Source organism: Phacochoerus africanus, chromosome 2 (assembly GCF_016906955.1).
Source record: "Phacochoerus africanus isolate WHEZ1 chromosome 2, ROS_Pafr_v1, whole genome shotgun sequence".
Taxonomy (NCBI): Eukaryota; Metazoa; Chordata; class Mammalia; order Artiodactyla; family Suidae; genus Phacochoerus; species Phacochoerus africanus.
The window spans coordinates 56301846-56373934 of record NC_062545.1 but is presented as its reverse complement, the minus strand read 5'-3'; the positions used below and the strand labels follow the sequence as shown (position 1 = coordinate 56373934).

General features: G+C 37.5%; 1 protein-coding gene across 1 annotated transcript; it reads right to left on the bottom strand.

Moving 5' to 3' along the window:
- Positions 1-40749: 40749 nt before the first annotated feature.
- On the bottom strand, positions 40750-57604 carry SPACA1 (sperm acrosome associated 1). Its single transcript, XM_047769351.1, has 6 exons — positions 57320-57604; positions 48852-48953; positions 48027-48133; positions 46628-46763; positions 41560-41680; positions 40750-40994 (listed from the first exon to the last, which is right to left on the bottom strand). The coding sequence occupies exons 1-6, from the start codon at positions 57531-57533 to the stop codon at positions 40838-40840; spliced, it is 837 nt and encodes a 278-aa protein (XP_047625307.1). The 5' UTR covers positions 57534-57604; the 3' UTR covers positions 40750-40837.
- Between the last annotated feature and the right edge of the window lie 14485 nt (positions 57605-72089).

Sequence of the window (72089 nt, the reverse complement as noted above, 5' to 3'; positions counted from 1 at the left end):
GGAAAAATTATGATGTCTTTGTTCTGACATCTTTTTTTTTTTTTGTCTTTTGTCTTTTTAGGGCCGTGGCATATGGAGGTTCCCTAGCTAGGGGTCTAATTGGAGCTACAGCTGCCAGCCTACACCACAGCCATGGCAACGCTGGATCCCTAACCCACTGAGCAAGGCCAGGGATCAAACCCAAAACCTCATGGTTCCTAGTCAGATTCGTTAATCACTGAGCCACGACAGGAACTCCCGTTCTGACAACTTGACTTTAGGGTGACCACGGGACATCTAGGTGGAACTATTGAACAGATACACATGTAGGGCTGGGATCTAGAGAAAGGATAGGGTAGAACTAGACATAGATATTTCAAAGCTATCTGCATAACAACTCTATTACGTTCCCGAGTCTCTTGGAGTAGATGCACATAAAGCCAGAATCTCAGAGAGTGAAAGAGGGGACAGAATGATCTGAAGTGGCGAGGGGGAGTGTTAGAAGGAGAAAAGGGGGATACTCTCAAAACAAGGGAAAGGGTGCTGCTAAGGTGCTGAAAGCTGCAGAAATTCCAGGAGGAAGGAGCAGAAACCATCAGGTGAGTGACTAGGAACTTATAATAATCCTTAAGAGAATAATTTAGATTGATTTAGAAAAGAATGCATAGAGGTGTGGTGAGTTGTATACAGCTTTCTTTTCTTTTCTTTTCTTTTTTGTCTTTTTGCTATTTATTTGGGCCGCTCCCATGGCACATGGAGGTTCCCAGGCTAGGGGTCTAATCGGAGCGGTAGCCACTGGCCTACACCAGAGCCACAGCAATGCGGGATCTGAGCCGCGTCTGCAACCTACACCACAGCTCACAGCAACGCCGGATCGTTAACACACTGAGCAAGGGCAGGGACCGAACCCACAACCTCACGGTTCCTAGTTGGATTCGTTAACCACTGCACCACAACGGGAACTCCCAGCTTTCTTTTTAAGTTTGGCTATGAATATAGCAAGAGAGAATATGATAAGAGAGTGGCAGAGACACATATTTTTTTTTTTTTGCCTTTTGTTAGGGCTGCACCTCCAGCTTGTGGAAGTTACCAGGCTAGGGGATGAATCAGAGCTGGAGCTGCAGGCCTATGCCACAGCTGCAGCAATGCCAGATCCTTAACCCACTGAGAGAGGCCAGGGATCAAACCACATCCTAATGGATATGTTGGGTTCATTACTGCTGAGCCACGATGGAAACTCCTGACAGAGACACATTTAAAAACATTTTCAAGATAGAAAGGACAAGGAAGAGGGAGGAAATAAAAACTCTAGAGAGAGAAAGAGTGGTAGGTGAGGTCAGCCAGAGGATGGAGGAAGGAAGGAGGCCTTGAAGCACGTGTGTAGAGGGATGGGCACTGCGGATATGTTCTCAGTTTTCCCAGGTTTAGTTGGACTTGCACAGATCCCACTTTCTGGGAAAGAGAGCTACCTCTATAGACATATGCACACACCACAGAAGCCAGCTCCCACTGAAACCTAAGGAAGTCATTTTGTAACCAAGAAGGACCCTGGGAGGCCTTCCCAGAGCGGACCCCCACTCATGTCCTCCAACTGCCTTTTTATCTACAGAAAAAACTTTTTAGTCAAGAACCAATTTAATCAGAAAAGTAAGAAAATACAGAGAAAAAAGAAAACAGCAATAATAATAATTCAGCTATTCAACAAACTCAAGGATTCAGTTCTTCAAAGACTATAGACTATCATCGGAGCCATATCCTTGAAGCTGTTTTGCAGGTGCTTAAGCCCCCACTGGGTGGAACAAGTCAACTGTATGCTGGCCACAAGTAGGGAGACCTCAGACCCGCTGTAACCAGAAGGTTGATGATGTTGACTCCCAGTGACTTCACTACCCACCAATCAGGAAAATGTCCAGGAGTTGACCTCTCCCTGCTCCTCAAGCACTATAAGACTCCTCACTACCACCTCTGGCAGGGGGGAGAAATGGGGGGAACAGTCCTTGAGGCACTAGCCTGCTGTGTTCCCCTCTTTGCCTGACAATTAAAGCTACTTTTTCTGTTTCCTCCAACTCTGTCTCCACGTTTTTATTTGGCATCGAGGTACAGAGGCAGCCGATATTTTGGCAACATTTTAAAAGGGGGAGTGCTTTTGGCAGCTGGTTGTAGAAGATGCAAAATTCAATTTCTGGCTCCCTGAGTTTCCTTCATTTAGAGACATTACTGTCAACTTCCCACTGGTATAAATGCCACCCTCCCTCACTCTTTTCCTTTAGCACGGCTAAAGTCCTAAGACCCTGGCTTCGGAAATAAAGGAAGCCCTGTCTTTCTCCTGCACTCCAGGGAGAGCAAAGCCAGTCCTGTCCTAATGTGGAGATGATCCAGTCCTTGAGATCTGGCTGGGCTCAGTACCTTCTCTAGCACACACCCTCCCGGTCAGCCACGTCAGGATACACAGCAACAGTCACTGGTGAGGGGGAGGTTGACTGGTGCTGCATCTGTCAGGCTGTATAAGCATGGCTTTCCTTTATGCCACTCACAGATATGTTGAGATGGGCTAGGGTAGACTCTGGAGGAATCGAGTCTAAAGATCCAGACAAAGCAAATGGAGACAGCCTGTGGACAAATGACAGAGAATATTCTGAGAGTAAGGAACCATCTGGCAGAAAAGGCAAAGCAAGAAAGGGATGGGGCGGAGGAACAGAAGTTCTAGATTCAAATCCTAACCTTTTGCCTTGGTAGTTTTGTGGCCTTGAGCCATGGAGTTGCCTGCTTCATGCCTCAGTTTCCTCACTGGTAACGACAGGTTCATAATGCCTACCTGAAGGCTTGTTCTGAGGATTATGAAGGGAGAGCCCCTGGCCATAGTAATTACTGTCGGTTGGGGGAGGGAATAGCCAAGAAAATGTTGAGGGAGCTGTCATAAGAAAGCTTTCTTTGGTGGAATTCTGTTGGGTGAAACAGAAAAGCCAGAGGAAAGAAAGAAAAGAAAGACCACGTTTTCCACAACCTTAGATGTAAGAGACAATGGGAACATCTCATACATTTGATTAGAAGACCATAGGAACATCTCATACTTTGGGTGTAGGAAACAATAGGAAAATTCAATGAAGTGCCCAGAAGAGTGGAAAAATATGCCCAAAGATTGTCATGGCAGCAGAGACTAAAATATAACTGGAGGTTCTCAGAACTCTGGCTAGATTGCTTTTAAATAATTTGTAGGCTGTTAAATTATTTGTAAATGGCTGAAACAACACAAAAGTGTTTGCATTCATGCACATTTTGACAAACACCCCACAACTTTCTGAAGGAGGGCAGGCTGCACACAGGGCATGCTAAGAGGAAGAGGACTCTTTCCCCATGTGTGGCCCCCAGGCCACAAAGGACAATGCAGTCCCATGAGCAAGGAGAGACAGGGAACAGAAGCACATTGATTCAAGCTGGAGAATCTACCCCAGTTATGAACCTCAGAGAACTTGGGAGACAGTGAGTCACCACATCATATTTAATATGCACAGAAAACTTGGACAAAAATCAATTCAGCAGTGGAAACTGGCCGGTTACCTGGAGAATCATGAAGTGAGGAATGCTTCTTATTCAAAACACAGCTGATGTTATTCTCCAAAAGCCAGGCACAGGCAAAAATAGGCAATTAAATTTTTCTCAGCCCTCTGGAGACCCCTGTGAACTCTTTAGCTAACTTATTCCTGTAATTTGCTGAAACCGCTGCTAATACATTCCACTGATAACTGACCATGGACAGCTCCAACGGCAGGCACTGCTTAATATTTACACAGATGCACGGGTGCACAGACACACACCAGGCTGCTCACACACATGTAGGCCATGCACAGCATAGGTTTGCTAGGACTATGCTTTGGAAATATGGAGCAGGAATTGGGAACACACAGAAAGGAGAGAGAACAAAGGACTCTTCCAATTTCTTACACCACATTCCTTCTTTCCCATTTAAGCCAATATCCCATCCCTACCTAATGTGGTATGGAAGTGTCTATGTGATCCATCTCCTTGAGTTATTGCTGACCACAGAGCTGGTGACTATCTTCTCACGCCAATAGAGAAATGCTTCTAAAGAGTGATAAACTCAGCCAACATCCAACCCCACTGCCTCCAGCATCAGCACTGGGACACATGTTCACATTGGCCAGATCTACTACTGCCTTGATTGGCTCAACAACTCGTGACTTTTATCCTTGGTAATCTTGGCAAGTTTTGTGACCTTGAAAGGAGCCATGGCCAATCTTATAACATATTTCACTGATTGTCACTTGGGTACCAAGGGCCTAGGATAGAAATACTTCAAAAAGCATCTACAGATTAGATGTCCTGTTTTGGAGAGAGGAATGATAATTAACAATATCAACAACAATTTGAGGAGTTCCCTGATGGCTCAGCAGATTAAGGATTCAGTGTAGTCACTGCTATGGTGCAGGTTCAGTCCCTGGCCTGGGAACTTCTGAATGCCATGGATGTGGCCAAAAAAAAAAAAAAAAACCCAAACAATAATTTTACTCAAAGCCAAAGCCTTTATAATGGCCTAGGATGCCCTTTACCCATGATACTACAACCCCTCACACAATCAGCCCCAAACACACTGACCTCCAACTATTCTTTGAATATGCCGAATATTTTTGGCACAGCTCTTTCCTCTTGGTGAAGCTCTCCTCCCCCAGATCCCACTACCTAAACCCTCTTGCCTCCTTCGAGCCGTTTCTCAAATTTTACCTTCTCTACATGACCCACTCTGACCACTTTTTTCATTACAATCTTCCTGGTGCCTAATGGCACCCAGACCTCCCTTGCCCTACTCTGCATGTGCTTTTTCCCATGCTTTCCATCATCTTCTAACATACATGGCTTATTTATCATGTTTTTTGTTTGTCTCCTTGGCTAGAATATAAATAAACTTCACTAGGGCAGGAATCCTTGTTTCATTTACATTTTACCCAAGTGCCTAGATATTTCCTGGCACATAGCAGGTGCCCAATAAATACTAGTTGAATAAATGAAAGTACCTACCTTTATGTCAAGTACAGTTCGAAGAGCACTGCATTTATTTAAATCTCACAAAAATTTGTGCTGTTATTATTCTGAGTTTACAGATGAAGAAACTGAGGCACAGAGAGGTTAACAACTGGCCAAAGCCTTCCCTACTACTAAGTAATGGAGCCAAAATTCAAAACCATACAACGTGATCCAGAGCCCACATTTAACTGTCTCAGGAAACTCACGCAGGAGCCCATGCCTAAAAGGAAAAAGTTCTCTCCAAAAGGAGAGACTATATTTTCCTATTTGCTCTATAGCAGACTTAAACACTCACAGAGATTCTGTTACTGCAATGGCATTTTAATAATGCTTTCAGAGACCTGCAGCCAGGATGAAGATTGAATATGGTAATAACTGTAAATAGCAATTCCATTTACTAAGCATATTAGTGAGTCTCTAGATTCAACAGGTATTAAAATATGCTAATATGGTTACTGAAGAAATTGTTGACCCCAAAGGGTTCAATTTGGATCAGCAAACCAATTACCTCAACCAAAAGTTACCCGCGATTGCCCTGGTTGCTTTTTGATATGTTGATGACTTAAAATGTGAACCATCCACTTATTAATTTTAGCGTGTTAAACTTGAAAAACCTGTGCCATATTATTTTTAATTGCATCAATTAAAATGAGAGTCACATACAAAGCATGGATGTCATTGTGTACATGTAATTAATCAGATGCTAAGAAAAAAGGCCACTAAGATATTAACATTATAAAGCTCATCAGTAAATAAGGGAGTATTCTGGAATTTTTAAGCCTCATAATATGAAATAAGAAATGTCCTCACATATGTGATCACCTAACAAATTCATCATATTTAAGGAGATGAAAACTCAATTACCTTTTACTTATTTTTTTTAATTATAGTATAAAATATTTCATTTTCCACTTATTTATAAAGTTCATACCCTTGGCTGCATTTTTTGCCCCTATAACAATACAATACCAATACTACGATGTAGGAATTCAATGAATTAAACAGTGTATAAATTTTTGTGTCTGGCTTCTTAAACCTACATTATAGCTGCAAGATTTATCTATGTTGTTATGTTTAGTGACAGTTCATCCATTTACTTTGATGTATAGTATTCCATTTTGTGACTATACCACCATCTATTTATCTTATTGTTGGTGAACAGTTGTTTCCAACTTGGAGCATAATGTATATTTATCTTACAGATGTTTCTGTGCATGTTATTTGCCATATAATTGTATGTATATCCATTGAATATACACTCAGGAGAGGAATTGCTGGGTCACAGGTTATACATGTTATTAACTTTAGCTGATGATGTCTATTATTAGATGATGATGTCTATTATTATTATTTAGTTGATGATATCTATTATTAGCTTTAGCTGATGATGTCTATGCTCCAGAAGCAGTCCTGGAGACAAAGATTTAATTGCCAATAGTTTAGGCACTAATCCCAGGAAACACTAATAGCTTCCTGGAAATGAAAACATAAGAAATGAAAGAAAGCCTTAAAGAGTGAGTAATGAAACAAATTTCCACTGGGAGCAACTGAAACTTAATAGACTACACCTGAGTTATCCCAACCGAGTGGTGAGGAAGTGAGGGTATTTATCTATCAAATCCCCATCTGTCATAGATTAAGAGATGTGTTGGGGGCATGAATTCCCTGGAATTTCTAGCTTGCTCTGCCTCCAAGTTGAGTGTGTTCACGGCCCATGTAAAGCTCCCAGGCAGAAAACCAGAAGTGAGGGTATTAGGTAGCCTTTCACATGTAGATTCTGTGCTAAGACATGGGACACAACAGCATCTAATAGAAGAGCTGAGCTCAAAAAGGAAAGTAAAAAAATCTCTATGTGGCAAAATGAAGAATGAAATTAAAGTTAAAGCTTAATTTTTAGTTTGATGTACTCCCACATGTTTATTTTTAGTCGATCATAGATGCTTGAGTATATTTCTGGGTTCTTGATTCTGTTCCATTGGTCTACGTGTCTGTTTTTATGCTAGTACCATACTGTTTTGATGACTGTAACTTTACAGTAGAGCTTGAAATTAGAAGGTGTGATGCCTCCTGCTTTGTTATTCTTGTCAGGATTTCTTTGGCTAAGCAGAAATGAATTTTAGGGGTTTTTTTCTTTTTTTTTATTATTAAAAAAAATAGTGCCATAGGAATCTTGCTAGAGATTGTGAAATCTGTAGCTGGCTTTTGGTGGTACTGACATTTAAAAAATATTAATTCTTCCAGTCCATGAACATGGGATACCTTCTTATTTATTTGTGTCTTTGATTTCTTTCATCAGTATCTTGCAGTTTCCACAGTAGAGATCTTTCACCTCAGTGGTTAAATTTATTCCTATGCATTTTTTTTTGATACTACAGTAAATGGGATTGGTGGATTTCTTTATTTCTTTTTCAGAAAATTTGTTGTTAGCATATAAAAATGCTACTTATTTTTATATGTTAATTTTGTATCCTGCAACTTCACTAAATTCATGGATTAAATTTAACAGTTTTTTTGGTGAATCTTTAGGATTTTCTATATGAAAATCATGTCATCTACAAGTAGGGGCAATTTTACTTCTTTCTTTCCAATTCTGATATTATTTTTTTCTTGCCCAATTGCTCTAGCTAGGACTTCTGTGGTATGTTGAGCAAGAGTGTTGAGAGTGGGCTCCCTTGTATTATTTTTGATTATAGAGGAAATCCTTTCAAACTTTCGCCACTGAGTATGTTAGCTGTGGGCTTGTCATATATGGGCTTTATTGTGTTGAGGTATATTCTTGCCTATATATTAATTTGTAGAGGTTTTTTAAAAACAATGAATGGATGTTGAATTTTGTCAGATGATTTTTATTTGTCTACAGGGTTGATTATATGATTCTTTTCTTTTATTCTATTAAAGCAATGTATCACGTTGATTGATTGATTTGCATATGTTGAACTATCCTTGAATCCAAGGGATAAATCCCACTTAATCACAGTGAACGATTCTTTTAGTGTGCTGCTGAATTTAGTTTGCTGGTATTTTATTGAGAATTTGCACATCTATATTCATCAGGGATATTGGCCTGTACTGGCTGTTTTTAATGTTATCTCTGTCTTTGGTTTTCAGCAATTTTATAGTGATGTGCTAAAATATAGTTTCCCTTATATAAACTTTATATTGACACTTTGTTACAAACTCAGATTATGTTATATACATCTGGGGAAGAATTTTTTTTTTTTTTAATTTGTGGTAGACAGAGTAAGAAACAATTACCTTAATCCAGTTAGGGACACAGCTAATTGAGGGTAGGTTTTATGCTTTATAAGGCCTGATTTTTTTTTCCAGTTTGGCCATAGTCATAGATCATACTTCTTCAGAGTCAGCTGAAAGCCTGGGTGTTTTCTAGGGCTCCTCTCTCCTGGCTAGCCTTGAATATCAATTTTTACCTTCTTAGTCCTGTAAAACTGTAAAAGCTCTACTCATATTCTCTGCCTCTAAGCAGCTACTTCCTACTTTTCTTTTCATTCTCTCCACCAATGCCATTTATGAATCAGCAGATTCCTGGAAAGGAAAACAATGTAGAATATTAATTTAGCCTCACAATTTCCTTCTCTTCATGGTCTTTTTTTTTTGCTTTTTAGGGTCACACCCATGGCATATGGAGGTTCCCAGCCTATGGGTCCAATAGGAGCTACAGCTGCCAGCCACAGCCACAGCCACAGCCACAGCAAAGCCACATCTGAGCCATGTCTGTGACCTATCCCACAGCTAAGGCAATGCCAGATACTATAATATATGTATACATGATAATATATATATGATAATATGTGTGTACATATTATATATGTATGTGTATATATATGTACACACATATATAAATACACATACACATATATATATAACTCTACCACGTGGCTAGAAATAAATGATTGGCATGATGTCCTTAGATAATTCTTCCTGAATATCAGTTGTCTCAGCTCGGTTTTGGACAGGATCTCTAAAGCAAACAATTCAAGACTAGGTGAGTCATACACTTTAGATTCCAAGCATCTTTTTAGCAAAGATGATATTTTTGCATAAAAATTCAATTTCTGCCATGAATTCTTGTTTAACCAGATGGAAAGTATCCCTTTTCTGCATAAAAGTTCCCTGGCTGTGCCACTAACACCTCAAGGACAGTGGTATGAATTGAGCTCAGTGTTAATAGTCCTGCTCTCCTGATGCTTCTTTGATTCAGGGAATGGCATCTCTGCTTACTCAAGACAGAAACCTGGGAATCATCCTCTTATATCCACCTCTATCTCTACCAGCTTCTATCTCCTAAATTCAGGTTTATTGCTTCTCATCTGGATTTTTGCAAAAGACTTATGACTGGATTTTTGTGGCTTCACTCTCTTATTTTCACACTATTTCCAAAATCAGCTATCAAAGCAAAAGCCTGATTATTCATTCCCTTGTGACCTTCCCTTGGCTCTTACAGTGTCATTAGGGTAAAATCTAAACATTTTGGAATACATTAAAATCTCTTTATAATCCACCTACCTCCTCATCCTATCTCACGCCTTGCTTCTGGCCATGTTCTAGAATAAGCCATCTCAAATGCAAGTCTTCTCACCTGGGCTTTTCTCTTTGAAATGTTCTTCCTTCTTTTCCTTGCGTGGAAAATTCAACTAGTCATCATAATTCAACTCAGAATCACCTGGAAAACTTCCCCAAGTCCTCCAGGGTGGCCTATGACCTTCTACTCTATGTACCCTCAAAGCCAGTGCTTGCCTTTCACAGTATATTGATATTGTCTGTTTACATAGCTATCTTTTCCTTAATCTATAAATTCCTTCAAAATGAAAAAGTTGATCTTATATTTATAGTCCCCCCATCCCACAAAATAAGAGCACAGTGCAGGCTCACAGATAACGTGTTTGGATGAATGAAACTTTTAATGTGCTTTCTGGGCTTTAATTTGTCAAATAAGTAAAGAGAGCTCTGCATCAAAGGAAAAAAACCTGATTTCTTTTTTACTTCATTTCCAGGAAGGTTAGAATTAAAGTGTATCTTAATTATAGAACCTAGTTTTGGACCAAGGTTTTCAACCATACATCCCCTTCGCATCCCGCACCATTTTCATCACACCTGATCAGTGTGTTTTAACTCAGCTGGAGTATAACTCACCTGGAGCCTACTGGTATGTATCACCCTGTGGCAGCTAGAAGTAGCATAGACTGGGCTTTGCAATCAAACAGACATTGGGTTCCAGTTCTGGCATTAGATAATTTATTAAACATCTCCAAGTCTGTTTCCTCATTTGCAAAATGAGGATAACAATAATACCTTTCCTACTGATAGACTGGGGTGATGATGTTATGATTAAATAATATAATGTACAGTATTTAATCTCATAATAAAAGTTCATTAAACACCAACAATTATTATTAGCATTGATATCCCTAGCACATTATCAGGAGAGAGGCTACTATAGGCAGCCAGAGTTAATCTTTACTCCTCAGCCTCAAAGGTAGCAACATGCCTGCTGCACTGGCGATTGCTAAGTAGTTGTTATTTATTCCTAAGGGCTCCGGATAACTGAGTTTTTGTTGTATTCTTGCAACAACGAGGGGTTTTTTAGTTTTTGTTTTCTTATCTCATATTGTCAGTTTTCTTGCCTTGTTATTACACATTTCTCAGAGTGTACATATGCTGGTTTTCCAGTCATGATCATCCTTATTAATGATCATCATCATCATCCCATCACCACCCCTGGCACATGAGCAGATTCAGGGCCCTGTGCTTCCCTTTCTCTGTGACTGTTCCTTTTCTCATCTCTAACTTTACAGACTCGGCAGCCCTCTCGGCTTAAGCCCTATAGTGAGGCGCTTGAGGGGTAGGGGACATGAAGCTTAGGTTCCAGCCAGGACAGGACCAAAAAAAAAAAAAAAAACTGCACTGTGATCTCACATGGGAGATGGGTAGATTATGGTGAGAATCTGACCAGAAGTGGCACAAGGAAGGTCAGGAGGGTCAATGACCCTGCACTTGGGAGTATGGGTACCTGGACCTCAGAACCGAACATAGGATAAAAGCAATAAGCAGAATGAATCAAGGAAGAGAGAGTGTGGGAGCTGATTGGTCCATTTCACTTGGCTTCCTCAGTCCCTGTAAAATGCTTCCACTTTCAAAGCCACTTGTAGGATTGATTGGCTCTAAAAGACACTTCAGCTCTTCCTAGTAGGAAGAATTACTTTAACCAGGCTCCCAATTTTTATTCCACAGAAAAATGATTTAATTTGCAGAACTAGGTGATCATTGGTTTGAACAAGATGGTCAAGACCTAAGTAACTTGATACCTGTCCCTGTTTGGATAGAAAGAGGGTCTATCACTGAAGATCTCTGTTCTTAGAGGAGGCAATATGGTTAGAAGAAATACCAACCAGGGAGAAAAGGGAACGAAGGAGGCAGGAAGTGAACGTTAAACTTTTATTTAATGAATGGAACTTGCCTAGAGTCAAACACAGATTCTAAAGTCTGTTACAAGTACTGTCCCTGGCAGATCACAAAAAACTCAAGGGTCAGGATAACACTGTCTTAGAGCAGCCAGGACGAGGTTTATGCAGAGTAATTTTTTATTTTTTAATTTTTGTTTTTGTCTTTTTGCCATTTCTTGGGCCACTCCCGTGGCATATGGAGGTTCCCAGGCTAGGGGTCAAATCGGAGCTGTAGCTGCCAGCCTACGCCAGAGCCACAGCAATGCGGGATCTGAACCACATCTGCAACCTATACCACAGCTCACGACAACACCAGATCCTTAACCCACTGAGCAAGGCCAGGGATCAAACCCACAACCTCATGGTTCCTAGTCAGATTTGTTAACCACTGAGCCACGACGGGAACTCCATGCAGAGTAATTTTTTAGCTTCCAGCCCTCAGGTGCAGTCTGTTGCTTGAATGAGCTTCCAAACTAATATGTAATAGTTCCTAAGTCAGTGCTTATAAATGGAACTGTTTCCATACAGAAGGGGAAGAATGGTCAGAGCTTAAACATTTTTACTTTTTTTTTTTGTATTTTATTTATTTATTTATTTTTGGCCCCACCTGTGGCATGTAGAAGTTCCTGGGACAGGGGTTGGACCCACACCAGAGCAGCAATCCAAGCTGCAGCAGATCCTTAACCCGCTGAACCACAGAGGAACTGCTAAATATTTTTACTTTTTAATCTCTCTATGAACTTGACTTTCATCATTTTTATCTAATAGGCTTAAACTTGTAGACCAGGTTTTGCTTTACCTGACTTCAAACAGAGTAACTATATAGTCTTCCACAATAACTTCTAGTACATCACAATTATTGATGTGATTTTTTTAAATGATGAATGATAACCAGGAAAATGAGGTAAGTCTGTTTTTGCCAAAACATTAACATGACTACAGTACATTTTAACATATTAATCATGAGGCAGGATCTAATTATTTAATATTTGCCGGAAGCCACCCAAAGCATTTATGGTCTTATTTTTCAAGTCTCTCTCTCTCTATTTTTTTATTCTATTGAAGTTTTCTTAAGATTTTGAATGAATTCAGAATTACGTATCTAAGCTTTTTGAAAAGTATGCATAATTTTGGTTAGAACATGATTTGCACATATTCTTAACCATATATTTTATTTTGCTGGAGGAAAATATATGGAGCTTCTGTTACTTGTCTGTATTATATAGAGGTTAGATGAGATTTTTGCTGTTGTTTAATGCTTAAAGGTGTATGATTTCCTATGAAATTAAAAAAAAAAATTCTTGGGAGTTCCCGTCGTGGCTCAGTGGTTAACGAATCCAACTAGGAACCATGAGGTTGTGGGTTGGATCCCTGCCCTTGCTCAGTGGGTTAACGATCTGGTGTTGCCCTGAGCTGTGCTGTAGGTCGTAGACGCGGCTCGGATCCTGCATTGTTGTGGCTCTGGCGTAGGCTGGTGGGTACAGCTCTGATTGGACTCCTAGCCTGGGAACCCCCATATGCTGCAGGAGCGGCCCAAGAAATGGCAAAAATACAAAAAAAAATTCTTGGACAAATGTAATTCCTCTCTCAAGGAAATATAATTTTTAATCCCAACATATTATGCCTTCCCCTCTGCGCAGCCATTTACAATATTCACTATTCTGAGGGAAAATGATAATAAGTATCACAGAAAAACATTCAAATGGATAATAAATGTATGATGCCTTTTGGAAAAGAATTCCTGCAAATGAAGAACAAGTCATAAACAAAAAATCACTAAGCAGTATAAGGAGATATATAAAGAAAAACACAGACGCCAACTTAATGGCAATATTTCCAATGACTCGAAATCAGAGGCTTGAACATAATTCAGTTTTATCATGTACTTTGCAGGGTTCTCAATACTGTGAATACTGTGAATACTATGAATACTGCAAAAAGTATTAAGTTATGTTTTCCTTCCTCATAGTACTTGCTACATTAGAGAAACAAAGCTGACAGATAAAAAATAATCAGAGGAAACTGTAATAATGAATTTTGGGGCTGTGTGCTTGACATAGTGGTTTTCAGAGAAAAGTTAAAGGAAAATAAGAATTTAAGTCATAAAAATTACAGTTGTCTCATAAGGAAGTTAGGAAACCCTGAGAACTCTTACAGTAAACTTCAAGAGCTGTGTTCCAGAGGCATACCTGCCAGGCTGTTGTTTGAGTCAGTTCTGCATCCCACCTCCAACCCCTTTTCAACGACAAATATAAAGTAAAAGAACAACAACACTTAAAATTTTAAAATTTCCTTAGAAATTGCTACTCTGGAGCTAATGTTGATTAACAAAGAGTTTCTTTCCATGAGGTAAGATTCAGTTCCGTTAATAGAGACTCAAAATAATAGTGGTCTTGACAAAATAGAAATTTTTCACTCTAAATGTCTAATGGACGTTCAAAGGTTTGAGGGCATATGAATCTGCTATATAAATTTTCAAGGAGTCAGGCTATCTCTAGTTTTGCAGTCTATCACCACCACGTGGACCCTATGATCCAAGCAGTCACAAGTCTAGATCAGTTTCAAGAGGCTTGAGAAAGAAATCCCACCCACATCTTGGTGGGATTGATAAAGCTATGGACATCTGTAATCTACCACAAATATGAAGAAGGCAAATTACTGGAATGAGTTGAGTCTTACAAATATTGTTGGTAAACAACCAAAAAGAACTTTTAAAGTTGTATTTGGAACAAGAAGACAAAGTAAAAAACATTGTTTCATTGATTTGGATGAACAGCATGAAATAGCATGAATGGCAGAAAGTAAAATGTCTTAACGCCTATTTCACTTCAATCCTCACGTCAAGAAGAGAGGCCAGTCAGATGGGAAAGGACATGGAGGGAATTACAGTCCAAAGTAAGCAAACGACTCAGAAGAATTTAACTGCTCTGAATGATATTTTCCCTTGCCTTGAATGACTCAGCTTTCAGGATTTGTAGACAAACATTTATTGAACACATAATATGTGTCTAGTATATTCATAGGCAATGGGGATTTATTTCAAGTGCAATGTGACTCATAATAGGACAAGACAGCCAAAAAAAAAAAAGTAATGAAATCTAACTTATATTTACATGCAACTAGAGTTTGGGATGTGGGAGGAGGTAATTGAATAGCCCTGTTGCTTTGCATTCATTGTTAGGGCTTCACTTATGTTGATTGCTAAAAAGCTGGAGGGATATCTAAAGGAATGTTTGGAGAAAGAGGGCAGTCTGGGGAAAGGGACTCATAAGGTAAGGATAAGAATAGTCTGGAGGCAAGAGAGTTTTTGTTTTTGTTTGCCTGTACCCTTGGCATATAGAAGTTCCTGGGCTAGCGATTGAATCCAAGCCTCAGCAGTGACCCAAGCCATGATAGAGACAACACTGGATACTTAACCTGTTGAGCCACAGTGGGGGGAATTCTAAAAAAGCTTTTATTTATTTATTTATTTATTTATTTATTTTATTTATTTTATTTATTTATTTACTTTTGTCTTTTTAGGGCCGCCCCACAGCATATGGAGGTTCCCAGGCCAGGGGTCGAATCAGAGCTGTAGCCACAAGCCACAGCCACAGCCACCAGCCACAGCCACAGCAACACCAGATCCTTAACCCACTGAACAAGGCCAGGGATTAAAACTGCATCCTCAGGGACACCAGTCAGATTTGTTTCCACTGAGTCACTATAAGAACTCCTAAGAAAAATTTTAATAGCCATGATAAATTGTCTTCATATCTTTTAGAGTGTTTTCATGTGACTCTAACTCATAATAGGAGGAAGGTTCTAATATTTAGACCTATTTGGTGAACAAAGGTATTTATTTATTTAAAGATTTCATAGGTTTTATTAAGTCTCATGATTTAGAGCATTCTGTAGGTTTTTCTCCAAAGGATGGATTTGATGAGCGAAATGAAAAAAATTTTTAAAGTTGTAGAGATGATAAATACAGCATCTGAATCTTTTCAAAAATACACCTGATAGGATAAACACTGTAGATGAGACACTGCCCAAGACAAGAGCCATGGAGGTAGAAACATTACAGTAGAAATTATTCAACATAAAGCACACAGAGAAAAAAAGTTAGAATGGAAAAAAAACCAAAATATTTGTAAATTAAGTAACACACTTCTAAATAACCCCTTAGGTCAAAGAAAAATCACAAGGGAAATTAAGAAATACTTTTTTAACTAAATTAAAATCAAAACACAACATCAAAATGTTTTGGATGTAGCTAAAGCAGTTCTTAGAAAGAAACTTACAGCTTTAAGCACTTATATTAGAAAAGAAGGCCTAAAATGAATAAAACAAAATTTTACCTAAACTAGAATAAAAAGAGCAAATTAAACCCAGAGTAAATGGAAGAAAGAAGATAATAAATATAAGAGAAAAATATCAGGGAAATTGAAAACTGAAAATTAATGTAGAAAATCTGAATTATCTGTTTGAAGAGATAAGTAAAATTGCTAACTTTTAGTCAGAATTATTAGCAGATAGAGAGCGCTGTGAACTGCTTATGTTGGGAATAAAAGAGGGATCATCACTAAAAATTATAGGCTTTAAAAGACTAATAAGGAAATGTTATAAAAATTCTCATGTCCATAAATTCAGAATCTTCAAAGAAATGGACAATTTCCTGAAAGATACAAACTACTAAAGTTCGTTTAAGAAGAAATAAAGAACTTGAATAGCCGTAAACCTATTACATAATTTGAATTTATAGTTTAAAATGTTTCTACAGAGAAAATTTTGCTCCGGTAATCTCACTGTCAACTGTATGAAAAGTAGACCGTTCTAAAGAGTGAGGGAAGATTGTAGGGGTCTTAATGCAAAGGAGTAAGGGAATTTTTGAAATTATAGAAATATCCAGTATCATGATTTTGGTGGTGGATACAGCTGCATTCATTGTCGAAACTCACCAAATAGTACAGTTAACATTGCTAACTTTTATTATACATAAATTACACATCAATAAAGGTAACTAAGAAAACCCATGATACTACAGTAACAACAAAAGAATGAAAGATTGTTTATCACAGATGTTAAAGAAAGAATTCAAGCACAGGGGAGAATTATTGAGCGAGGTCAGTTTTTCTCCATCCAGGTTGCACGTCACAGTCATCCACGCATCCATGCATTTTTATTTTTATTATTTTATTTTATTATTATTTTTTAAATAGTTATTTCCCCAATACAATTTTTTTTCCTACTGTACAGCATGGTGACCAGTTACACATACATGTATTCATTTTTTTTCTCACATTATCATGCTCCATCATAAGTGACTAGACATAGTTCCCAGTGCTACACAACAGGATCTCATTGCTAATCCATTCCAAAGGTAATAGTTTGTATCTATTAACCCCAAGCTTCAATCCACCCCACTCCCTCCCCTCTCCCTTGGCAACCACAAGTCTATTCTTTAAGTCCATGATTTTCTTTTCTGTGGAAGGGTTCATTTGTGCCTTATATTAGATTTCAGATATAAGTGATAACATATGGTATTTGTCTTTCTCTTTCTGACTTACTTCACTCAGAATGAGAGTCTCTATTTCCATCTATGTTGCTGCAAATGGCATTATTTTGTTCTTTTTTATGGCTGAGTAGTCTTCCACTGTATATATACCACATCTTCCTAATCCAATCATCTGTCAATGGACATTTGGGTTGTTTCCATATCTTGGCTTGGCTTTTGTGAATAGTGCTACAATGAACATGTGGGTGCATGTGTCTTTTTTTTTTTGTCTTTTTTACTTTTCTTGGGCTGCTCCCGTGGCATATGGAGGTTCCCAGGGTAGGGGTCTAATTGGAGCTGTAGCTTCTGGCCTACACAAGAGCCACAGCAATGTCAGATCCGAGCTGCATCTGCAACCCACACCACAGCTCACAGCAACACAGGATCCTTAGCCCACTGAGCAAGGGCAGGGATTGAACCCGCAACCTCATAGTTCCCAGTTGGATTTGTTAACCACTGCTCCATGACAAGAACTCCACATGTGTCTTTTTTAAGGAAAGTTTTGTATGGATATATGTTCAAGAGTGGAATTGCTGGCTCACATGGTAGTTCTATGTATAGATTTCTAAGGTACCTCCATACTGTTTTCCATAGTGGTTGTACCAGCTTACATTCCCACCAACAGCACATTAACAAAGGAAAAGTCAAAAGGCACATGATCATCTCAATAGATGCAGAGAAAGCATCTGACAAAGTACAACATCCATTCATGATCAAAACTCTTACCAAGGTGGGTATAGAGGGAACATACCTTAATGTAATTAAAGCCATTTACGACAAACCCACAGCAAATATAACACTCAATGGAGAAAAGCTGAAAGCCTTCCCACTAAAATCTGGAACAAGACAAGAATGCCCACTCTCACCACTGTTATTCAACATAGTATTGGAAGTCCTAGCCACAGCAATGAGACAAACAAAAGAAATAAGAAGCATCCAAATAGGAAGAGAAGAGGTAAAACTATCACTGTATGCAGATGACATGATAATATATACAGAAAACCCTAAGGACTCAACCCAAAAACTACTTGAACTGATCAACAAATTCAGCAAAGTAGCAGGATATAAGATTAACATTCAGAAATCAGTTGCATTTCTGTATACTAACAATGAAATATTAGAAAAGGAATACAAAAACACAATAACTTTTAAAATTGCACAATCCAGGCATTTTTAAATACCAAAGCCCAGAGTCCACCTCCAGAGGTTTGGAGAGTTCATCTGATGCTATTGGTTGGATTAAGCTAGAATTCAGTGTTTAGCTAATACTAAACACTGAAATTTCAGTGCCTTTAGGTTTTTTAAAGCTTAAATGGAGTTAATTTGGCAGCTTTATTGTTCCCAACCTCACCCAGCCACCTGGGTATCTTGCCAAGTGTATTTTCAAAACCATTAGGCAATATGCTGAATAGTTCAGTAATTATAACTTAAAAATGTAGGTTATAGAGAAACAGAAATACTTTAGAATACAAATGAGATACAGTATCCCCAGAACATATGTGAGTTTCCCAGATGGCTTAATCCCAAGGGAACATGTGTAGACGTATACTTATTATGAACCATCCGAAAAACCTGAAAATTTATCAGTTTTCATAAAAAGAGAGGGAGACAAAATAATGAGATTTTATTATTCAATATATTCCCTTTTAATTTTATTTTCAATGCCTTAATTATTGTCTGGAAATCGAAATTATTTTACAGAATGTCTTATTAGACTCACCATGTGACTTTGAGGAACTAAGCCTTTCTCTTAATATAAGTGGGAAATTAAGACGGATGTTTTCTCTAAGGTTATGTCAAAAGGGCTCTAAATTTCAAAATCAAGGAATATTTGAGCAGATAATTAAAGATACTTCACTAGGTTGGGTTTTCTTGATTTACCCTTTCGGATGTAAATATCTTCTCTTCTCTCTTGTTTTTCTAAATGCCCCTCGAGTTCTTTTCATTTTCTTTATTAATCACGGAGTTTCAATGACATAACCTATATAACTCATTTTTTTGGCATAACAGCCAGATGAGCTTTTGCTTTTCTAGTTGATTCATTGTTTATATCTTACCTACTCAAATAGATTTTGTTTCTTATAGTCTTGTATTATTTATGTTTTGAATTCTAAGATTTTTTTTTTTTTTACTTTTTAACATTTCTAAAACAAGGCTATACCTTATAATCCATGTATGTAATGTAATATTCTTAACATCGTCTAAGACAACTAATTAATGAACACCCTAGATTTGAAGAAAGATGGTACTTTGTACTGGGTCCTTGTATTCTCTGCAGAGTATATAAACTCCATCTTTATATCAAGTCCATGAGTTTATATGCATGCTATTTACTAATAAGACACTAGTAGGAATAATACATAGAAATACTAGTAGTGAATATGGACATCCTTATATATAGTAGGCAAGTTTTCTTCTTTCTTCCAACATGTCCAACTCCCTCTTCCCATTTCATAACTAATGTCAAATATGTACGTGACCAGGCTATGCCTGATTTTTTCCATGGGATTGAAAAACCTCAGATGATGGCCAGTCCAAATACCAACCCCAGATGATTATAAAAAAGGGGAACTAAGAAGTTATTTCTTTAACAAATTAAAATCTTTCAAACCTACCCTACACGATAAGCAAAACCAGGTCTTCAATCCATGTTTCCCAGATTCCTGATATCCTTCAATCTGCCACAATATGCCAGTCATGAATCATACCAGTGACATGAGTGTGGGCTAACAGTATTGCCTGATAACTAGAAGGACTTTAATCAAAACTGACTATGCAGTAAATGAATCTCATGTTTATGAAACCAGAGTGTTTACAAAATGACGCTCAACATCAAGTGCAACAACTAGAGGACAGCAGGTTCTAAGTTCCTCTAAATGTCTTTTTGTGTTTACAATTATAGTTTTACATGCTATAACTGTGGGAAACTTTATATGAGAAAGAACAAAATCATCCTGGTCATTGGGGGGAAATGTTTTTCAATATTAGAAAAGAAATGAAACTTATCTAATTAGCCATAATATTGTCAGAGACATATTGCAAATATATACTTCAGGATTGGATGTTTCTTTCTTTCCTTCCTCTCAGGTCTTTTTACACTCCAGTTTTGTTTAATATCCAAAGTGAACTCCATTGATGTCAATATGCTTCTCACCACTGAAATCTATTATAACACTTGCTAGATGGTCTTGGGGAAAAACAAATAGACTAATGGAAGAAGATCCGAGACATCCCAAAGCTTTGTAGCATGATTCAAAGAATAAATTAAAATTTTTGGTTTTTCCCCTCCAGTATCTATATTCTGCTTTTCAGGCCAAGTGACAGTGACATTTTTGAGCATTACTATGTGGATATTTCATTGCAACTATCTGCATTCATATTAGGCAAAAATGTCAAGATACAACTTGGAGGAGTTCCTTGGTGGCCTAACAGTTAAGGATCCCACATTTTCATTTCTGTGGCAAGGGTTCAATCCCTAGCCCAAGAACTTCCACATGCTGCAGACATGGCCAAAAATCCCAAAAAACCAAAACCCTGATACATCCAGGAAAAAAAAAAAAACATCAGAACAAAGAGTGGGCAATAAATATCTGATCTTAAGATCTGAAGGTGATCTCCAATCTGTCTTTTATATAATTAGGATTTATTTCTTCTCTTTTCTAGCCTCTCACCTTAAGTTCATCACTTTGGCTGAGTTTAACAAGGAAGAGGACAAAGGGTTGTCTCCTGGGTATCCAATTAAGTGGATGTCACATTTTCAATATGCTACTGCTTTCTCTTATCTGAAGTAAACATGAAAGCTAGTTTAAGGAAATAAACACGTACATTTTAAATTTGGAAATAGTTCTAATTTCAGATAATTCAGGCAATATAATTTTTAAAACACAAGCCACAGTGAAGTTAATGATCAAAGCTGATCCCTAAACTATGCATCATTGTTGAGATAATTAGTGCTTTATTGGGTTTTTCTACCTGGGTTGATCTTGGAAATAATTCACTTAACTATTAATGAATATTGAGGAGAAGAAAGAATGGGAAAAGAACAAGAGAGATTTTTTAGGTGCCCTCTGTAGAGGATGAAAGTGACTCACTTTTTTTGGGCGGGGGGGCTGCATCTGAGGCATATGGAGGTTCCCAGGCTAGGGATCAAATCAGAACTTCAGCTGCCAGCCTACACCACAGCCACAGCAACGTGAGATCCAAGCCACATCTGCAACCTCACCATAGCTCATGGCAACACCAGATCCTTAACCCACTGAAAAAGGCCAGGGGTCGAACACGCATCCTCATGGATACTAGTCAGATTCATTTCCGCTGAGCCACGATGTGAACTCCCTTGCTTGCCTTTTAATGAGATATCCAGCAGGTATCAGGGAAAGAGTCTCTTCCAGAGACACAGGGAAGGTAGAGATGGTGGCAGAGATAGAATGACTGATGGGCAGTTTAGTCAGAACTGCAAGGGAACCATTGTCACCATCTCCATCAGAAGCTGAGATGGAAACAACCACACTCTCTGGCAGAACCCCCCCACCCCACCCCCAAATTAGAAATGAGCAGATGACCAGTGCTGGAATCCCCTTTGGAGAACTTAAAAGAGAAATCCAGGGATGAGGAAGCAGGCAATTCCCATCATTGGTGGTGAAAGTTTCCCATAGAGAAAGTCTCATTCTTGGCTAGGGCATCCCCACTACAAGGCTATTTCTTTTGTCATTGTCTTGGCCAGGAAAGTTATTAAGGAAAATAAAACAGTTTTGCCTACTTTCTGAGAAGTATTTGGCATTCTCAGAAGATTTTGTAATTTGGAGAGTTTGTGCCTAATCTTAAAGTATTCCTAAGAACGAACATTGCTCTCCTCTCCCTGCCTCCAACTTTCCATTTCCCTTTGACACGGCCGCCCTGAGAGAGAAATGGGGTCCCCTAAATGTTCATTTCTACCCTCCCTTCTCCAGGTTCCCCTGACAGAGGATTTGGAGATGGTTAGAGAGAATGAGGTGGTGGTGGCCAAAATGGGGTGGTATGAGAACTGTGGCCAGTTTACCTGGGGCTCTATAGGGACAGTGGGAAACACTTGGTCCCTGGGGTCTGCCTGCTCTCTGTGATGTAGAGTAGACTGAGTGTGAATAGATGGGACCACTAGTAGATACTGGTCTTTAGGAACCTTGGCAGGGAAAACACAAGCATTCTCTACATCCAACCTTAGTCTGGCTTCCCTTGCCTTGGTTTGTCCCAGGTCTCCAGAGTGGACCCCATTGAGCTCCTCCTCCCCTACTTGTACCCTACCTACCCCAGACACTTCCACTGGACTTGACACCTGCAACTGAATTTAAGGCATGGAGGATTTCACATTGTAAGCCTCTCTCCCCACATAGTAAGGGTTCACCCAGGGATACTTCGGGTTGGAAACACACTCCCAAATCACTTGACTCCAGCAGTTTCTCAAATTAGGTCTCTTCCTTCCACCTTGGCCCAAAGCCATAGATCCACATTTCTTCCAATCAACTTGCTGAAGATCTCAGTACCTTAGCTTAAATTATCTTGTGTTTAGATTTTATCTAAAAACCGAGTAAGAGAATGATTTTAAGGAAAATGATGTGAGAGGGAGTTTCCCTCTTTCCTAGGCATTCAAAGCTCTATCAGTGGATTAAGTTCAGTTCTAGGGAGGCTGTCCACTTGGACCTAATTCCCACACCCTTTCATCTAAATACTTTCTCCAACAATCATTCTAATGTACCACTTTAATCTTATCTTTGTTTATGCCTTATTTCTAAAAATAATAGGAGTTTGCTCTCAAAAATGATGAACACAAAAAATTAACAAAATGGAAATGAAAATAGAGAAGCCATAGATTATGAGCAGCTGAGCAGATTTTAAAATCCCTACCATCACTGAGAAGGGATATAATACCCAGTTTTAAGTTTCCTGGCAGTAAAAGCAAAGGGGGAGATAAGCATACCAATTATTCATAAGAGACAAAGCTATTCTCCTATCTAATATTTAATAGATGTGCATTTAATAGATCTCCTGTGCTGTTTTGAAATTCGAGCGGGTTCTGGATTTGCACAGGAATTGTTAAGCATTTGAAAGTCACATCTAGAAGATGAGATTCGAAACTATGGCAGCAGATACTCAGTAAGCCTTCAGAATAGAGCTTCCTCTCCTCTTGCACCTAATTCCATAAGAAGGAAGAAATGATGAAAGCCTGTGAGCCTAGCCACAAAGAAGGCAAATTCAGCACTCCCACAAGAACATTCTTGGGTTTTCCTGAGCTTTTATTCTGTGTTCCTTCTGAGAGTTTTCATTTTTAACAGAAAAATCTGGGGCTGGGTTTGAAAATTCTATAGCAGCATTCAATCATTGTCCAAAAAGGCTAGGCATTGTGACTTGTGTGTGATGGCTCCAGCTATTTCTCCAGTGTAAAATTCCCCTGAATCACTTATCGATGAATCCATTGACCTGAATGCCAGTTACCATTATAAGACATTACCAAGAGATATGATAATTCATCTCCAGAATATTACTGCTTTATGTCCATTGCTAATCATGGGAGGGAATGCTGTGCTTGTTTCTAAGATAAAAATAATCCAAAAGCTAGACATAATAATCTTTGCCCTGTAAATTCCACGCTAATAGTCACTGTGCTCAGGATAATACAGTTTGAAGATATATTCTAACCTGTCAAAGAGAGTTTCAAACCACATGCCTAAATAGGAACTAGATATTATAAGCTATTTCCTGACTATATGTCAGACATCTTTTGAAGTAGAATTAATGCTTTTGGCTCCCTGGTGTTTGAATGCAACACTGCATCCTTAATTCAATAACTAGCACTTGAATAACCTGAAGAAAGGAATGTAACCTCCAAATTTATCTAAGTGTTGAGAAAAGTTTTGTGATAGGAAAACAGTCTAGCTGAAAACATCTGTCATTATAAAGGGTAACATACTCATTGTCATTTCCATTAGCTAAAATGAATGCAAATGCCTTGGTTAGTCTTTCATATATTTGGACTGAGGAAGTAGCTTTCCATCATGTTACCTGAGGATGGTTTTCTTCAAAATTCTTCTTCACTACCCACCATTGCTAAGAACTAAAACATGGTATCCAAGAAGTTCATTTTACAAAGAAAGATTTACTTGGGCAAGTGAGCACAATGAAGCATTAATGCATGAGCCAATTTAGTTGGCAGTAGATGAGTTATTATTTTTACCCCTGGGTTTTCAACTATTTTATGGCTTCTAGTACCTTCTAAAGAGTTTTTTCTTTTGTGGGAGAGGGTACATAATTCCTATTTTTATTTAATTTTAATTAATTTAAAATTTTAAGGCAGCTCTCTGGTGACCTAGTGTTTAAGATTCAATGCTTTCACCGCTGCAGCTCAGGTTCAATCCCTGGTCTGAGAACTGAGATCCCAAATCAAGCTGCTGTACCTCATGGCCAAGTAAACTTTAAACAACTTTATTTTACATATATATAAATATATATATATAAATAATTTATAATTATAAAATTATAAATATATATATATATATCATTTAAGCTGAAGCCAAGTAAACATTGAACAACTTTATTGTTTGGGTAGGACTACATTTTTCATTTTAATGATGGAAAATTTAGCATCCAAACTAAGATGTGCTGTATGTGTACAAACCTGATTATGAAGATTGAGTATGAAAAAAAGAATGTATATTTCACATACATCACTTTTACAGATTACATGTTTAAAGAACAATATTTGGGAAATACCTAGTTAATTGAAATGTTATTAAAATTAATTTCATCTGCTTCTTAAAACTTTTTTAATATGGCTACTAGAAAATTTTCAATTACGTATGCGGTTGACATTTTATTTATACTGCCAAAGCTACTACAGATGAACGAATGGTTCATGTTCTTAAGACCAAACAACTGAACAAGAACCCATCGCCTCTTGCCTACATAAGGGTACAGCTCCAACAATTCTTCCCTCTCCTATATCATCCATTGTTCTCACTCTGCAGACTCTTTCCCTTTAATATAAAAACATGCAGTTACTTCTGTCACATTACAAAATAACACAAAACACCCACTCTTAACCCACCATTTTTATTAAAAGTGGATCCTCCAGCTATGGATCCACTTTTCTGCTTTTTGCAGCAAAACAGCTTCAAAGACTTTTCTCTGCTTGTAGTCTCTGATTTCGTTCCTCCCCTTCTCTCTTGAAACTTTCTTTCCTACCACACCATCAAGGCTGCTATGATCAAGGTCCCAAAAACTTCCACATTGCCAAGCCCATTAGACAATTTCCAGGCCTTCTTTTAATTGCCTTGGAGCAGAGAGTGGACCCTCACTGCTCCTGGAGGGCTTCCAGGACATCACATTTTCCTGCCTCCCGCTGTTCCTTTCAAGTCTTTGTTGCTCTGCTCTCTTCTCTTCACGTTGGAGTTTCTGGGGCCTCAATCCTCGGACCTCTTCTCTAAAGAGTTGTTTCTTGCTGTGGGTGTCTTCAGAGATGGGGAGCTCCTCAAAGACAGAGAAGCTCCGTAGTCATCCCTCTGTACTTGTATCCCAACTTTCCCTTAAGCCCCTAGTGCCTGGCAATGTGACAAGCAAATAGTATTTGAGATGGCTATTGAACAAAAAGAATTAATTATTAAATATAAAAACATAGCTAGTTGATTCAAAAATTCAGAGATGGAACTACAAGGGAGGTTTTTTTTTGTTTTCATCATGAAAAAAAAATCAACTTTTTTTTTTTTTTGGCTTCTCCTGAGGCATGTGGAAATTCTCAGGCCAAGGATGGAACGCCTGCCACAGCAGCCACCCAAGCCTCCTCAGTGACCATGCCAATGCCAGATCCTTAACCTGCTGTGCCACAGAAGAATTAAACTATTCTCATGTAAGCAAAATTACCCCCGGTATAAGATTAGCTGTCACAGAAAGGAAGGGACTGGGATAAAGACCCTCATTCCAGCCATATGTGGTCCATTCTATCACTCTTCAATTATTCCGCAGTTCCCAAATATCTGTCTCGTACACCATCACTTCCATCAAACATTTTCAGATGAAGAACAAGAACTCTGTTCAGGAGGTTGCTTTGTACTTTAACCCCAAGGCCTTGCCTCTGGAAGTAATAATACTTTTCTTGCTCAAAAAAGCACAGCTATTACTAAAAATCACAGAGAGAGAGCTAACAAGGAGGCTTTGATCGACAATGACTTTGCCTGTAATTGTTACAATGAAAAGAAATACAAATAATGCACTGGGACATTTCAGTGCACATCCCACAGTCCAAGACATCCAAGGTAACCTTAGCATTTGTTGCCCTGTGGTTACCTGTTTTGCCATATTTCTAGGTGAACATCCTATGGAGCTGAAACACCAGTCACACAAGGCATGCTCCCTTGAGGTAGAACAAGAACCATATTGCTGGATTATTTTTTTAAGTTAGGATGTTTTAATATGGAAGTGACAGAAAATTCAACATATCTAAACAATGAGAAAATACGTTGGCATTTGAAGTCCAAAGGAAGGGCAGCTTGAAAGGTAGCATGATTTAGTGAATCCATTTTTTTTGTCCTTAAGTTTCTTTCTATGAATATACTGTATGTTAGTCCCATCCTTAAGATGAAATCAAGGTGTCTGCCTCTCTTCTGGACCTCACATCCATGCAGGATAGTAGCAGAGGAACAAAAATCTGTCTTTCCCTCAGTTCTCTCAAGGTGGAGAAACCATTTTCCTGAAACTTTGCAGACTTCTCACCTCTTGCTTCCACATGCCCCCAACCCCTGCCTTTTTTTTTTTTTTTTTTTTTTTGCTTTTTAGGGCTGTACCTGATGCATATGGAAGTTGCCAGGCTAGGGGTCTAGTCAGAGCTAGCTGCCAACCTATGTCACAACCACAGCAACTTGGGATCCAAGCTGCGTCTGTGACCTATACCACAGGTCACAGCAATGCCGGATCCCCAGCCGGCTGAGTGAGGCCAGAGATCGAACCCACATCCTCATGGATAGTAGTTGGATTCGTTTGCACTGAGCCACAAGGGGAACTCCATTTGTCCAATCTTGAAACAATTTCTTATGCAGGGATTATGCCATGCTCTGAAACTGTTCATCCCCCTCGGTCACGTGACTTCTATACAAGGTAGAAGCAGGAAATAGGCATCAGAGAGAAAACCATCATTCTCAACCACACCATCATTGTGTCAGAACTATGTAACAACTATTAATGTTAATAACTACTTTATAACTATGATATACAACTAAATATATTAATATAAGATATATTAACAACTGAAGCTTTTAGCTAAAGATGACATTTCTTTCTTTTGAAACTTATCCAAAATAACAAAAAGGATACAAGGATGGGGCAACAATCCCAAATCACATGCTATAAAATATGTGCAAAATATTGTAAAATTAGGGTCAAAATAAGTAAGGACATTGAGAGATAACTCATACTTCCTCACATCACTGGCAAAATGCAGATAAGCTAAAAATAAGTGTCACATCCAAAAAGGCTCATCCAAGGATGCTGTCATTAGAAGAACAAGATTTGACTATATGTCAGGAGTGGCTATAGGAAAAGCAAGTCATTTGACAGAGGTTGATAAGAGTCAAACAACCAAACTGAGGAGATCCAACACGCACATGAATGGAATTTCTAAAGAATGAAACAGAACATGTGAAATGGAGAAAAATATTCAGTGGTACAATAGAAGAAAACTCTGGAATAATTGATACAATCGAATCTACAGGTTGAATGAAAAATCTCAACCCAGAAAAACTGATACAGAATAATCAATACCAAGCTATTTCCTGAGATCTTCAAGAACAAACAGCAACAAAAAAAAGAATTTTAAGTTTACCTACAAATAGAAAACTAAATTTCCAAAGAGGCAGAAATAATCCAGTTGACCCCAGAGACATCTCTTCAGTAACAATGTCATAAATAGCAGATCAGTGTCTGCAAACTTCTAAAGGAAGTAAAGTATCTTCAAGAATCGGAGAAGGTTGAGAGGAAGTGGGGTTTTCTTTGGATTGAATGCTGCCAGGAAGCAGGAAGCAGCAGTAGTTTTTGTGATTTTGCACCTACTACCTCTTAAAGGTGAGAAGAATGAAACGAGGCTAATGTGATTGACAAAGAATCAACAATCACTTCTGTTTTACAGAATAGGGGGGTGTTTGGTCATTTTGTGGTTTGGATAATGTTCATGCTTTTGTCTGAAAATGATTTGATATGAAGTTGTTTATGTTCAACCACAGAATGCCATGACTTGGTTGTGAGTGCCTGGCCAGCTCATGGGGGCAGGGGCTACAGTAGACTGCTTCTACTCCACAGTCTGTAGAAGAAAGTTGTGTTGTGAATATGAATGTCTTTATATATTGTGTTTGGGGAATCAGGATATTCCTTAGGAATTTTCAAATAAAATTGATACATATAAGTGGCTAGAATGGGCGATTATGATTCCAGTTCCAAGATTTTATTATACTATGTATCTGCTCTTCTAATTTTTGTGAGTATGGAGTTTGTAGTTAAAAAATTATAGTGGTAGTAATGATAACCGCTGAGATTTATTGTTTCTAATATGTACCAGATCATTAAGTGATCTATACTTGAGTGTCTTACTTCTCTCAAAACCCAGTGAGGTAGGCATAATTATAGATGATGAAAGGTAAGCTTGGAGAGTGTACATAAGTTTTCCAAGGTCACACACAAAATAAATGGCAGGGACACAATACCTTCCCATGTCTCTCTAACCTCAAATCTTCTATCCTTTCTGTTGATGAATGTTAATAAGGTTTCAGAAGCCTGTTATTTTCTATTCTCAAAACAGAACAGGAAATGCTAAAAACAGCAGCAGCAACAGTGGCAACCATAGCATAGAAAGTAAATTTTTGTTAAAAAAAAAATTTGAGATTGCATCCTTCCCCAAGATAAGGTATTTTTTTTAAACCTCAAATTTATTGGATTACTTGATATTTCCATAATGACTTTCCCTTCATCATCTTGTTCTTTCAGTTGATTGCAACTAATTGGTGTAGAATGACTTTTTTTCTTTTCTAGATTTCTAGTCCCAACAATGGGTAAAAATTAGGTAACAAGTTTCACCAAAGCACAGAGAGAAACCCATCTGCGATGACATCCACCGCAGGTGATCGCAAAGAAAGAGCTCTTGACCCCAGTAGCACCAGACAGCCTCCTCTGCCAGTCTCTTTTGGTAATAGGCTGAGGACCTGGGAGACCAGCGCAAAATACAATGACTTTTTTGGCTGATGATTCTTTAAAGATTTTTCCTTTTTTGAGTTCCCTTTGAACTAGAATATTGCCTGGAAGATGCCATCTGGCCAATAACATTTTTCCAGGAATTAGCTCATCAAGGAAACTTTAGCTTTTATAAAAGTTTACCCAGATTTCTAAAAAGGGTCATGACTATTAAGAGATAGGTTAGTCTTTAAAGCTGCAACACGACCCCACGCCATCTCCACTGGGTTACACGCCAGTGATGGCCACTTTCTCACACTGACTCCCCTGGGTTATTGTGTCTGGTTGCCCTCTAGGATGCTGAGAAAATGGTAGAAGAGAGATAAGGGGTTATATTGGTTTAAGGGTAATGGTGAAGGGGGAAACTTGCTTCAGAGATGTCAGCCTTGCAAGTGTCTGTTTTGATCTCAGGGAAACACATTGTTTCCGGGGGGGGATGACACCCCAGGCTGCAGACATGGAGATGACTGTCTGAGTCCAGCCAATGCCTGAATGAGCCCTTTGGTTTGAACAGAGAAGAAGAAAGAGAAAAAGTGGAAAACGAGCTGTTTCAAGACACTGTGTGAGCCAATCGACTGCAACAAATAATTATTCATATTGATTTAATTGATGACTAGAATGGATATTGATGTGCAAAACTTTTAAAGAGGGGAAATGTTTGGGGCCTTTTTCTTTTGGTCAAATGTTTAATCCAGCTGTCTGCTATCCCACTACGTGTCCATGGTGGCACTTCTTTCTAAGGCCTGGACAGCAATAGCTCCAATCCCAATCCACTTAACCACAGAAGCGCACCCTGTATGATTCTTCCCTGATTATTTTTAGAACCTCCAAGGAATGCTTGGAAGTTCTACAAACCTATCCCAGCTGTACCTTATCACCTCCTGACTCCTCACCCACCCCTGTGTCTCCCCACATGGCCACCCTCTTCCTTTTCCTACTTCTCCCAAGTGGGACACAGATCCACCCCTCATTTTCCAAAGCATGGCTTTGAAAACAGACAATCATGTTTAACCAAATATTATTGCTGGTTATTGTTTGGTTAAACCAGCAAGAAGATTTGGTTAAACCAGAAATAAGTACAGAAAATTTAAAAATTGATATAAAATTAGATTATGCCTAAGATCCATAGATTATGCTCCTCTAGGGGCTTTATTAGTGTCTCTCTCCTTAGGTCATGACCTCTCTCAGGTGTCAGTGCCAACCTGACCTTCCTTTCTCATCCAATCCAAGGGCTCAACCCCTCAGAGGCATCCTCTCACTCCCAGGCTCAGAGCAGCATCTCCTGGGATGCAATTCCTCTTGAAAGGGGATAAAATGTCAATGCGATATGGAACTCAGCCCTCTGACTTTTACCACTTAAAAATTTTGTTTTGGAGTTCCCATCGTGGCGCAACGGAAACGAATCCAAATAGGAATCATGAGGTTGCGGGTTTGATTCCTGGCCTCACTCAGTGGGTTAAGGATCTGGGATTGCCGTGAGCTGCGGTGTCAGTCACAGAAGTGGCTTGGATCTAGCATTGCTGTGGCATAAGCCAGTAGCTATAGCTTGGGATTCAACCCCTAGCTTGGGAACTTCCCAATACCGTCGGTGTGGCCCTAAAAAGCAAAGAAAAAAAAATTTTTTTTTGCTCATTTTTGCTTAACCATTAAGCTAAAGCAGATGTTCTCCTAAAACAAAATAAAAAAAGGACAACATTCTCTTAAAGTTGAACTCATACACCCGCTTCTAGTAGAAATTTCAGATTTTATCTGCCATTCTGTGAAAGAATACGGAGGGCCCAGTCTCAAGAATAGCACCCTGCAAAAATAAAGCACAGGCAATATATTGTTATTACCATAAATGTATTTCCATTATGACAAAAAGCAGTTGATCCTATCAAATTTTCTAAAATTAAATGTTGATGACTGTATTTTTCCAATATTCTCCTTTCTGGAAAGAAAAATCTTTGTGGGAGATCCCCGGGACCAGAATAATGTCAGATTTCTGATATTATTATGGAATTACATCAATAAGTTAATAAAAAATTAATAATATAAAAGTACATTTTTCATTGTTAAAAAAATTGAAGCATACTTTGAACCATTCTTTTTTTTTTGCCTTTTTTCTTTTTTTCTATATCCCATAAAATTTACATTTACTTAATTCTTAATCGCACAGTTGGAGGCTCTGTGTGCTCCCACCCTTACAGCAGAACTGGGATCCATTTCTGTCTCTTCAGTGAAATTAGTGCCATGCAAAGCCATGGTTCCCTGTTTAAAATTCTTACCTCAAAAAATTGTTACCTAGCCTCTTCGGACCCCTCTATTTGCCAGAAGCCTTTAAATTATTAAATGACTATTTCTGTACCTCACATTTCTTTTCCTTATAAAAAGTTATGGAATTTGATTTTGCCAATTTGATTCAATGGGCAACACTTATAATCGATGTTGATGGCTTCTTGGCCATCTGTAGTTATTTTCTCATGCCCCTAGATTCCATTTCCCTTGTTGAGAAGGTCACTTCTTTCTATTTGTGTGATTTCTTTAGCCCTGTCCTTTCACTGTAAGATTTTGTTTCCTGATCTAGTCCCTTACCAACAAGATGACAACTTTCAGAGAGGTTGTCTCTAGCAATTTAGCGTCTAGAGTCATGACCTTTTGCAGTGATGGGGAATTTTTACTTCATATGCATTAAAATACCACAGCAGGAGTTCCTGTCATGGCACAGCGGAAACGAATCCAACTAGGAACCATGAGGTTGTGGGTTCAATCCCTGGCCTCACTCAGTGGGTTAAGGATGCGGCATTGCCGTGAGCTGTGGTGTAGGTTGCAGACGCAGCTCAGATCTGGTGTTGCTGTGGCTGTGGTATAGGCCAGCAGCAAGAGCTCCGATTAGACCCCTAGCCTAGGAACCTCCATATGCCATGGGTGTGACCCTAAAAAGACAAAAGACAAAAAAAAAAAAAAAACACGGCATGGCTTCTGTTAGTTCTCACACAATTTCTTACCTAAGAGTATATCTGGCTGCATGATCGCATTGGTTTCCATGAGTGTGCTTATTATATTTTGCCTTCCTTTTTAAAAACACTGCCCCTATTCATATCCAGAATTTCTGCTTATCTTATTGCCATCTTTACTGTAGGAGGCTCATAAACTGGTTGTATGTAGGAAGGGAGGTGGACCTGAGGTGAACAAAACCAGAATTAAGATCTATCCCTTAACACGCACATAATATTGGGTAAGTTCTTTCACATTCTCTAAGCATTAGCTTTCTCATCTTTAAAAGGAGACTAATACCAAACTCCCCCATTTGTTATAAGGATTCAATGAGATCATGAACCTGGACATAAACTCCTCAGGTCTGTTGATCAGAGCCATACTTACAAGGAAGGAGGGAAGTTAGCTGAATGACGCTGAAGCACTTTTAGGCAAAACTTTAACATGTGCACAGAGTATGCACCATGAAATGAGATCTTTCTTGTGTCCTATTATCTTCTCATCCATTGCATTGGGAAGACTCTAATATCTCACTTATCTCAGCATAATAACTCTAGAGTTTCTGCAAAAGCAGGAATTAAGGGCAACATTCTAGTATGGTGAGGGGATAAGGAGAACTACATGTGCATACCTCAGAAATCTTCTACTATTCATAGCACAGAATTAATGAGGCTAAGTTTGTGAGGATCTGAAAATTCAACTGCCACACCCCCAAGTCTTGCCCTTGGTTCTGCCACTGGTTGGGTACAAAGGAGAGGAGGAGCTCCCTCTACTTTGTGAAGCTACCTCATTAAACAGACCACCCAACGCAGATCTTAGGTTGGACATGGCAGCCAAAAGAAGGCATTAGGTTTGTACTTTCTAAGTGCATGAGAAAACCTTCCCTGTGAACACAGGGAAACTGAGGAGCACACAGAGAAGTTTGAGTAACACATTTCTCATTTTAAGCCTCATTATATGAGAGCAATCACCTCTAGAAAGCAGCCACATATCCAGTCTTTAGCTCTCTTGGAGTTTGTAATGTCCTTCCTACCGAAAAATCTCAAGGTACCATTCAGAATAGATACTCCTCTTTCAGCTTGCACCAAAAATTCCAATCACGTTCAAAACCAAAAGACATCATCATCACCATAATTTGCAAAAATAATCATTTTTACACGTCCATTGTATACCAGGTACTTTGTTAGGTACACAGACACAAACATTATACCATGCAGTTGGAGTCTTCATGGAGCTTATATTTCAGGTGGAGTGGGAAGAAAAATATAAAAGGCATAAAGAAAAGAGCATAAATTCAATGTAAACTGATCAGCACAGAAAATAATAAGAGGCAGCAGAGCTCCTTGTGGGGTTGGTGGTCATAGCCAAGGATGCTAATTCCTCCTCCACTCCCCCAAGCCTCTCTGTACCTCCCACCCCCCAGCGTTTCCCCTCCTTTCTTTTATGGACTTTTTTTTCTTTTCTTTTCAGGGCTGTAACCTGTGGCACATGGAAGTTCCAAGGCTAGAGGTCTAATCAGAGTTGTAGCTGCCAGCCTATACCACAGCCACAGCAATGTGGGATCCAAGCAGCATCTGTAACCTACACCACAGCTCATGGCAACACCAGCTCTTTAAGCCACTGAGTGAAGCCAGGGGATTAACATCCTCATGGATACTAGCTGGGTACTTAATCTGCTGAGCCACAACAGGAACTCCCCCCTCCCTCCTTTTATAAATAAGATTCTGAATTTTAGCTGGGATCTGATTCCCAGCCTTCCTTGCAGCTAAGTGTGGTCATGTGACTAAGGGCACCCATTGAGGTACAGGTGGTAAACTGTGTGTGAAACTTTCCAGTCACACCCTCCAAAGGAAGCTGCTGTATTTTCAACTTTCTCTTCTACCTTTACTGTAGCCTGGAATCTGGACCTGTGCCATTTGCCCTTAATGATGCTCTCACCATGTGAATGAGTAGAGCAACCAACCAGAGGACATCTAAATCATTTCATAGACAAAAGTGGCCAAGCCATCCCAGACCACTTGCCAGCCTCTAGATCATTACCTAGAGAGGTAAAGAAATGTCTATTAGGGTTACTAAATGTTTTGGTCTCCTTATTTTTTATGGTGACAAGCTGTACAGTGTAAAAGGGAAGCTTCATGATAGAATGGCTTGAAGGGTGGCTAAGAGATAGATTAAAGGAATGTGAAAATGAGGGATGGATGAAGAAGAAAATATTTCCACCTGAAGAAGAAAAATAAGAGCAAAGATGTGGAGTTAACATATGACATGCTTGAGGGGGAGTTGCCAGATTTATCTTGTTGAAGCTTAAGCTATACATACAGGAGGGGTAAAAGACAGAGTTCAAGTTGAATTTGGGCCAGATTGCAGAAGTAGTTCAATAACTTAAGAAAAATTCTTCACATAGGAAAAGGGACAAATGTTTTAATAGAAAACCTGTCTGAAGGGCACTGAATGGCCAGTGGCAGCTGGGAGAGACACCCTCCTAGGAGGGTTAGGGAGAAGTGGGTCTGAACGTGGATGAAAAGGAAGAACAGGTTTTATGGAGACATTTGCTGACCTTGGAGACTATTTGGATATGTAGAGATGAAGTTTTGAGCCTGAATAATTAGAAGATAGTGATCTCACAGAGGGAGATACTTTAAAAAAATATGCATGTAAAGAAAATTTCAGCTTTCTGGACTCTGAGATAACAGCAGTGCATCCATGAGGAAATATCCAACAACAGAAGTACAAAATTAAAGCTCTGGAGATTTGTTCAGGTTGGAGATACATAATTAGAGGCATCCAAAAGAGAGATGAAGAGGACGAAAAGATTAAGCCATAAGAAAGGGGAGGACAAAGGAGGTAGATGGAACATGGTGTTTCTGAAGGTCAAAGGAGATTTTTGATAAAATAGGAGTTAATTGACATGGAGTAGGTGAGAGAGAAAGTAATGGTAGAACAAATATTAAACTTGGCTTCTGCATTCATGCTCTCTTTAATCTGTATATCGTCATGTCTAGCTTTACATAAAATCTTTTTTCCCTAAAATCTGTTCTTTTTTATTTCTCTCTGCTGCCAAGACACTCATCATATCCTGCCTTGATTTACACAAACTCCTTCTCATTGGCCTCTTTCTCATCAGTTCCCTACTCCAATCTTTGCCAAATATGACTGCCAAGTCCATTTTCCTTTCCTGCTGTTCAGACTATGCTTCTCCCACTCTGCTTTGCTTCTCTTCACCTTCCAGCCTCCCCACGACTCTGCACCTGCTTACAACTCTTTCTCATCCTTCCTGCAGCCCCCAGCCCACACCCCATCCCCACTCCCTCCTCTGGCCCTGTCGGCTCTTCTGGCATCTTTAACCAGTAAATTCAGGCACTCAACTTCAGGTCAACACCCCACGTCATCCTCCCCCACAGACCTCCCAACTCGTGTACATAGACACAGCTCCTATTCCTGCTGCAAAGGAACCCAGCATATCCACTTCCTTTATGAAGCTTGCTGGCTCTAATAACTGCATGCTGAGTGCTGCTTTCCCCCAGAGTATACAAAAGAGTATTGCTTGTACTGTACTTTTTCCTGTCCCTATTACCTCTAGGGCCATATATTGTTTGTTCTGGAAGAACATGATTTCATTACTGTCAGATGATTTCTGTTCCTTGTAAAAGCACTTATTGGTGTTACCTTGGGGTAGTGTATAAGTAATACAAATCTCACAATGGCTTTCTGATGAGAGGGCTTAAACCCAACCAGTTTGTCCAAAAGCACCTTGAGTTTTATCTCGGGAATGCCTAGAAGAAAACTGTATCTGTCAAGAAAAGGGAGAAAATTAATGTGCAGAATGGAAGCTGTGATGTTTCTATTGTCCTCAACAAATAATGCACAGTAAACAAAATGTAACTGAGTGAAAAGAAACTCAGTGGGCATTATAGGTAGCTCAGCACAACCCCCCTCCAGCTATGGAAGCATTTCTCAAGGACATAATCTACTCTCATCATTAAAGCAACCATTTGCATTGCCACATCTGAACCTTTGTGAAGATAATAATGTACTTCATTTTTGGTGAAAACACTCCTTACAGAGCCTAGAGGATTAATTTCAAATAAGGTCCATATTTATAAATGCATGGACAGGTCAAAAAGTAGCAAACTAATATACATGTCTCTAAGAACACTATTTAAATAATTGTTGCTTAATCCTAAATTTCCCTCTTAACAAGAAAAAAACTTGAACACCTATCATTTATTTAAATGCACTAGATAGTTTCATAAAATGTAGAAGGTGAACAGCAAAGAAAGATGTGTTCCCTTTGGCATTTTCTTTCCTTTAAATAGTGCAGGAAAAAAAAAACCCTTGATATTCGACATCCTAGTTTCATTTTCAACAAGGATCAGAAAACTGTCAAAGACAAACTGTTTGCCATCATACAATTGCCTTGATCACAGATAATAAAATTGCTCAAATCTCAAAGCCTAAATAACCATGTAAATGGGTTCTATGTTTTTTGAGACAGATGGTGGATCACAACAGTAATGGGTTATAAATTCCAAAAAGATTGTCCTCTAGAATATAACAAAAATGACTGGAGAAGTAGACTTAAAATACAAACTGGAAAAACAACAAAAAAGCACATCAATTTTCAAGAGATCAAGAAGACAAACAGAGAACATACAGATTATATTAGAACTACTCTGAGAAGAAAATCTTTTTCAATTGAAACATTATGTGTATGTTAAATGAAGAAAATTGAAATGTATTTCAACACGATGAGTAATTCCATGTCATGTTCAAGACTGTGTAGAAAACTGCAGCCTACTATGTCTATCAGCTACCTTATCACTTACTGCTGGCCCTGAGGTATACCCACCAACCCCAGTCACTGTAGTGAACTCAATCTTCCATATGTAGCTCTTAGCTGTATATGAGGGTGAATTAGGAACTACTGTGGATGAGAATTAAGGTCTGATTAATGAGATCATGCATTTCAGTGGGACCTAAAGGAACCCAGATTAAAGTATAGCTACCCTATCTAGGTAAGCATCAATAGTCACTGTTTATCAAAAGGTCAATAATAAGTGAATGCTAGGAAAGCACAGACAAATGTGGTGTATCAAAAAAAAAAAAAAAAAAAGCAGGAGTGACAGGAGCTCCTGTCGTGGCTCAGTGGTTAGTGAACCCAACTAGCATCCATGAGGATGAAGGTTCTATCCCTGGCCTTGCTCAATGGGTTAAGGATCCAGCATTGTTGTGTGTTGTGACCTACTCACAGGTGTGGCTCAGATCCTGTGTTGCTATGGCTACAGCGTAGGCCGGCGGCTCCAGCTCTGATTGGACCCCTAGCCTGGGAACCTCCATGTGCCGTGGGTGCAGCCCTAAAAAGCCAAAAAAGAAAAAAAAAAATCAGGAGTGACAATTTCAACAATGACTCCCTTGATATGTACATCTCAGGTTATTTAGCTGTATTTTTTTGTATGTATTATACAAACAGAGAGACACACAATTATCACCTGTTCCTGCACACACCACCAACCTCATCTCCCACCACTATTTTTCTCTTTCTCTGTACTCCACATCAGCTAACCCTTCCTGACTCAGAGCCTTCACACCTACTGTTCCCTCTTCCTAGGCCATCTTCCCCATTAACCAGGGTAATTCCTATGGAGGCTTTCCATTTCTTTAAATGTCTTTTCCTCTGCTAAAGCTTCACAGAAATTTGCAGATTTCTTTCAACATATTCACCCCAGTTGTAGTTCATTTTAATGGCGTCTTGGGTAACTGACCAACTCCAAGAGAAGAAGTATCTTATCTTTTTTATTTTTTTGCACAAACTGTATTCCTAGTGCCTAGTATAGTATTTGGCCCATAGGATTAGCCCAATGAATGTTAGTTGATTGAAAGGACAAATGAAAGATTCTCTTGGTGAGTAGGGTATTAATTTGAACATTTCACAAAATCCAACTGCTGGACATGCAGAGACCAATGCCTTGAGTCTGAAGGGAAGGTGTCTTTCGGGTATGTGATTTCTTGGGTTTTTTTTTTAACCTCCTAGATCCAGATGCAAACTTCAAGTCTTTCCCTGTAATATTTTGTTAACCATGAAAAGTAACAGATACCTGGAATTTGGAGTAGATGGGAAGTAGAAGACTCCTCTGGCCTAGTCTGCCTAGAGAGGGAAGTGACTGGCCCCATTAATCTTCAGTGGTGTGCAACAGAGACCCCAAAGACCATGGCAGGGAGAGCCTCCCTTACACACAGACTATGACCAAGTGGCAAATGACAGAGGGTCTTCATGAGACCTGGAGTGATTTCATGGAGACCCAGAGCATATTATAATCCACTTCAACATAAGATTTGTCAAATACTTTAACCTAATGCAGTGTGGTTATAGTACTTAAGAGGAGCTATGGTCTTAGGAATAGGGTGTTTCTGGAAAGGCCAGCAAGGTAGGCCTGGATGAATGGAAGGTCTAAGTAACACCCAGAGATCTACCTGGGAAGGTGCTACCATTACCAACATGCGGTGCTGACTTGCTGTGTGTTATACATTAGGAAGGACTACCTCGCTGAGCCTTGATTCATAGATAGACCTCTCAGACACACTGCTCAGAAGCATATTTCTGAGTTGATATAGTATTAACATTCACACATGCTTTCATTTTGTTCCACTTATCATCAGTAAGTTAGGGAAATACTGCAGCCATATCCCCTTCTTAGAGAGTCACAGTGTGCATGGCACACTTATGAGAAGTCCTGCACTAAAGAAGTCTTCAACTTATTTGACCACTAAAATGTATTTTTCAGAAAACATGTATGTGTCACTCAGGGTGGTCTTACTAAGGCTGTTGTCTCAAACAGCCTCTAACTCTCAGTGGCTTAAAATAACAAAGTTTATTTCTCTTTCACACTATGTATCCATTGTTCATTGACTGGAGATCCTGTGCCATGGGGTCTTCATCCTGGGATCCAAGGTGTCAGAGCAGTCAGCATCTATGCATTTCTGGTTATTCTAACAGAGACAAGGTGAGCGCTGGATGTTTTCACAGTGAAATGTTCCAGACCGAAAGTGACATTTACAACCTGGGTTCATAACTCATTGGTCAGAACTAGCCACATGACCCCACCTAATCACAAGGGATTGAGGAGCTACTTCCCTACCTCATGCATGGGAAGTAGCCAGCCAGAAATATTCAATGAACAGCACTGACAGCCAAAACTGTTTATCTGACTGAACACTACTGGTCACTGAAGTATATAGTTAGAAGTATATAGAAACCACTGTTGTTCATAATTTTTAAAATAAGAATTGATAATAATTACTATTCAAGGATGTTTAGTATCTATGCTAGTTACGTGACCATACTTAATTAGGAATAAGAAACAGGAGGCTTTTTTTTTTCCACACTTATCTGGGGGAGGGAGGGGTGTCACAGAAAAAAAATAATTCTTCTGAAAGATGTTATGAAAGCAATTTCTTTCACTTAAAAGTCTCCAGTGGAATTCCCACAACAGACAACAAAATCATTTCCCAGCCAATTCTTCATTGCTTTTCTCAAACACAAATGCCATATAACAAAAAGCATGGATAATTCCACAACACAGGCTATTTCTAGGCTACCGGAGGGAAGTATACCATCAACGCCCATTTACAACATCTTCTTCACAGATGTGCATAGTTTATGCTGTCATCAGACAAATCCCATAATAAGAGCAATAACGCTGGCATAGAATTTATCTGAACAAAAATTTAAGTGAATTTTGCACTATTATCATCACTTCTGAAAATTAATTTCTCATGAAGAGTACCAAATCAAATTATCTAACATCTGGTGTCTTGTTTGATAGCTGACCACAACTGGATCACATCATGACACAGCACATAAAGGAAGTGATAATATCCAGAAACAAGTTCTGAGATGTTATCACCTACACACCAAACATAGTGAATTGAAGGTATTTATCAGTGGCCATGAAAAACTCCTTAATTCACTGTTCCTGTGAGAAATACAGGGCATGCAAATTCATGTAATTTATTCAGTCATCTCCAAGTTTCTCTCTAGATCTTCCTTAAATATTTCCTATACATGATCATAATTAAAATACTTAATACATATAAAATGCTTTGAGTAATGCTTGGCACATAGTAGCTATCAACTAAATGTTGGTTGTTATTATTATTTCATGTCTTAAAAGTGATGCTTTGTATGCCATGCAGAGATTCTCAAGTATGGTTTTCTTTAAGTAAATTCAACCCAGTGCTCCCAGTGAGGAGAAAGTCTAATATGCAAGGCATCTTCTATATTTTATCTTTGTCTTGTTTGGGAGTACAAACAAGTGTGTATCACATTAGAAGTGATCAAAAATGTGTTTAAAATATCTGCGTGTGTACTCCTGGGTAAAAGCTACTGAGGAATTACCTGATATTGTAAAATTAAGGACAAATTAAAAATTTTTGATAACTCCATCACAAAGATGCACTGATTAAAACAGCCCCTTCTTATATTGCATTACCTTCAGACTATAATAAACACTTGCAGTATTGTTAAAGTATTTTGCTATATGGTTTATTTTTATAATAATGAATCTGATATGCTCTAATCTCCTTTGGTCTGTTATACATCACCCATACATCATTCATTCCATTCACTTAAAGCATCGTCTTCATGTCCAGGTATTTCTGTTGGTGACTGGTCAAGAGAAGTTGAATCTTTGTACTTCATTGAACTCAGCTCAGATTGTATCTCAGTTGTTGAGGCTTTTGATGCCCAGAAATCTTTGACTGCCGCCCTGGAAGAAGAAATTTTTTAAAATCTTTTATGAGATGAAAACTAAATAGATTTATATTTAGTTCTTTCCAAATAGAAGTGCCTCCTAAATCACAATTATTTTTAGCATGTGATGCATCCACTTCATTGTGATGACAGATGAGTCCTTAGCTGTACAAGAGATTATACTCACATAGGGATTAGAAATATTCTCATCTAAATTAATTAGTAGGTTATAATGACCAAGTTTTAAAGTTGTGAAAACCACAACTCGACAACACAAATATTCATTTAATAAACTCTTTTATTTAGCAACTACTATGTGAAATTGTAAAAACTGCACTTAAAAGCTTTCTCCTGGCTGGGGGCCAAGTCACGAGACAGGGTAGCTTGAACTAGGACAGTCCCGGGAGGGATGAAGACAGTTTCAGGACGCTGGTGAGAAGCACCATGGACAGAGCTTTGGATTCCTTGGACAAGGGAGGGGCAGATGAGGAAGAGGAGGAGGGGAAGGAGGAGGAGGAGGAGGAGATGGATGGATGGATGGCTAATCAAGGATGACAACTCAGTTTCAGTCCTTCACCTACCAGTTTACAATTATGAAGATCAGTACAAAGATCACGAATATACAGATAATAACTCCTATGGTCAGCACAAAAACTAGGACTGCATCAGTGTCTGGTCGGCTTGATCTTTTCATCTGCAATTCTAGAGAAAAAAACACATACCTGATGATTCTCACTACTGGAAAAAAAGGAAATGGATATCTAAATGGAAACTTTATATCTGGAAAAAAAAAACTCTAGAAAAACACAGAAAGCATTAGTGGAAAGAAAGTCATAATGAACTTGTTCTGCATGTTAGAGATGTCCTTTCAAACATGCAGAAAAGTTGAAAGAATTTGACAACAAACATCCATCTTTTTTTAGGGCTGCACCAGTGGCACATGGAGATTCCCAGGCCAGGGGTCAAATCAGAGCTACAGCAAGGCCAGATCTGAGCCATGTCTGCAACCTACACCACGGATCAAGGCAACGCGGGTCTTAACCTATTGGGCAAGGCCAGGAATTGAATCTATTTTTAGTTTTTCGAGAAACCTCCATACTGTTTTCCATAGTGGTTGTACCAATGTACATGCCCACCAACAATGTAAAAGGGTTTCCTTTTCTCCACACCCTCTCCAGCATGTATTATTTGTAGACTTTTTGATGATGGCCATTCTGGCTGGTATAACATGGTACCTCATAGTACTTTTGATTTGTATTTCTCTAATAATTAGGGATGTTGAGCAAGTTTTACGTGTTTTTTGGCAATCCATATGTCTTCTTTGGAGAAATGTCTATTTAGATCTTCTGCCCATTTTTTGTTGGATTGTTTGTTTTTTGATATTGAGCTGCTGGAGGTGTTTGCATATTTTGGAGATTAATCCCTTGTCAGTTGCTTCAATTACAAATATTTTCTCCCATTCCACAGGTTGTCTTTTCACTTTGATGATGGTCTACTTTGCTGTGCAGAAGCTTTTTAGTTTGACTTAGACCCATTTGTTTATATTTGCTTTTGTTTCCTTCTCTTTGGAGTCAGGTCTACAAAAATATTGCTAAGAGCTATACCAATAAAATTACTGCCTGTGTTTTTCTCTAGGAATTTTATGGGTTTAGGTCTTACATTCAAGGCTTTAATCCATTTTGAGTTAATTTTTGGGTATGATGTACAACAGTAACTTCCTTTCACTCTTTGGCATGTGGCTGTCCAATATTCTCAAGACCATTTTTTTGAAGACGAAGCTTTTAATTTTGATGAAGTCTAATTCCAATACTTCCTTTTATGGTGATTTTTTTTCATGTTTAAGAAGAGACCCTTGCCTATTCCTGAGTCATACAGATACTCTCCTATATTTCCTTTCTAAAGTTTAATGGTTTTAGCTTTCATATTTTGGGCTATAATACATCTCTAATTTTTGTATATGCAGTAAGGCAGGGGCTGAAGCTCAGTCTTCTTCATACAAATATCCAAACACCACTTTTAAATTAGCACTCTCTCCCATATCTTTTTGTTTTTCCTACAAATAAGGCTATTAAGGAGATGAAACCAGTCTATCATATACATCATTACATTGATACACTGTAAACTGATAAAAGTTCAATTTATATCAAGTTATTAGTTACTTGTGGCTCTTCTTGGTCCCTAAACCATAGACTCATAAAAGTTCACGTGAGGAAGAACCATTTAAAAGATCACCTGTATCCATGTATTTTAATATTTTAATTTTGGTAAGTATCACTCTAACAAATAATTCTCCTATAAGGGCAATCTCAACTGCTTATTCATCTGGATTTTCTTCCTATTCTTTACATACCATGGAGTATAATTTTCCATTTCCCTTAGTAATTCTTGAGCTATAAACTCAATTAAGTGAACTCATTAAATAATTCCAAATATGATGGAGAAGTTATACATCATATTTACACTCCAGCATTGTTACATTTTAAAAACCTTTTTTATTTATTTGTTTGTTTGTTTTTTTAATAGTAACAGTTTTCCAATGGCAGACTCTTATTTTTTTATTTTATTTTATTTTATTTTTTGTCTTTTTGTCTTTTTAGGATCACACCTGAGGCATATGGAGGTTCCCAGGCTAGAGGTCTAATCGGAGCAGTAGCTGGCAGCCTACACCACAGCCACAGCAATGTTGGATCCGAGCCGTGTCTTCGACCTACACCACAGCTCATGGCAATGCTGGATCCTTAACCCACTGAGCAAGGCCAGGGATCAAACCTGCAACCTCATGGTTCCTAGCCGGATTTGTTTCCGCTGCGCCACGACAGGAGCTCCAAAGATCTTTTTATTTTTGGTAACTTTAGATTTTTAGAAGCAGTGAGTTTTTTAAGCTCAAATTAAGAAAAAAAAAAAACACCTTTTGGGGTAAAACTTGATAAGAAGTAATGCAAAATTTCTTTCCATTTACCCATTACCCTGCAATAGTAGCCAAAAGAAGGTAGAGAATAAGAGGTATAAAGATTATAGTACATTTCAATGGTAGTCTTCTTGCAAGGGTCTCTTAGATTACTTTACATCTAATAAAAAATAATTTGCATTTCTACTGAAATTTTCTTATGAAAAACAGTCTGAATTTCGATGCTGCAACTTTTTAGAAAATCTAAGTTTGCGGTAATATTAGTTTCCTAAGGCCACCATAACAAAGTACCACTAAGTGGGTGATTTTAAAACATCAGAAATATATTGTCTCACTGTTCTGAAGGATAAACATCTGAATACAAGGTGTTGGTAAGGCCATGCTCTCTCAAATGGCTCTGGAGAGAGAAGCTTCCTCTCCTCTTCCAGCTTCTGGTAGCCCAGATGTTTCTTGGCTTGTGAGAGCATCACTCCAGTCTCTGTCCAATCTGCCTTCACATGGCTGTCTTCTCCCCGTGTGTAAGTGTTCACATACATTCTCCTCTCTCTGCATCACTGTGACAAGTTTCCTTCTTATAAGGACATCAATCATACTGGATTAAAGGTTCACTTTCCTCTAGTATGTATGACCTTGTCTTACCTGAACTAATTACATCTGCAACAACTCTGTTTCCAAACAAGGTGGACACATTTTGAGGTTCTAGGAGCTAGGACTTGAAAGTATCTTTTTTTTAGGGGGACATAATTCAATCAAAACAATGCCTGACTATGAAAGACAACTATTGTGGAAGTGAGAAATCTGTTATATGAGGGAATAGATGGTACATTTTCATTAATTAAGCCACATTCACCCTAAAATATTTCAACTCTTTTTTTTTTTTCACCATATTGTGTGGACATTTATAGCCAAAATATCTGTTTCATGTCTAAACAGCCAAAAGGGTCTGTCACAGTGGTATACTCAATCATCCTTTTTAAAAGAAACTAATAGATACCAAAGTTTTCTGAAAACATTTTGTCATTTAACCAGTGCATATGCTGATATGGCAGAGTCAGTCCACCAGCCCTGGAGAGCTAGCTACAAGAAAGGTCAACTTTGCTTCATTTGCTGATATTGGGATCTGTGCTCCAGCCCTTAACTTACACACTATCAAATGCATGTTGCCTTCTAATCAGAGGAAGAGCTAACCACTGAGCAGTTCTAACATGGACCAAGCTGAGAAGTGGGGACAAAAACTGAGAATGGCCCCTGAAACTTATAATATCATGAACTATGACTCATTGTGATATGTTTTAGTTGATGATCTCTGGTCATTTTTTTGCCTTTTATAGCACTTTATAGAAATTATCCTTTTAATAACTCTTGACATTCCAACATAGGAGTAAGGTTATTAACTTTTCTCATAAAGATTCTTTTTAAAGACACTGAACAAGGAGTTCCCTGCTGGTCTAGTACTTTTACCACTGTGGCCCAGGTTCAATCCCTAATCTGGGAACTGAGATCCCATATCAAGCTGCTTCATGCCATAGCCAAAAAATAAAAAAATAAAAACACTGAACAATAAAGTTACAATTAGTTTACTTTTTAAAAATAAGTCCCCAAACACCCTTGTTTCCAGTTCAGTAAAGGGTGTTATGTTTCATGGTATTTCCAGACTGCAGCTTGGGGTTGAGAAATAGCTTCAAGAAATCCATGAACTATCTTAAAGTTGGAGGTAACTTTTGGCATGTTTGTGTATGTGAGTATTTTTCTGAGAAAAGCTTCCTAAGCCTTGAATGGATTCTCAAAAGAATTTGTTGCCAAACCCCTCACACAACAACACAGATGACAACAATATAAATGGTTAAGAGCAACTCAACAAAAAGAAATTATTATTTGAATATAGAAGACATCATAGTTTAAACTGAAAAGACATGCACAAGGATCCTTTTGCAAGGGAAGCACAGTTTCTAACATGTAAATTTATGTTCAGGTCAAGATTTGCCTTTTGTGACATATACTAAGGACTGTACTACTGTTTCATAAAAAAAATTTCAAGGAGTTTCTGCCGTGCAATAGTGGGTTAAGAATCTGACTACAGCAGCTCAGGTTGCCGCAGACATACAGGTTCAGTCTCAGCCCAGTATAGTGGATTAAAGGATCCCGTGTTGCCACAGCTGTAGCATCGGTCACAGTTATGGCTTGGATTCAGTCCCTGGCCCAGGGAACTTCCATGTGCCATGAGTGGGGCCATAAAAAAAATTCTTCAAATGAATAATTTTTAGAAGATATGCTTTGACATAATGTTTCTTAATTTTACTTTACTGTTATCAAGATCTTTGTTAATCATCCATAAGAATTCTATGTATCCATTTTCTGTGATAGAAGTAAAGGTAAGAATATAATTCAAGTTAAAGGACTGTTCTTTGGAGATACTTCAGGGATATACCAATTTTTCCAAAGTCAGGGACATCTGATTCTACTTTGTGGGGAAAAAAAAAAAGAATGAAGTAGTAGTACCACGTTGTAGAAAGATCTAAATGCCATAAAACTAATGGCTTTCAAAATGTGATCTCTGGACCAACAGCACTTAGGAACTTGTTAGAAATAGAAATTCTTGTGTCAACCCCACTCAAGATCTACAGAGTCAGAAACTATGAGGGGTCAGGCTGGTGACTGGTGGTTTAACAAGCCCTCCAGGTGATTTTGATATTCTTTAAAGTTTGAGATTTAAGCAAACCAAAACATTGCTGGGTACTTACCAGCTGTTGTATAGACTGTGAATTTAATAGTTGCTACTATTTCATTATTGTCCAATGTTTCACACTGGAAAGCCATGGGGTGAGTTTCCCTTTGAACCTCCAGGATTGCTGAATCATTTGCAAGTATAATGGCTTGCTATTTTAAAAGAAAAAAAAAGATATCAACATTCTTCATGTAAGCTTAAGATCAGGAAACATTTATTTCTAAAACAAAACAAGAGTCACTTTCAGTCCAGGACAGTAATTAATTATGCACATGGGTTTTAAAGTCAGAAAATACAGATAACAAGGACCACCTTCCTGCCTATGTAAAGCAGAATCAGTTAGTCTCTGTATCTCAGCTAAAGCTGGTCCTCTTTGGGTTCTTTGTCAGTGGATTTGACTAATCATGGACTTACAATATTCAGAAAAAAAAAATCCAGAAAGTTCATTCCAAAAAGCAAAACTTGAATTGGTTGTATGGTGCTATGTACGTAGCATTTACTCTGTATTTACAACTATTTATATAGTATTTACATTGTACTAGGTATTCAAAGGATATAGGAGGATATAAGTATGTTATATGCAAATACTATATATTTTATATAAGGGACTTGAGCATCCCCAATTTTGATATCTGGAGAGGTCCTGGAATTAATCTCCTGAAGATACTGAGCAATGACTGTACTTATCTGTAAAATGAGTATAATGATAGGAATTACCTCATAGACTGTTATATGGGTAAAAGAAACTAGCACTTGGTGTGTGTCTGGCACTTGGTAAACACTCAATTAATGTTAGCTGCTGTTATCATTATACACCTCCTATATATACAAATGAAAATCTTGCTTCAAAATAGAACACTTTATACAAAACAGATGTTTTTAGGTTCCGGTAATAGCTGGCCCTAAGACATTATGTAAAGCCTTAACTACACTAAATAATGAAAAATTTAAATTCCAATAGTAATAAAGTTGTATGACTTTAAGTTCATTTTTACAAATTACACCCCCCTACTTTTACGGCTGCACTCGTGGCATATGGAAGTTCTGGGGCCGGGGGTTGAATTGGATGTGCAACTGTGGCTTATATGACACCACAGCAATACCAGATCCAAGCCACATCTGCAACCTATGCCACAGCTTATAGCAATGCTGGATCCTTAACCCACTGAGCCAGACCAGGGATCAAACCCGCATCCTCAGAGAGATAGTATTTACATTGTACTAGGTATTCAAAGGATATAGGAGGATATAAGTATGTTATATGCAAGTGCTATATATATTTTACAACCTGCTAAGCCACAACAGGAACTCTGAAAACTGCTTTTTTAAAGAGAAGGTTTTATGAACACCATCAAGGACTAGGAGACAAATCTTATCACTCGGTAGAAAGCAGCAAATTACATATCATTACTCACTTGGTTTGGCCTTAGAAGTCTCCAAACATATTTGAAACGGTTTACAGGAGATGTATGAACACATGACAGTCTAACACTTTCGAGATTTTCTGAAATTGGTTTACCCCCTGGAAAAAAGAAAAATTAAATACACATATACTGAATGGGCACTGTAAATTGCTTTATACACAATACTACTTTTTAAAGTCACCTCCAATTTTAAAACCAGTTACATGCTAGAAGTTATCAAATGTATTACTGAAAGTTTGACTATAGAGGAGCAGAGAGGCGTCATGGACACAAAAATAAAGTCACCAAAAGAAGCAGGTAGCAAACACCAGAGCTGTCTGTTCCTTCAGCAGAATAAAGTATGGGGAAGAGATATTAGTGATCTACTAAACTTTGAGATCGAGTAGCAGCTTTCAATTTACTGGTTAGGGACACCCCCCACCCCACCTTACCCATGCTTAGACCTAACGAAATCTCTGACTAGAGCATGGCTCTCCAAGTTCTCAGTGTAAGGTTTACCAATCTACTGATAAACTATCACAACCAAAATGCCAAAAGCATTTAACTAAAGGACAGCCTCAATCACAAACCTTGAGAGCAACAAAGTTCCAGGTATTAGACAGAATATATGTTAAATCTAGACATCACTGAAAAAGGTTAAGGCAAACACAGAAAGAGCTATAACTGCCTAGAGAAGTGAAATTTTAAGTTTTCTTATGATCTCCTTTTGCTGTATCATTTGGTCATCTTCTTCCACTCATGGCAACCTGAGGTTAAGGATATTTTCCCAGAATGGACTCTTCCCCCAGTCTCCCTCCAGTGCAACATCCAACTCACAGCCACAATCTACTGGTCCACGGCATTCTTCTACTCGTACGATACACTTGGATTCACCACCAGGGCATCCATTGGTTAATATGACTTCTCTGATACCAACACCTTTGGTAAAAGAAATAGGCAAGAGTTAAGAAAAACAAATTCCAGAATTTCTTTACTCTTCCACCTAGGTCTTTTTTGAGACTTTCCTCCTAATTTCAGAAATTAAATTCCTAAATTCAGGGTGATAACATTTAGATTTTTTTTTAGGTCCCTCATTTTGAATTGTTTCATAAGACAGCATTTTACAAAGTGAGTTACATGAAACACTAGTTTCTCTGGTTGTTACCAGAGAAAAAGGATTTTATCATTATATATACTTGGAAATTATACATTAAATAAAATGAAAGGAAGCTCTTTCCTCAGAATTTTAGGGGAACTTTTAATATGCTAGTAAATTAATGTGATATTATGTGTAAATATTCATTGATCTAAGATGTAAAATTTTTCATTTTAACATATCTGAAAATAGAATGCACCTTAGAATTGACAGCATGTCAAGACTGGCAGCATTTTTCCTTTTTAGAGATGCATAAAATGTGTTTATTACAACCAATAAAGTCTTAGATTTGATGAAACACAGTAGTACACAGGATCTTTCAAATTTATTTGACCATGGAACTCTGGGGGTGGGGGTGGGCTGGAGCTTGTACAGGAAATTGCAAAAATTACATTTTAACATAAATGATGTTTTTAAAATACTTAGGTTGGTAAAATATCTGTATTACATGTATCAGAACAGACTATTAACTATCAAATCTCCATTTCCATAAAGATATTCTCAATAGAATTGCCACATATTTCATCACAAGAAATTGTCTTTACTGACCAACCTCAGATCTCTACGGAGTTTGCCCTACCATTATCTGAATTGAAGGAAGCAATAAAAAGCTAGTTCAGTGACATGCTGAACATGTCCTGTGATAAATGACCTGTGATAAGACTGTGTCATCACAAGCTAAGGAAGAGTACATCTTGATTTTCTTGTGGGCAAGTTGTTAATCATAAAACCCATTTTCGAGGGCAAGGGAAAGCTGAAGTTTAGAGATGGCTTATAATAGTACTTCTCAAACTCTAGAGTGTATGCAAAATACTTGGAGATCTTAACTAATATGCAAATTCTGGTTTGGTAAGTAGTCTGCAGTAGGTCCTGAGGTTCTGCATTTCTAAGCTCTCAGGTGATGGTGATATAGCTAGTCTGTGAACCAAACTTTGAGTAGCAAGGGAGAGAACTCCATGTGAGATAAGGAGATGGAAGGTTGGAGGGAGAAGGGCCTCTTGATTAAAAGAAATGTTTAAGAATGGCTGCAGTATGGCTCCACTTGAATTTATGAATGGTACTTTTCTAGAGGCATAATCCCATTCTGAAGTACATAAATATTTTCCAAGCAGGTATTTTATGTATTTATTTACTCAAATACGGCTCATGCAATGATGTGTATAGATGTGAGATTTTCTCTAAGTCCATGCTTTAAAATCTGCCTGTTTATTCTAAGAAAATTTTTTGACTGTTAAAACATTGTTTTGAGAATTTGATAGACCTTTCACTAAAGCATTTTTTCCTTTAAATAGTTATAAATTGAAAATACTTTTAGAAGACTTAAAAATATTATAGATGTGAAATATTGCCTTTTATGATTTATTCTTCTCCTTAGAATTTATCACCATCTGACAAATTATATATTATTTTTCATATTATTTATCTCTCTGCCCCTACTAAAATATACACTCCTTGAAAGTAGAGAGTTTCCACTGCTTTGTTCACTGCTGTTACAGGTGCAAGGAATAGAGAATAGCGTATGCAACAAAATTTAAAAAAATAATAATAATAATTTGTTGAATAAACATGTACAATATATAATTTCTGAACTACATCTTTAAATAATAGAGGACAATATCAATTACTAGACCTGTCATAAAAATTCTCTACCTGTGAAAATTTCTCAAGTAAGCAGCAGCAGATGTGAATTGCAAATGAATAAGGTTTTTTACACAGATACCTCTCATTTTCTGACTCTGACTCACTAAGAAGGTAAGGTAAAAAACAGGTTTAAAACTATCTCAAGACATGGAAAATAGAATTCTGGTTGCCAGGGGTTGAGGGGAGTAGGAAATTAGTGCTTAACTGGTGAGAGATTTCAGTCTAGGATGATGAAAAAGTTCTGGGGAGGATCAGGGTACTGACTGCACATCAATGTGAATGCACTTAATGTCACTAAATTGCACATTTGAAAAATGGTTAAAATAGTAAATTTTATGTTAGGTATATTTTAGCATCATTTAAAAATTCTATCTCAAATAAAAATAATTCAGGTATAATTTTAAATAAAAAACAAAAAAATACATGCTGTTCTGATCCATATTTGCACGAACTCTGTCTTTTTACCCTCTGGATTCTGTCCCTCCCTCCTGTCACTGTCTTTTTTCCGAGGCAAATTCTATTTAGAATAAACTTAATTTCATTGTGAATTATCTAGTGCATTCCCATCATGCTAGTCTACAGTGGTTCTCACAAGGTGGACTTTTTTAAAAGACCACACACACACACACACACACACACACACACACACACAAAGATGGTCTTTTAAAAAGCAGCATCAGCTTCATTTGTGAACTTGTTGAGAAATACAAATTCTTAGAACCCTCCAAAGGTCTGAAGCAGGCCCAGAAATCCGTATTTTAACAAGCCTTTCAGGCACTGAAGGTGGAACACTGTTCTATTATAGCATGTTTAGTCTTAATCCCACCCACATGTAAAAGATTTTATGTCCAATTTCTATCCAAGGAATGGTCAAAATAAGTCAGAGTCTTTGAATATTATTTTCTCCACAAAACCTCTTCTCTCCATGACATATAAATTGGAAAAATGTAGAATTTAGAATAGACTGTTACAAATAAGCAAATTTCTTGATTTGCCAACACAGTATGTGGGAAGACATCTGTGAGATGCATCAGATCTTTCATCTTCTGAACATCTGTGAGATATAAAGTTCTACTTTGGTGAAAACAGTTTATGTGCCAAAAAATTATATATATATATATATATATATATATATGTATATGTATATATATATATACATGGAGCTGGCTTAAAGTAAGACTAAGGGGTAATGAACTAAAAATATCCTACCTTTCAGTTTTGTGTGTGAATCACAGTTATTAGAAATGGAAACCAGTGAAAGATGAATGAGAGTACACATTTCCCACCCCACTCCTGCCCCCACCTCCCAGCCAAATACAGTATTCTTTATCTACTTGCTCTATGCCACTTACCACACGTAACGGTGCACATCCCAAATTCTACTTCTTTGACTACCGTCTTATTTGAAACTAAACATAAATGCAAAAATACATTATTTAATCATAGGAAAACTTTTCTAAGTGAAAAACTCTTACTTGGATATGGAGGATACAAGCATTTACCATATGAGAAGCAAACATTTTTTAAGTTCCATTTCTAATACATCCTCTATTACTGTTTAAATCAAAATAAAAGTAAACCTTTAAAGAATTATATTAGGAAATAACTCACAAAGAATTATATTCAAACCTCGTATATAACTTAAAAATAATTTTTTCATCAGTTTAATGCACTGTGAGTTAAAGTTACATGGAAGGTCAGAAAAATACAAAATATCCTGCCAATTGTAGAGCCCATTTTTTCTCTATTTTCTCAATTTTTCTCTATTTTCCAAAAAAAAAAATTAGTGCATTATTTTTATCTAAAAAGAAGTCTGTATGCAAGGTATTCATTAAAATTATGTTACAGATTGATTCTACTCAGTCTCAGGTTAAGATGGTAAATTATTACTAAGAATGTATTTCAACACCTTATTTGGCAGGATAATCTAGGACTACAGTAGTATTTGAGTAAATATGATTGATTTTAAATCTCCTAAGATGTTTCTCTTTTTCTAACTGTTCTGAAATTTGACATGAATTCCACTAGCTGTAGCATATAATCAATTCTTCATAGCTCAGATTAGGACTAAAATCTCAAGAAAAATTAAATGAGGTGTTAGAAGGTAATTTTTAAAATGCATCATGCCCTAAGGCAACAATATTACATGGAAAAACGCATCAAAGTTGGAGTCCAAATTGCTTCTTCTAGTACTAATTAGCTATTCTGCTATTCTGAATTTGGGCAAATCACTTAAACTCTGTCAGGTCTAATTAAACCCTCTGTAAAATCTGAAAAGGAGAACCTATCTCATTGATTATTATAAGAATTAAATGTGATAATGTGTGTGCAAACATTCTGTGCACTACAAAGACACTTAAGATACCATAACCACATTCATACACTTAATTCATTTTATAGTTATTTCATATCATTCCAAGATTTTTTTTCCTATTTTGATTACTGTAACTTTTCATAAACACTTCTATACTTATAAGCATCAAATGCAGTGCCTTGAATACATAGTAAGCAAATATATACTTGATGTATATATAAGTAAATAAATATCAACTTTGTTAAATAATTTGGACTGTCATGATGCTCAATTCTGAATTGACATTTCTGCTTGAAATGCTTGGATACCTTCTGCTGGTACATTATAAAATATAAAGTAAAAACTAAATCTTGAACATAGAAAACACATGTAGGAGAATGAGTAATAGACTAATTTTAAATATAACCTCCTTTCAAAATCCATTCAAAAAAAAAAAATCAGCTCTACTATGCTACTTTAGGAAACTTAAATTCTCCTAAATCTAGAAAAAAACATGAGGTTTAATCTGATGGTATCTAAAGTTCCTTTTGGCTTTGACTATTGAGTTTTCATTAGGTTAATCGAAGACTTTCCTTTTGGTGGAAATCCTACAAGGGTGGGTCAGGGAAGTTACATTTATCTGGACTTGCGTGGTATTTGTCAAAATTTCCCATTATAAGCCTATGGAGAAAAAGATGTGTAACTTATTAAATCAGATCCACTGATACTAATTAATCGGTTGGTGTCATGTGTTATGAGTGATATGTCCTAGTTGAAATTTTAATTAATGATTTGAAAAATATTGATATCATGCTGATTGAACGTGGGGACCATGCAAAAACTAGGGAGGATAGCAAATATGTTTGAAGATAAATCTGGATCTAAAACTGACAGGGTGGAATAATGGGCAAATCTAACAAAATGAGACCTTAGAGAAATAAAAAGTCCTGCACATAGAGATAAAAAAGTTAACTGCTCCCAAAATATCTTATAGGCTGTCTTAATTTGATAGAACATGTGAAAATGAGTGGAGAATTCAACAGTGAATTCAATAGGAGTCAAGAGTGGGATGAAGCTTTCCTAAAAACCTACTGGGTCTTAGACTGTGCTAATGAAGGCCTGGATCCAGGATGATGCAAATAATGATCCTTATCTTTTTTGTTCTGGACAGATCCTAAAATGTTCTCTTCAATTCTGGATAGCACACCTTAATTGTTGTTGGTATATACCATCAGAAACCCATTTTAATATTTGAGTTTCTTTTTTGAGAACTGACTTGCAAGGTTGATATTTCTTGACTTTTATTCTTTCTTAAGCGGTCTTCCAAAAAGAGAGAAAATTAGTTATATTTATACAAGATAAAACCCATTTTTTTGATAAAACCCATTTTATAGAATAAAACGTTCTACTTTTTGATTATTACATAGGCCTATTGTTGGTCTCTTTTATAAATCTAAGGGAATCCTCTTATAAAAGGTATATGGGTGTATATACAAAAGGCAAAGGGGTATAAAAGGTATATGTATAAACTAACATAATAGCTTAGTGATTTTTCCTGTATTTTGAAACATTTTGTATCATCCATAGGGACAGATTTCATTATTACTCATCTATTATTCCCAACTGTATTTTTAACAAAGACTAAAAAATAATAAAATAGAAGAATGGTGGAAACTGTCTAGAATGATGATGTAGTAGTGAAATAAATCATAGCTATTATGTCATCCCTTGTTTTCTTATTGCTTTGTCCTAAGTATTGCATCATCGTTCAGGAAGATAGTCCAGAAGCACCTTTCTTGTAGTCTATTTTTAGCCTTCATTGAACACAGTTAGGATTTAAAATTTTGTTTGTTTATAATGACAGAGAAGAAAATTGATGTAGCAACACATTTCACAATTATTAAGTGAATCAGAAGAGAGACAAATAACAGCACTTTAGATGCTAATGGTGAAATTGATTCCGTGAGCAAAATGAAGGATATCTTAGATGAATACTTGAGGTGAATTTTCTCTAACTCAAGAATTAGTGAATAAACATTATATTTTGAAGGATAAAAAAAGATATATGGTATTCTCATCCACTTAAGTCTTTCAACAGGAAAGACTTGATCCTAAAATATTTTGTGAAAATAAGCTACACCATACTATTTTGCTAAAAGGATGTGGACATCATTCTTTTCTTTTTTAAGGTGCTTATACATCAGCATGCACTTGATATGCTTGTAAATGAACAAATCATGATGACAGGTTGTAGATATAAAGGTGATCAAAACAAACAAACAAACAAACAGATGATGCAGAAATGAATAAAATTCATTGGACCAATCATTCCAACTGGTGTTTATAAATCTAAAATGAAAACTTCTGCAATTATGGAGTAAGGAAGAGAGCAGTCTTCTTTTCAACAAATATGTGCCTTTGTAGTTTTCAAAAGTATTGTGTTTTGACAATGCAATTGCAAAGAGAACCAGAGTAATAATAAGCTAGATTATGCTAGGGATGTACTTGAAATCTGGAATCAGTATTTATAAAATGGATACTTTCCAGATTCACATGTAACAGCTGACGAGCCCTCAGTTGCATTCAGAGCACTTTGTCCTTGTAGGGTATACATTTCCTCAAAACCAGGAAACATGAATAAAAACTTGGAGTTTTCCATGTTTAAATTATTACTAAAATTTCAAGTGAGTTGTTTTCACTATCCTTTCACTTTTGCAAGTTATTTGTAAAATACTTTAAAAGCAAAAAAAAAAAAATTTAAGCCCATTGTATAGTAACTGGTGATGATGGTTTTTACTGGTTCATGAGGGTTAAGAAGGGCTTTGCTAAGTTTTAATAATGGGTCTGGAAATGTTTAGAGCTCAGACAACCCAGATTGCTTAAAGTTCTGGATTCTCACAGTTTCCAGGAAAAAGCAGCTATGTATGAAGTTGTATATATTAAATGGTATACAGATTCCCTGAAGTTCACAGAAGCAGAAAATGAGACATTGAAAGAATACAAAACTTACCTACATCTGACTTTGAATAAAATGGGTTTAGCTCCCATCTGGTTTAGCTTAAACTCTAGCATTTTACAGCTAAAACTATCCCTTGAACCAGTTTAATACTAAAATTGTTAACTCAATTACTTTTAAAATTAGAGGGAAACAACAGAAACTCTGCTTTAAAACATGTTCTCTTCTACCCTAGTCCTTTCTTTTTCATATTTCCAAAGTCAAGGAGCTCACCAAGCTTTCTGAAATGCAGTGTTACCAAGAAAAACAGCACAAACCTCAATTCCACCATTAACCTCAGATAGTCAATGTCTTTATGCCACTGAGGGTCACTATATGTCATCAGGAAATAAAAGAATGGCTGATAAACACAGCACGTACTTTCATGTATAGGAGACACAAGACTTCCAAGGATATTAAAAGAATCTCAGCTGGTTCACTTATGGGTGGAAGGGAATCATTCTTCTTTAGGTGGCAAACCTGCAACTGAGCTTTTACCTACCATTATTTGAGTTACTAATCAATATAACAAGGACAATGGCTTGTCAAGTTTTATTGCTTAATGAGCCAGGAGAATAAGGTAAATTTATGTACCAAACACAGGCTCATTCTTTCTTGGTTAGCATGTATAGTACCTAACAAAGCCTCTAGTTGAGCCCCTTGAAAGATGTTTTCTACTACCACCGTTCCTTTGTGGTTCAAGGTTGAAATAAAACACCACCACAGCACAGAGGTGCTCAATGGTGGGGGCTGCATGAAGCTGACATGGGGCTTCCAAGCAATTTTGTCTGCAGACTGGTCACAGTGAGGGGAATTCGGAACTCCTTTGAATTCCAACCTAAAGTGTAAATGCGAAATGGGGAAAAACTTCAAGCAATTTGGAACCTTAAAAAAAAACAAAACAAAACAAAAAAAAACCTACAATGGGAAAGATAAAACATAATCACTAGGGGAGTCAAATAGCTCCCCTTGGTAAGACCAGTATTTAGTAATATTTCTGTAGCAATTTCCATATATGCACTCTTCTATCTTGCCGTTGTCTTAGCGAATTAGCACATCTTTTTTTCAAGGCCATTAGCTATGCAATAATGTATAAATTCGGGTCTGTTTTGGGGAGAGCTCTACAAAAGTTAACATGTATAATTCTCATCGTCCTCAAAGAGCAGGGAAGGTCTGACCCTTAACAGGTGCCTCAGGGTTCCCGCCAAGGAGCCTCCAGCCCTCACCATCCTGCTCGGCCTCAGCTTGGGGCTCGTTCTCGACCTCGCTGTCATTCTCGGCCTCCTCCTCGCCCTCGTTCTCGCCCTCACTGACCAAGCTGGGATCTTGGACGGCGGTGACGTTGATCCCGCACGTCGACTGGAGGCCCGCCAGGAGCAGCCAGCCGACCGTCAGCAGCAGCCCAGCGGAGCAGCCCGCGCCCCCGGGGCTCATGGTTCTCGGCCCTGACTGCCGCCCAAGGCGCAGTCACAGCCGCCCGCTCCCAACAAGAGGTGCGACGAAAAGAGGAGCCACCTGACTCCGAACTCACACACCGTGTCCCGGTAACCATTGAGGCGTCACAGCTCGTCACCTGTGCGCGGAGCCCCACAGAACACGCCTTCACCGCCGAGGCTCCACGCGGGCCACTGCCGAAGGCGCTCAGGCCACGCCCCTCCCCTTCCGAGTCTCAGGCCATCCTGGGTGCTGGGCGGAGCTCTGCGTCTTGCACTTCCTCAATTGATGGGCAGCGGGCCAACCGCTGCCTTGCTCACTCAACCTGCTTTCTTCTAAAAGACGGTCAACCTTCCTGCATTTACTCCTCTCCAAACCGGACTCCCTAGACCCTCGAGCACCTTCCATGTGACTTAGCTTCAAATTCCTTATGCACAATATCCAGATTGACATGTATCAAAAACGATTCGTCATAGCTTTGTTAAGTGGAGTGCCGCAAACTTGAACTGTGTTTGTGGATGAGGCTTGAGGCGTGGAGAATATAAAGGGTGCACTTTCTTTTTTTGATCTGAACTTTGTTGTTAATGTAGCTCAGGCACTTACTCATGTTTTACTATCTTGTGCAGTGCCATCAGCTCTGCATGTGGCTTCCTGTTGAGCTGGAATGCCAGGTGGGAGGGAAAGGAAGGGAGAGGGTAAGATGCAACTATTGTCAACTAGTTCTCCATTCTATATTTGGATAGTTGATGTGTGTGTCCCCGTGTCTTCCCCCCCCCCCCCCCCCCCCCCCGCAACCAAATAACCTTTGACCCTTGTGAATGTCTTCATGCTTTTGGCCTATATTTAAAGTCTCATTGAGATTCTTTTGAATCCTGATTCTGTTGCCTAAATATATTAAATATTTCTCCCAAGTTTGATTTCCAAAATATGTTTCCTTTAGATCTCTAACAAAACATTTAAAAGGGCAACAGGCCAAGAAGCGAGCGGGAAGAGTTTAGTCTCTGACAATGATCCACTAACCCACCCCTTGATTTAACCCAAGAATCAATTCTTTTACTAAAAAGGAGTTGTGTCTTTGTAAGGTTGAACCAGACTGGAAACAAGAATACCTTGGCATTCCAACTTGAAAGAGTAGAAAATCTTAGAGGTAAGTGTAACTCTGATTGCCCTCTTGATGGTATTTAGTATCAATGTGCTCAATTTTTTTTATATAAAGAAATGAAATGTGGTTAAGTTCCTTCAGTTGATGGTGTTTCAAGAAGTCAACTTTAATTAAGATTTCTTTAAGAATAAAATCATAAACTTTTTAATCAGAAATAAGTGTAGAAATAATGTAGCATTCCTAGTTTCTCATTTTTATAAGAGATAAAGAATGAGAGATTAAATGACTCACCTAAGATCATCCAAAAAATTATTTGCAGTGCAGGATCTTACAACCACATATCCTGAATGCTCATTGAATGCTTTGTGGTTCATATAATTTAGAGTTAACAATGAAGAATCATTTAGTGGGGTAGGTAAGAGTACAAGCACTGAAAACAAATTAGGGTTGAATTTTTTTTATCTTGTTATTCCACGTTTGACTTGATCTAATAGCTACAATGTGAGATTAAGAAAATATTGACAAATAGATGGTTTGATGGATTTCTGTCTGGGATTTGAAATAAAGTTCATTTGGCTATATTTCTAGATGATATTAACCTCTACCTTGAGATTTAATGTCTAAATTCCTATGACCCATAGGATGAAGAGTAACCTACTGCAGAATGAACTCAAGGTACAACCTGGCTTTTGGAACATACGTACATCCAGCCTCAGCAGACTAACAGCTAAGCAGGTAACAGACAAACATATTAGGAGGGTCTTCAGAGCCAGTTACTTATAACAGAGGAAGATTGCTTGAAACGAAACTGGAAAATTTTCCTTGCATTTTTCTTTTAAAAAGGCTACCAGTTCCAAAGATAGTGAAAGACAAGAATTGCCAGAAATGGTCAGTATTAAAGTTCAAATTGGTATTGGTAAGGAGTCTGCGGTAATATTTTATATTAACTAAGATACCATAAGATATTATAGCACCTCATGAGATTATGAGGGAAATTAAAATGGGAAATTAAGAGATGAAGATACAAAGATGTTTGTTTCACGGCCAAATGAAAGAGTCAAAATTTTTCTTTTTTAAAAAATGCCAAAAATAAGTAATATATTATACTTTCAAACACAAACTGTATAAAAATCTGTAGTATTTTATGGCCACATTGTTGAATTCTTTATAAGTCAATTTAAGGAACATCTTTTCCTGAAGATGTTATCCTTTTGGGGCAGAGGAAGTCCCATGAACTGTATGGTAAGTAATTTAACTCAAAGAAACATTAATGACCAAATAAACAGCTTCAGAGAGCATCAAGATGGAAATTAAGAGTCTCAAAGAGGTGCTGAAAGATTTGACTTAAATAAAAAATATTCAAATAATATCTGTAATAGCAACAATACTAATCACTTATAAAGTACTGTGTTACTCGTACAAGTTATAGTAAAAGTATAATATCTATCGTCAACAAATTTATACTACCTCTAGTGGAAGTCCAAATAAATGAAAGGTAAATATTAAGGTCATGGTATCAAGAGAGGTTCACCCTACTCTGACCTGTGGGTACCAAGGACCAGGAATTACAACCTCAGTCCCTGATTTGCACCTCTGACCTCCTTGTCTCTGTTCACTCAGCTCCTCTCACCTCTAGCTCATTTCCAAAGAGCAGGGATTACAGCCAGTCTTCTATGACTCCTCTGCCTTACTCCACCCGCCAAAGTATCTCACCCGTGCTGGTCTGACCTTCTCTTTCCTGAACTTCCTTTGTGTGAGCGTACTTGGCTTGCCAGATATGTTAAATCATTCCTTTATCCAGTCTCTATTCGATCTACACCAGAAGACTTCTAAAAAGGAAGACCAATTTTCAGATTCGTGGTAAAAGTACAAGATCAAGAAAAGCCCCGAATAGAAGATCACCAGGAAAAAGATAAAAGAAATGAATGAGAGAAATTACTAAGGAAGGATTAACGAGATGGAGTGACTGGCTGGCTAAGCAGATGAGGGAGAGGAGCAAGTAAAGAGAAATAGGAAAATTAGTAGATGTTTTGTTTAAATAGGTTAAGTTGGAGATCAGAAGGTTAAGGTTGATATTAAGTTAGAGGTATTAAAAAAAAAAGTCAAGTGAAAATGACCAGCGGACAGCTTGAGATGAAAACACACACACACACACACACACACACACACACACAAACACACAGCCAGAAGATGAAAACAACTGCCATGAAAAGACATAACATGAGAAATACATATATACATCCAGTTAATATAATATTCTAAGTATTTCTGTAACATTACATTACAGAGATATTGACATTACAGTAGTGTTTATGAAAATAGGTATCTGGGAGAAATTGATGTTGGCTGTAATCTGCTTGAATTGGTGAAAAGCATTCCCCATGACAGTTCCACAGAGAGGGGACTCTGAAACCATTTTTATCCTCTTTCTAATCTTTATTTTCTTCTTTTTCCAGCTGCACCTGTGGCATATGGAAGTTCCCAGGCTAGGGTTCAAATCAGAGCTGCAGCTGCAGGCCAATGCCAAAGCCACAGCCACACCAGATCCAAGCTGCCCCTGCCACTTACCCTGCAGTTTGCCCCAACGTTGGATCCTCAACCCTTTGAGTGAGGCCAGGGATCAAATTCGCAACCTTTCAGACACGATGTTGGGTTCTTAACCCAGTGAGCCACAACAGGAACTCCTATTGTCTTTACAGGCAAAGAATTTTCTCTTCCTGTAGCAAGTATCTAAGAGCAGGATATCTCCCCTTTCTTTTTGTTTAGCACCCTTACCCCTGTTATGCCTTCATTCTCTGTCCACCACTTAAAACTATATTGCTACACAATGGAGGAGTTTTGTGGTTGAAATTATAGGAAGCTCCCCCTGGATTTTCGTACATAATAATAGTGGCTTCAAATAGTCAAGGGACAGTCTATTGCATATACAGTAGTTTCTTGCTCTTATTCCAACCTCAGTCCCGCCCTGTCATTTTCTCATATAATGCAGCTGCCTACAAAGGCTCCTCTTTTGAAAGGCCTTCTTAAGGCAGCAAGAATTTACAAGGTGTTAAGGGAAGAATAGTATCCAAAAAAATATTCTTTCTCTATTTTAAATAACAAGAATAAAAAAGGCCTTTGAAAGTTGAATAATATTCTAGAAAAGTGTGGTCAGCATTTTGTGACAGGAATGAGTGTCATGTTGTATGTAAGTTTCGACTTATTTGTATGGCTAAGCCACATGTTCTAAGATCAGATAAGGTTGTCTGTCAGTGGTTATTCAGGTTATAGGTACATAGACCCTTTCGACTACATGTGCTTAATTTATACATAAAATAGAATTTTTAGAAATGTGCCTATATTTTTTGGTTTCCCCTGCAATTTTTGTGATCCAGTGTTGTGCTTCTGTCTTTACTCTTGAGTCCATGGTAAGAATGAGTACTCTCATTTCCCTTGGTTACTGAGACACCCACAGTCGCATTGCAATCCTGCTCTATCCACACCCACTTCAAACCCAACTTAATTGCTTTCCTGTTCTATTCATCTAATTCCTCCAAAACAGATGTTCCCCTCACCCTGCATTCTGAACACAGACTCCCAGGTGACAGGCTTAAACCATCCTCATTTCTCAACTCTAAAATTTCCCCAAATCTCAAGTTTCTTTATAGTTCTGCCTCTAGCTCTATTCCCTACCACCACCATAGCACAAACCCCACAGGGTTTTACAACTCTCATAGTTTTAGGATATATATTCAGGATAAAAGCCTTTAATCAGATGTGTATTTTTCAAATACTTTCTTCCAGTCTGTAGCTTAGGTTTTCATTCTTCGAACTACCTTTTCAGGAGTAAAAGTTTTAAATTTTATCTAGCCTGATTTGTCCATTTGTTCTTTTATGGGTCAAGTTTGGTAACTTATCTAGGAAATCCTTGCAAGGTTGCAGATTTTCTCATGTGTTTCCTTCCAGGAATTTTAGGCTTTATATTTAGGTTAATGTTACATTTTGAGTTAATTTTGCATTTGGGTAGTGGTATAGCTTAAATTTCTTTTTTTTTTCTTTTGTCTTTTTAGGGTCGCACCCACAACATATGAAGGTTCCCAGGCTAGGGGTCTACTCAGAGCTACAGCTTTCCAGCCTATCCCAGAGCCACAGCAACGCCAGATCCGAGCTGCAACTGCAACCTACACCACAGCTCACCGCAATGCCAGATCCTCAACCCACTGAATGAGGCCAGGGATCAAACCTGCAACCTTCTGGTTCCTAGTCAGTTTCGTTTCTACTGCCCCACGATAGGAACCCCAAATATCATTTTTAAACATGGGTAGTCAATTGTCCTAGAACCATTTGTTGAAAAAAAAATTCCCCACTGAATTGCGTCTGCACTGTTGTCAAAAACCAGCTTTTCATGTATCTATAGAGTCCATTTCAGGATTCTGTATTCTTTTTAATTCCTGTATCACACTGTTTTGATTACTATAACTTTATTATAAGCCTTGAAATCAAGCCACTTTTGTCCTCCAACTTTGTTTTGCTGTTCCAAAATTATTTTGACTATTCTAGGTGTTTCCATCTCCATATAAATTTTAGAGTTGGCATGTCAGTTCCAACAGAAAGTCTGCTAAGATTTTGATTGGGCTTACATTGAATTTATGGGTTAGTTTAGGAATAGAAGATCTCTTAGCATTTTAGTCTTTAGACTCATGAACAAGATTAAGCCCTTTCAGTCAGTCTTTAAAATTTTCAACAATGTTTTGTAGTTTTTAGCATACGGATCTTTTACATCTTCTGTCAGAATTATTGCTGAGTCATTAATATGCTATGGTTTTGTTAATGGTATTAATTTTAAGTTCAATATCTGATTGTTAATTGATAGTATATAAACATAAAAATTTGTATATTGATTTTGTGTCCTGCAATATTCATAAATTCACTTATTGGTTCTAATAGACTTGTATATTTCTTTAGATTTTCTACATAGACAATTATGCTATATGTGAATAAGATACTCTTCCATTCTAACCTAGATGTATTTTATTTATTTTTCTTGCTATATTGCAATAGCTACAATCCCCAGTCTAAGGTTAAGTATAAGTGGTGAAAGCAGACCTCATTGTCTTTTTCATAATCTTGGAGGAACAGAATTTAATCTTTTACCATTAAGTATGATATTAGCTGCAGTTTTTTTTTGCAGTTGCTCTTCATCTAATTGAGTTTTGTTCTAGTCCTAGTTTTTTATTTGTTTGTTTGTTTTGGGGTTGTTTGTTTGTTTGTTTGTTTGTTTTTGGCCATGCCTGCGGCATGTGGAAATTTCAGGGCCAGGGATCAAATCTGTGCCACAGCAACAACCCAAGACATTACAGTGACAATGCTGGATCTTTAGCCCACTGAACCACAAGAAAACTCCTGTTTTTTTAATCAAGGATAGATGTTAGATTTTGTCAAATGTTTTTTCTGTGTCTGTTGAGATGATTTAGCTCATCAATGTGATGAATTATATTGGTTGATAATCTAATGTTAACTCAACACTGCACATTTGGGATGAAGTCTGCTTAGTCATGACAATTTATCCTTTTTATATATTTTTGAACTCAGCTAATTTTTTTTAGAATTTTTACATATGTACTCATGAAGCACATTAGTTTGTAGTTTTCTCATAATAACTGTCTTGTTTTGTTATCAGTGCAATGCTGGCCTTGTAGAATGAGTTGGGGAATATTCTTTTCTCTTTGGTATTCTGGAAAAGTTCATTCGAATTGTCATTATTGTCTCTTAAAATATTTGGTTCAATTCACCTGTAAATTATTGTCTGAATATTTCTTCATAGGAAGATTTTTAACTACAAATTCTATCTCTTTAATAGATAATAGGCCTATTTGGATTACCTGTTTCCTTTGGAGTGAGCTTTGGTAGTTTGTGTCTTCCAAGGAATTCATCCATTTCATCTTAGTTGTCAAATTCACAGGGATAACAGTGTTCATAAAATTTCTTTATTATCCATTTAATATCTGTGGAATCCATAATGATGTCACCACTGTCATTTCTGATATTGGTGATTTATACCTTCTCTCTGAGTCAGGCTGAAAGTTTATCACTTTTATTTATATATTCTCAAAGCACCAGCTCTTGATTCTAGTGACTTTCTCTTTGTTTTTAGTACTTCCTATTTCATTGATATCTGCGATGATTTTTATGTGACTTATTGTGTCTAATTCGGATTTAATTTACTCTTCTTCTTCTAGTTCCTTAAGATGAAAGATGACGTTATTGATTTGACACCTTTCTTATTTTTTAATATAGATATTCAGTGCTACTAATTTCTTTCTAAGTACTGCTTTAGTATCATCTCAGTTTCTGTTTTGCTGTTGTTTCATTTTCATTCAATTAAAGTATTTTCTAATTTTGATTTTTATTTCTTCTTTGACTGCTGGGTTGTTTAGAAATATGGCATTTAGTTTTCAAATATTTGGAAACTTTCCATGTATTTTCTGCTGGTTTCTGATTTAATTATATTATGGTCAGGAAACATATTTTGTATGACTTGAACCCTCTTAAATTTGTTAAGATTAGTTGTATGGTCTAGAATATGGTCTATATTGCTAAATGTTCCATGGGCATGTGAAAAGAATATGTATTCTGCTTTTGTTTGGTGCTTTGTTCTATAAATTTCAGTTAGGTCAGGTTGGTTGATATGTTTATCAAGTCAACTGTATCTTTGCTAATTTTATGTATACTTATTTCAGTTATTGAAAGAGAAATATTGAAATCTCTAACCATAATTGTGGGTTTGTTTATTGTTCTATATAGCTCTATCAAATTCTGTTTCATGTATTTTGAAGTTCCATTATTAGGGGTATACACATTTAAGATTTGTATAGTATAACGATTAATGACCCATTTATCTTTTGCAATAAATGTCTTTATCCCTGGTAATATTCTTTTCTCTGAAATCTACTTTTTTTTACATTAAAATAGCTAATCTAGCTATCTTTGACTAATTTAGCATGTTACATCTTTTTTTTTTTTGGCCTTTTACTTTTAACCTAATTGTGGCTTTATATTTATTTATTTAGGTCTTTTTGTCTTTTAGGGCTGGCTGCACCTGTGGCATATGGAGCTTCCCAGGTTAGGGGTCTGATTGGAACTGTAGCCACCCACCTACGCCACAGCCACAGCAATGTAGGATCCAAGATGTGTCTGTGACCTACACCACAGTTCATGGCAATGCCAGATCCTTAACCCAGTGAGTGAGGCCAGGGATTGAATCGGCATCCTCATGGATGCTAGTCCAGTTTGCTAACCGCTAAGCCACAATGGGAACTCCAAGTGGTTTATATTTAAATTGTGGTTTTGGTACACAACATATAGTTGCTCTTTGTTAAATTAAACTTTTTTTTTTTGAAACAATTTCAGATCCACACGTGGTTGTAATAGGTAATATGGAAAAGTCCCCTGTGCCACTTACTCAGTTTTCCCCTATAACTTGCAAAGCTGTAGTAAAATATCAACTAGGACTTAACATTTATACAGTCAAGATACAGAACATTTGCTTCACCTCAAAGAGCACTTCTCTGCTACTCAAACTCCTCCTTAACCCCTGGCAACCACTCATCTATTGTCCATTTCTATGATTTTATCAATTCAAGAATGCTTTACAAATGGAATCATTCAGTACGCAATCTTTTGGGATTACCTTTTTTTACTCAGTATAATGTATATATCAAAAATTTGCTCCTCGGAGTTCCCTCTGTGGCACAGCAGGATCGATGTTATCTCTGGAGCTCTGGGATGCAGATTTGTTCAATCCCCAGTCCACGGCACAGTGGATTAAGGATCTGGCATTTGCAACTACCATAACTGTGGCTCCTATCTGATCCCTGGTCCAAGAACTCCATATGCCCCAGGAAAGAAAAATAGAACAAAACAAAAAATTCCCTCTTTTTTATGGTTTAGTATTCTATGGTATGAATGTAACACAATTTGTTTAACTCTTCACCCACTGAAGGATGTGGATTGTTTCTAGTTTTTGGCTACTACAAATAAAGCTGATACAAACATTTGTGTATAGATATTTGTGTTACTGTAAGTTTTACTTCTCTGGAATAAATGCCAGGAGCCCAATTGCTGGATTGTATGCTAAGTGCATGTTTAGAATTTAAACTGCCAAACTGTTTTTCAGAATAACCGTACCATTTTACATTCCTAGCATTAGTGTATGAGTAATCCAGTTTTTCCACATCCTAACCAACATTGTCACTTAAAAAAAAAAAAAATAGCTATTTTGATAGGTGTATTCTATGTTCTAACTGCTAGTCCTCTATCAGATACATGGTTTGAAAATATTTTCTCCCAGCGTGTAGCTTATCTTTTCAACCTCTTCACAGAGTCTTACACATAGGACACAAGTTTTTAATTTTAAGAAAATCCAACTTAACAGTTTTTCTTTGATCAGGTTGAAAGTGCAGGAACTCTTTGCCTAGCACTGTCCTGAAGGTTTTCTCACAGTTTTACGTTTCATATTTAAGCCGGTGATTTATTTGGAGCTAATTTTTGTATAATGTGTGAGACAAAGTTTTTGCTTTGTTTGGTTTTATTTGAGGGTGGAGGTGCTTTCTCTATGGATATTCAGTTATTCCAGCATAGTCTGTTGAAAAGCGTGTTCTCCCTCCTTTGAATGGCATTGACACCTTTGTCAAAGATCATTTGGCCATATCCGGGTAGGTCTGCTTCTGGATTCTCAGTTCTATTCAACTGATCTATGTGTCTGTCCCTCTGACAACACCAGTCTTGATACAGTAGCTATACAATAAATCTTGAAATGGGATAGATTGTTTTCTTTCACTCTTTATTTTTCAAAAAAACCCATTTTTAGCTATTCTAGTTCCTTTACCTTTTCATATAAACTCTAGAATAATCTGCCTATACCTATAAGAAGTTTTCATAGGAAGTATGTTAAACCTGTATACTAATTTACAGAGATATGATATCTTTACCATGTGAATCTCCCAATGGTAAACATGGTATTATGTACAATTTCTATTTATTTATTTTGTAGCTTTTACCATATGTGTTGTACACATTTTGTTAGATTTATACCATAGTATTTCTCTCTTTTTTGGGTGACTTTAAATTGTATTTTAAATTAAGTTTCTGTGTGCTCACTGTTTGTACATAGAAATAAAATTAAATTTTGTATGTTTACCTTGTATCCTATGAATTTGCTATACTCACTCGATCGTTCTGGATTTTGCGCAGTTTTTTGGGAATTTTCCACACAGATAATCATGTCATGTGTAAATAAGGACAGTTTTATTTCTTCCTTTCCAATCTTTGCTTTTCTTGCCTTCAGCACTGGCCACAGCTTCTAATATTAGGTTAAATAAAAGTGGTGAGAACAGGAGTTCCCGTCGTGGCGCAGTGGTTAACGAATCCGACTAGGAACCATGAGGTTGCGGGTTCGGTCCCTGCCCTTGCTCAGTGGGTCCGGCGTTGCCGTGAGCTGTGGTGTAGGTTGCAGACGCGGCTCGGATCCCGCGTTGCTGTGGCTCTGGTGTAGGCCGGCGGCGGCTACAGCTCCGATTGGACCCCTGGCCTGGCAACCTCCATATGCCGTGGGGGAGTGGCCCTAGAAATAGTAAAAAAAAAAAAAAAAAAAGACAAAAAAAAATAAATAAAAGTGGTGAGAACAGACACCTTTGCCTTTTTGCCAACTTTGGGAGGAAAGTGTGTAGTCTTTCACTGTTAGATATAATGTTAGCTGTTGGTTTTGGTGGCTGTTCTTTAATAAGTTGAGGAAGTCCTCCTTATTCCTGTTTTTCTGGGAGTTTTATCACAAACGAATGTTGAATTTTTTCAAATGCTTTTTTTTGGCAACATGTAATTTTTCTTCTTTTTAGCCTGTTAAATGATAGATTACACTGATTCATTTTTGAACATCAAACCAGCTTTGCATCCCTGAAATAAACCCACTTGATCATAGTGTCATAGAGCATAATTCTCCCCCCACCCCCAACCCCTGGCACTTGTAGCATATGGAAGTTCCCTGGCCTGGGATCGAACCTAAGCCACAGCTGCAGCCTACGCCACAGCTGTGGCAACACCAGATCCTTAACACACTGTGCCAGGCGGAGGATTGAACTTGTGCCACTGTAGAGATAATGCTGGATCCTTAACCTGCTTCACTGCAGTGGGAACTCCCTATAGTTCCTTTTTATATATTGCTAAATCCTATTTGCTAGTATTTTAAGAATTTAAAAATCTAAATCCTTGAGGGATATTGGTCTGTAGTTTTCTTTTTCTGTATTGTCTTTCTTTTGTGGGGTATCAGGGTAAAGCTGGCCTTACTGATGAATTGAGATGTATTCCCTTCTGTTTGCTGAAAGAGATTGTATAGAATTTGGGTTAATTCTTAAAACACTTGGTAGAATTCTCCACTGAAACCATTTGGGCCTCAATATTTGTTTTGAGGGAATTTTTAAATTACAAAGTCAATTTTCTTAATAGTTGTAGGGCTATTCAAATCATTTGTTCCATGTTGGGTGAGTTTTAATTGTTTATGCTTTTTGAGCAATTGGTTCATTGTGTCTAAACTGTTAGATTTATGAGAGTAGAGTTCTTTGCAGTATTCCCTTATCTTTTTAATGTCCAAAGTGTCTGTAATGACATTCCTTGTTTCGTTCCTGACATTGATAGTTTGTGTCTTTCTTTCTTTGTCAGCCTTGCTAGAGGTTTGCCAATTTTATTGGTCTTTTCAAAGAGTGAAATTTTTGTCTCATTAATTTTCTCTGTTTTCTGTTTTTAATTTCATTGAGTTTTACTCATATGCTGTTTCTTCTGTGTGTTTTGGGTTTATTTTCCTCTTTTTTAGGTTCTCAAATTGCAAGCTTAGATAACTGATTTGAGACTTTTCCTCTTTTCTGATGTAAAAATGTAGTGCTATAAATATTCATCTTAACTTCAGGTATGTCCCATAAATTTTGATATATTGTATTTTTGTTTAGTTTAAATTATTTTTTATTTCCTTTGTGATTTCAGGTGTTTGGTGATTTTCCTGTAATCGCTCTGTTACTGAGACTTGATTCCACTGGTGGTCAGAGAATGCATTCTGTGTGATTTTCAGTTCTTTTAAATTTGTTGAGGTTTGTTCTGTGGCTCAGGATATGGTTTATTTTGATATATTCCATTGGCCCTTGGATATCTGTTCTCAGCTGTTGTTAGGTAGAACGTTCTATAAATGTCAAGTGATGACACTGTTGAAATCTGTGTCCTTGCTGATTTTTCCATCTAGTTGTTCTATCTATTGCTAAAAGAGTGGTGTGAAAAATCTCCAGTTGTAATTTTGGATTGTCCATTTATCCTTTCAGTTCCATAGCTTTTTCTTACTTCATGCATTTTGGAGCATACCCATTTAGAATTGCAATGTTTTCTTGGTGGATTGAACTGTTTATCATTTTCTAATGTCACAGGCAGAGCCTGATGAACTCTGAGTTGAGGAGATAAAGCTGACATTACAAAAATGATATATTCCATTGGCCCTTGGATATCTGTTCTCAGCTGTTGTTAGGTGGAACGTTCTATAAATGTCAAGACAATATACTAAGGCTACTGTAGTTTCACTTCATGTGCTTCCTGTCAGTCATAGAAGACTACACTTCATTGCCTAGTGGCCAGTGACTTGAAAACTTTTGCTTCATTTCTCTTTTCCTTTTTTTTTCGGGTTGGGTGGTGGCAGAGTTGCTAGAAGTGGCAGGGAAAACTGGCCACTCTTATTCCATCTTTGGCATAAGCCAGAGTCTTGATATGAATTTTATTAATGTTAGATGTAGTGGACTCTCTCCCTGTGCTCCTGTTTTCTAAATGACGGACGAACTAGAAAATTCAGACCTTTAGAAAGCTTCAATTGAATATTCTGAATAAGCAATTAGTCCAGTTTTGCATCACAATGCAATGATATGGTTAGATCTCTGGGACTTTCTCTTGAGAGCCAAGCTTTGTAGCTGCTCTGAGTCCACATTTTCTACATCTCAAATACTACTTCTAGAGCCTCTCTGAGTGTTTGTCACTAATGGACTAGTAGGTAGTTGTATTATAAGAGATGTTATTTAGGGGGAGGTAACCAATAGACATCACTATTACACATCACTGGTAGACATTAGATAACTTTCCTAAGCTTAAGATGTCTTTTCCCCTAGTACATCTGGGTTGTACAGGCTTTTATGCAATTACTGTATGATAATCAATTCTAAGTACACTTAAAATAAATGAATTATGTACACTTATAACCTGAGCTTCAAATTAATATTTGATTTAATAAAGATGTCTTTATTTGTAGAGGGAGCATCATGATAGCACCCATCTTTATCTTATCAGTATAACCTTTTGGAGCATTATGTAACATGATAGGGGCCTTATCCATTCTTTCCAAGTGTTTCACCAGAAATTCTTCACATCAGACTTAGGACCAGTTGCTTCAAGAGTCGTACATCTCCTCTTTTCCTTTTTCCTCTATAGAATACAGTTGATGAAACTATGAATATTATTTTGAGGTTGTAGATGATAGGTCATCTTATATTTGATTTGTTAAATCTTGAATTAATCTTACAAGATTACTCTTGACTTTCTAGTTAGAATATATTTATATCAAAACAGTCATAACCATCCTAACCCTGTATGCACCTAATAACAGGGTATCAAAATATATGAGGAAAAAAATGTTGGAAATGAAAGAATAAGTAGACAAATACACTATTGTAGGGGGAAACTTCAGTAACCCTCTTTCAAGTAATTTAGAGATCAAGTAAGCAGAATTTAAATAAAGATAGAGTTGACCTGAATAGCACCATCAATCAAAGGAACCTCACATTTTTAAAATGCTCCATCTGACTACAACAGGATACATATTCTCCTCACTAACCTAGAACATTCACCAAGATCACATTTCTGAGCCATAAGACACACCTTAAGAGATATTTAAAGACAGAAATCTACCAGCTATAATGGAAAAAAATCATTAAAAAAGAAAAAAATACAGAAATCTTACAAAGTATATATTCTCAGACCTTGATCAAATTAAACTAGAGATCAGTAAAATATAGTTGGAAAATCACCCAGATATTTGGGCTTAAATTAACACATCCCCAAATAACACATTAATCAAGGAATAAATTTCAGGAGAAACTTACACACATTTTGAACTAAGTGAAGATGAAAATACTACTTACCAAGATTTTGTGGAATAAAGCACAAGCAGTGCTTTGAGGGAATTTTATAGCATTGAATGTACATATTAGAAGAGAAAATAGATCTAAATAACCAATAGTCTAGGATTCCACCTTAAAGAACTAGAAAAAGAGAAAAATTAAACACAAAACAATAAGAAAATAAATAATAAAAACTGGAACAAAAATCAATGAAATTGAAATTCACCAAAACTAAAAGCTTTGAAATGATCAATAAAAATCAATAAACCTCTAGCTAGG

Excerpts from the sequence above, each read along its gene's own strand:
- SPACA1 (XM_047769351.1), bottom strand. The coding sequence starts at position 57,533 with ATGAGCCCCGGGGGCGCGGGCTGCTCCGCTGGGCTGCTGCTGACGGTC. Across the intron at positions 48,954-57,319 it reads GGCCGAGCAGGATGGTGAGG|GTGTTGGTATCAGAGAAGTC; the intron begins GCTGGAGGCTCC and ends CTTTTACCAAAG. Across the intron at positions 41,681-46,627 it reads CACAGTCTATACAACAGCTG|AATTGCAGATGAAAAGATCA; the intron begins GTAAGTACCCAG and ends TTTTTTCTCTAG.